Below are 72,089 nucleotides of genomic sequence, written 5' to 3' on the forward strand. Positions count from 1 at the left end.
AGGACTAGAGCTAGTGTTAGGGGCGGACTTAGGGTATGGCCTGGAGCTAGGGTTAGGTCTAGAGTTCGGGCTGGAGCTCGGGTTAGGGATGGAGTTAGCGCAAGGGCTGGATCTAAGGTTAGGGTTTGGGTTGTTGCTCGGGTTAGGGCTGGAGCTAGGGTTAAGGCTATAGCTAGGGTTAGGGTTAGGGCTGGAATTAGGGTTAGGGCTGCAACAAGGGATAGGGCTTGGGCTAAGGTTCAGGCTGGAGCTAGGGTTAGGGCTAGAGATAGGGGTAAGACAGGAGCTACAGTTAAGGTTTGGGCTGGAGCTAGGGTTAGCTCTGGAGCTAGTGTTAGGGCTAGGGCTGGGGCTAGGGTTAGGACTGGAGCAAGTGCTTGGGCTAGACTTATGGTTTAGCCTGGAGGTAGGGTTAGGTCTGGAGATAAGGTTAGGGCTGGAGTTAGGGAAAGAACTAGGGTTAGGGCTGGAGCCAGGGTTAGGGTTGGAACTAGGGTTTGGGGTCAGGTTAGGGCTGGCGCTAGGGTTAGGGCTGCAGCTAGGGTTAGGGCTGGATCTTGGGTTAGGGCTGGGGCTAGGGTTCGGGTTGGAGCTAGGGGTAGGGCTGGAGTTTGGGTTACGGTTGGATCTAGGGTTAGGCCTGGAACTAGGGCTGGGGTTAGGGTTAGGGCTTGAGCTAGGTTTAGGACTGGAACCCATTCTGAGCTATTTCATCAAAAAAATTGCCGATGCTTTTCAATCAATCAATCAATCAATACAAAAGTTACATGAAAGGTTATTTGATGGCTGAAGACCTTTTTGCTTGATAACAAACAACTTCACCTCCAAAATTACAGTTTTAACTCACTATACCACCTAAAACCCAACAGTAGACTTTAGTTAAAGTAAATCCTACTCACCAGTTCAAAATCACTTGTGAAATGTGTGTGTGTGTCTGGTTATTTTCTGCCCCTTGATTAGAATGTTGCTTTACCATGACAATGATGACACTTTTCTTTGTGATGTCACAAATCAGTGTTACAGTATTACAGCAATGAACATAACATAAACAATTCTAAAACTAATGCGCATTCCATTCCCATAGAATTAGGACATTCATTCTAATTCTACTGTCTTGTTTTGTGATTTCATCCCTGTAATTGTTGAAGTTTTCTTGCTACAGCATGGTCAACCGTGATCAAGGGCAGTACATTTCATAAACTCATGTATTGAAACTGCATTCTTCCACTTCCACTGTGTCGCACCCACACACAGAACATGCCATGGCTGATTTCTCCCACTGGATGGTGCCATCGCAAACAACATTGCTTTACACGTAGGCAGTTTGCAGTGAACACATGCTGGTATTTGAATGAATACTATGTGACTATGATAATCCCCAACCAGTTTGACAGTGTCTGGGTGTCTTCTGATGCTGTGGACTTGAATTGATTTAAATTGACTTTACCTGAGACCAATCAGAGTTGTAGGCTATCACATCTCGCATATGGACAGTTATTTTATTTTTTTTAAAGTTATTTTTGTCCCAACAGGAACGGTTTGGTATTCGGGCAAAACGACTGTAGCCTAATATGTACTCAGTATAGGCATCTGCTAAAGAGAGTGAAGCCCAGTGCCCACATGTTCGCGCTGAAACACCTGAATCCGATCCATCTGTTCTGCTTTCAATTGGCTACAGTTGTCTCAAGACCCGCCCTATTCCAGTTGATTATAGCCTCTTATTGGTTAATCCCGTGACAGTCATCTCAAACCCTAAACGTTTACCTGCTCTGTATATCCTACCCTTCGGGTTAAATCCGTAGTTTCTCACCATGTCGCCAGGTTTAGAACGTGAATGAAGTGAATGAAAGAGCACCCGCTCCCTGATTTTGGATGACACCACCGGCTGTTTGCAATGCAACAGGCGGCTGGAGGAAACAGGCTACCCGTTAAAAGGATATAACTGTTTTACATGGTTGAGGAACTGTTGCGCCGCGGCGACGGACAAGCTCAATTGCCATGTCTCTGCTGTGCGTCAGAGGGGAGTTGTCTATGATACACATTTGATATGTTTACTTCATGAAATATTTCTTAGAGTGCTGATGTGAATGTTTGGTTTCGGTAAAGTTTGAATGGCTTTCTTGGGTTGTACATGCGCGCTAGTTTAAACTTCCGCGGCAGCTGGTGATGTTAGAATTATAAGGTTCTATGTCCAACTTTTGTCGAAAATGAGTTATTTACATATACTTAATTGTTGGACATATATTAATGTAATTGCAGTGTAATTTTTTTTAAGAGGGTTTTTTTGTTCCGTAATTTATAAATGTAGAAAGTAGAAACATCACATACCAAGGTTCTATTTGTGATCCAATCATAACCCGAATGAACACAGACGGACCAATCAAAATCCACCTCTTAGCCATGTAGTTCATCTGTGGCTTTAACATAAAGTTAAATAATAATGTTAGTTTACATAACGTAACACATGTTAGCAGTTAACATGACCACCTTACAATTCGTTAGCTAACGTTAGCTAGTTCGCTAACATTAGTATTAGCCAGCTCACCATCAACTTGACATGTGCAGCTTAGTTAGCTAACATTACCTAACGTTACCTGCCTTGTGTTAGAAATTATTTTTATGGAAACAGTTGCATCATAATGCTCAATAGCAGACGAGTAAATAAAGCTTTTCAGTTCTTTATTTAGGGTGATTAAAAAAGTGTATTTGATATGTGCAAATCAATTGAATTAACTTGTTTTTTAATCAATCTGATTCAGGAAATATTTGTTTGGTAATCATTAACTCTCGATTGAGAAGTGTTGGAAATTATTTTTATAAAAACAGTTTATTATTGCTATAAGAAAAATACATTACTGCAGTGTGCTAAATTTACTAATGTGATGGCCTGTTGATAAATGAGAGATGAATTAAGCATTAGTCCCGTGGTACGTTGGATGAATACATGGAGAGGTTAAGCCAGGTCATCAAGAAGGATGTTGCAACACACGCTTTACACAAAGAGCTATAGTGGAAAAGTACCAGGCTAGGGAGGACATACCAGAGTAGGTATCTTATCTCTTACAGGGTGCTGACTCCGCAGATGGGATGAATGGTGTGACCAGCCCGTGAACAACAAGGGATGCCAAGTCTAAACCACGGTTCCTCCCCAACCAAATAGCCAATCACAATCACTTTGTTTACTGTAAATGCTTTGTTTGACTGTTTGAATGCATCCATTTTTGGAGGGTTGGTTACAGATTAACAGCTTGCTGACTGTGATTTTCTTCGCCAAAACTGGTCCTTGTACAAGCCTAGAATTCTGACATATAAATAAATAGCTAAAAGTAAGAAGTAGTTTGTCTTCTCCTTCAAATAAACGAGCACGTTTTCACACTTGCATATTATGAATGGATCTTAGCTAACTTTAGTTGCAAGATTATTCAATTCATTGCTGTCAGTAAGACCAACCATCAACAGGGCCAGTTACTAAATTGACTTTTGAAAAATGCTCACGTTGTACTTAAAATGGTGAAGTTTTGGAAGAACTTTTATGATACTAAGTTGTACACTAACAATACATGTATTAAGTATACTTAAGGTATGTTAGATATACTGCTTTATATCCTTGATATATAAAGTATACTGACAGTTTAAAAGCAGATTTAAAGTGGTATAAATGATACATTATTAGTGAAGAACTTAGTATGAACTTAGTATGATAAAAGTCGGCCCATTCATTTTAGATTATTTAGGTTGTTTTTGTTACATAAATGGTGGTTTATAATAATGGTTAAATGATGGTTTAATCAAAGAAATGAACAATGGTTTTAAAAGATGTTTAAGAGGTTTTTAAAAGTTTGTACATTATTCACAATTTTTCCGCAAATAAAAAGAACCCTATTTTGCACAATTTGCTTTTTTGGCTTTGATATAATAATATATTATATATAAATCAATTCATTCAAATCAATGTTCATAGTTATTCTTTGAAATGTAGGGTTTTACATTATGAAGGGTGAGATGGAACTTTATAATTCTGAACAGGATCTGAGCTCTCAGAATTATAAGGTTCCATCTCCGTTTGGACCATCTAAAAAAAAAACATTTCCAAATGTTCCAGGATTTTCATATTCTATACTCTTAAGTACCTGTAGGATGATGGTCTTGTTGAGCTATAAAAGTAGAGTATACTACATAACAGTTTTGCCAGCAGGATGCTCAATATCTCTGAACTACACTCAACGGAGATGGAACCTTATAGCTAAACTGAAGTTATGATTATTTGTGAGTTTATTGTACGACATCTTGTATGACATTTTAAAAGAGAATGAAACTGATGCAGAAACAAAAATGCAGAAGTGTTTATTTAAGGTCGTACATAAGGCATACAGTGCGTCCATGTACACTACAAGAACAGCCGGAGAGGTTGGGCTCTAGGTGAGTGCAACGACTCGTTGATTGGTCATGGTTGGAAACCTTTGTGCTGTTGTGTCCATGACAACGTCCCTGAGATTGAGAGGCAAGCATCTCTTGCCCCATGAACCATCCCAGTTGGTGTAGGGTTATTGTTAACAGCAGTGAGGCAGCCTCGATATGCGCCTGTCGGTAGGAGGGTTGGCGGCAGCTCCTCTGTCCAATCTGCTCAAATACATTACAATAGAATTAGTGGGAGAGGTGGGCGGATTGTATCGTATTTGGCATTCATAATCGTTAGTGACAATTTATCTAGCCACCGGAGAAATACAATTAGAATGATTCCACTCCTTCCCTAGAACAGTAAAGTCACTTCAGTTCATAAATTCTGTTTGTTCATAGAAGGTTGACATGCAAACATTGTCTGTAAAATAATCGTCCTGCCTAATCTTGAACAGCGCTTCCCAAATTGACAATGGCATTATGATAAAAAAATAAAACAAAACAATTACATTCTTTTATTTGCTCCATGTTTTAACGCAAATTTAGCCAGCTGGTGATAGTTGTGCTCACAGACCTGTGTCATTACAACAGAGAGCAAACAAATCTCACTTTTGGTGCATGTCTATTTGTAATTACATAATAAATAATAAATACATATGGGTATGTAAATAGCCTAAACCTATCGATGGTACATCGACTGGGTAAATGGTATATGAATGACAGTCATCCAATATGCTGCAAAAGAAATAACGCCATGCTCGTTGCCTGCACGCCTCCTTTCTCGTCGACATATTTCAGAGAAAATACATGGCTGCAGTCGGTATGGACGCTGTAGCCTATATTGATGATTTGTGTAAATTGCATTTGTATTCATATGCATTTTGAGAGCCTCAGGTATTCAGTAGTCATTTCAAGTCCAAAACACTGTTTGTATTTGCAGTAATATGGAATGAGCGAAACCAAGGGGAATACTGTACATGTCCGCTATCGTAAAATGTCCATTCCAGTCGGCTATACCGGGGGGAAAAGACACGCCTCTGCTATGAAAGACATTGAAGAGAGACGTGGCCAAATTAGTTGTCAACAATTGTCGTCATTTTTTCCAACACAGCTTCTCAATAGTGTCCTATTTGTCACCAAAAGTATTCGACTCTGCCTCTCTCGCAGTGGCGTTTTTACATTAGGGGCAGGTGGGGCAGTGCCCCACCAAAGGTGGCGCTGTGGTGCAAGTGCTTGTTACATTTGAACGTTGTGACAACATGTATTTTATATTTAATACAAAATAGTGATTCAGTGGTGAAATTGGTGTGTATAAATATAATAAACTTGACTCACAATACTTATAGTGCTGTTTTGGAGTAATTACTCTAGTGTGTGTGTGTGTGTGTTCTCGCGCTCCTGCTGTGCTCCTTGTTCTATCTCTCTGCTGTGGGGCAGTGGAGCACTCTGCCCCATCGTTGCTAAGGGAACAACGTGAGCGTGATTGGTGTCAGCAGGGAAAACCTCCCGCAAATTATATTGGGTGGAGGGGCGGAAATGTTTCTGCCTCTATGAATTCTGCCTAGCAACAGGTGGCAAAAAAAAATTAAACGCTAATGTCGTTAACATGGCCTAACGTGACAGGAAATAATCACAAAGCAATTCAGTTGATCTACTTTATGTCTATTGCTAATGCTAGCTAGCTAAAGTTTTCACATTGAATCGTGTAGATTATTTGTTGACCGTGCGGTTTAGTACATTACCTTTGGAAGAGAAGTTGGAGATAAAACGTTTAGGGTCAAACAGACCAGAAGACTTTGTCCTGCTTCAGGCTGGGGACAAAGTGACCCGTACGTTCAAACTGGAATGGTTTGACAAAAAGAGATGGCTAACCGCTAGCACCTCGAAACATGCACTGTTCTGTTTTCCATGTATACTTTTTGATGGAGACTCTGTTTGGGCATCAGCTGGATTCAAAGACATTAAACATCTGTCAGAAAGAACAGCGAAGCATGAAAGCTCTGTGTTCCATCTGAATTGTGCCATGAAGTTGGGTTTACTGGGGCAGATCAACATCCAGGGACAACTAGATGGTTCATATCGCCGTAGCATCGTGGAGCACAACAAACAGACAGAGGAGAATCGGTATGTTCTGGGGAGGCTGATCACTTGCATCAAACTCTGTGGGAAGTGGGAAATGGGTTTGCGTGGTCACGACGAGTCAGCCAACTCACTAAACCCAGGCATTTTTAGGTGCATTTTTGAGACGATGTGTGAGGGAGACACCAGGCTCAAAAGACACTATGACAAGCTGCCTTACTTCAAGGGGACATCTAGCACCGTTCAAAACGAACTCTTGGATTGCATGTATGAGGTCTACAGGGAAGAAGTGGCCAAACAATTGAGAGAGACCCAGCTTGTCGCTGTCCAGGCAGATGACACTACCGATATATCATGCAAATCCCAATTGGTCATAGTGTTGAGATACATGGTAGACAACACTGTCACGGAGCGATTCCTAGAGTTCATGGAAGTGAAGGATAAAACTGCCGTCGGCCTTTCCAACGTAATCAAACAAGCCCTTGAGCCCCTGGGGCTGACTGACAAACTCCTTGCACAAACATGATGGGGTAGCGGTGATGAGTGGTAATGTAGGCGACGTGCAAACACTGATGAAGGTGACCTACCCAAACGTAATATTTGTGCTATGCCCATGTGAAAGAAATGAGAGAGAGATCAGATGTGATTGCTAGCCAAGCTAGCGAGGGTGCAGCTAAGCACAGGAAAACAAACATGGCTGCAGTGATGAAGGAGGCCTGCGACACCATGATTTCTCAAGTGGAGGACTGGTTCTCCAAAATTGACTACCTTATTGCAGCACAGCTGGTGGACTGCTCATTGTTCCCGAAGTCTCTACTGTCATTCCCATTGGCCCAACTCAGCTGTGCTATCAAGCTATGGCCCACAGCCCTGAACAACAAGGACAAGTTGCAAACAGAGCTGGCTACTCTCTACTACCACACTGAGCTGCATACAGGAAAATCAGCACTGTCTCTATTCCAGACCATTCACGAAAACAACCTGCAAGAGGCCTTGTCTGAAACCTGCACTCTGCTAAGGATCATCATCAGAGGAACTTTTCAACATTGAAGAGGATTAAGACATTCGCAAGAAACACAATGGGACAACAGCGACTGAACGCCCTTGTCAAACTTGATAAAACTTTCCTACAAGTTAACAATGTGCCGCATGCTTGTATTTTGATAAAGCATGCAACTTATTGAAGACACGTGTGTCTGTCTCATCTTTTTACTTTGTTGCAGTATAGGAAACCTCAATGTAGCGTTCTGTGTCGCGCTGAAACGTATGAAGTGTATTCAATTTTGAAATCTTTCTGCTCCCTGGCACTCACAGCGCAGCCCATAACCTATGCCTACCGAAGACTACCTTTATTATTTGTGGTGGTGACGTCATACAAAACTGCCCCTCCAGAAATGCCATGTTAAATCGCCACTGCTCTCTCGCCAGGACATTCAGCACCCTATTATAACTGTAGGCTAATTTTCTACCCAGTCTCAATCCCACTGAAACCCAACATGCTGCACTTACTCTTGTCACGCATGAATATCCCTAACTTCATTCTGTTACATTATTACAGCTGACTCGCGCTTACTCATGTTAGACAGGCAAACCCAGCTCTTCTCACCACCTTGTGGTGGTTACCGGCAGTACTTCACAACGCATATATACGGTATGGCGGCAGCTTTGAAGTGCAGCACCGGTTTGCAGGAATTAAGAAATAGAAATGATCATAAAGCCTTCTTTGCAGTAATATCACACACACACAAACACACACACACACACACACACACACACACACACACCTGTGCACAACAACAGAGCTACTAATACTTGTGTCAGAAAACGTGCTCTTTATTTGAAGGAGAAGACAAACTACTTATTACTTTTAGCTATTTATTTATATGTCAAAATTCTAGGCTTGTACAAGGACCACTTTTGGAGAAGAAAATCACAGTCAGCAAGCTGTTAATCTGTAACCAACCCTCCAAAAATGGATGCATTCAAACAGTCAAACAAAGCATTTACAGAATACAAAATGATTATGATTGGCTATTTGGTTGGGGAGGAACCGCGGTTTAGACTTGGCATCCCTTGTTGTTCACGGGCTGGTCACACCATTCATCCCAGCTGCGGAGTCAGAGATAAGATACCTACTCTGGTATGTCCTCCCTAGCCTGTCCTCCGTAGCCTTGTACTTTCCACTATAGCTCTTTGTGTAAGCGTGTGTTGCAACATCTTTCTTGATGACCTGGCTTAACCTCTCCATGTATTAATCCAACGTACTATGGGACTAATGCTTGATCCATCGCTCATTTATCAACAGGCCATCACATTAGTACATTTAGCACACTGCAGTTATAGCAATAATAAACTGTTTTTATAAAAATAATTTCTAACACTTGGATAGAAAATGTGCCTTTATTCATGCCTTGTTCAAACCATTGTCATAGTTTATCCACAACATGTCTGATACTCCAAGCTTACTATTAAACAGAAGTAGCAAGCTAGATATTGTTTTCAGTCAGAAATGATTGCAGTCTGCTATCAGTATTCAGGTCGCGTGGCATTAGCTAGCCGAAAATCTGACTGGCTTTACCGTTAACTAGAGCATTACAAATTTTAGTTTTTTAATTCCAGTTTGTTGTAGGCAAGACATTGGTGAAGACAATCATATAACATTTGTTAAGGCAGTTTGCCAGTGAGGTTGAGGTAAAACATTATTTTGTTCACCTGTTAATCCTAACCCAAGTGTGGCTGAGGACATTTTATTTGAAAAGGGGGGTGACAAATATTAGGACTATATGATATGAGGATATCTGAGGACTCTTTGCTTCTAAAACAGGAGGAAATCTTCGATGAGCCAAACATGTAAGTTCCATGAATTATGATTTGTCATAATTCACTGTTAAACTAAAGTGGTTTGATGATAACATGAACAGCCTAAACGGCTGAGTTAGTCAGAATGAGAGCCATGTTTGTGTCCTCCTGCAGAGAGGAGGTCATGGAGCAAAGCATCAACGACTACCTGCAGCGACTGGAGAAGATGCTGGACATCCTGGAGTTACAGCTGGTTGCTCACCTGTACTCTGACTCCTCCTCTGACTCCGCTTCCTGCTCCAGTTGCCCCCCCTCGTCTCAGTCATCCAGGTGCTACTCCCAGACGCCCTATAGAACGTGTCGCCATAGGAACAGAAGAGGCGGGAACAGGTGTCCAGACGTGCCACACTCTTCCCAGACAAGAAGTGATGCCTGCCAGCATGACTTCCAGTTCATCACAGTTCCTCTGAGAACACAACCTCTGACCTCCTGCTGTCTCTGGAGTTCCATGACTCTGACCTCCATCACAACCAGCACAAACAACCAGCCCTGACCACTAACCCCCACCTCACTCTCAAACAGAGCCCTGACCGTAGCCCTACCCCCAGATCAGGAGGGGTGGTCGTGCAGCGGAGGCGTGGACCCCCAGAGGCCCAGTGCCGTCCCAGACACCCCCTGGAGTCCGGCGTGAGTACCTTCTGCCCACGTGCCAATTCTCCGGGCCGGCCTGTCACCATGGCAAGGGAGGGCAAGCCCATCATGATGTTCCTACAGGGCGCCTCCGTCCCCCTCCTCTCCCAGGAGACCAGAGAGAAGCTGGAGTCGCACCTCCGACGCAAACTCAGCCAGCGGCTCTGGGGCTTCCCCCGGCTGGTCACCAGGTACGTGGGAGATCTGGCGTCTCTGCTGGTGCCCTCACTGGCCAAGACCGGTAGTGCAGGAGACGGCAGGATTATGGGTCTTGTGACCCACTCTGTGGCATTCTCTCTGTGGGACACCCGGCTAAGGATCCAGAGCAGACCACAGGCTAATCCCAACCTGAACACAAAGCCTGACTCTAACCTGAACACGGCCATCCTGGTCCAGCCGGCTGGTACTGGTGACACCCCCACCTCCCAGGGACATGAGCCTGAGGAGGAAGTGTCTGAATGTCAAACTGTCTCACTTCCCCCGCCTGGTGGTCCAGTCCTACCATGCAGCCAGCCAGCCTATAAGAGAGGTTTCCTCCACCAGCCAGCCTATCAGGGAGGTTCCCTTAGTTAGCCAGCCTATCAAGGAGGTTCGTTTAGCCAGCCAGCCTATCAGGGAGGTTCGCTTAGCCAGCCAGCCTATCAGGGAGGCTCCCTTCGCCAGCCAGCCTATCAGGGAGGGTCCCTCCACCAGCCAGCCTATCAGGGAGGTTCCCTCAGCCAGCCAGCCAATCAGGAAGGTTTCCCTAGCCAGCCATCAGGAAGCCAGCAGCTCTGTATTTTGCATACTGTGTAAATGACCAATAACATTTGATTTGATATTTTATAGCATTGTAAATCACAGAGACTTCCTTCATAAATGACAAAAGTGCCGCCTCGACTGTAAACAAAGCCGTGCCTCAGCAGTGGATACAGCCATGTCAGCTGACCAATGACAGTACAGATCACCAGCTATCGGAGGAGGCTGGTGGAGGTAGAAATCGGAGGACAGGCTCATTGTAATGCATGGAATGAAAAACATGTGTCTTTGATACCACTCCTCATTCCACTCCATGAATTACAATGAGCCCCGTCCTCCGATTTCTACCTCCACCAGCCTCCATTGGTTTACACAGTAGGGTGAGGCTAATGCACAAACCCCACAGCATCATCCCAGAAACCACTACCCCAATACAGCAGTCCACTTACCCCAATACAGCAGAAACACTGTGTGATTCATTTACTTATTTTGGATTTGCACACACACAATACCAAATAAAGGACAAAATGGAAACACAGGGGAGGTTAAGAAACCCAGAAGGGCTTGTCGAGAAGCCTCCCCTAAAAAGTAATAGAATAATTACAGAAAATGTACATAATATTAATAGTAAAATTAAACAAAATGTTATATTATTGTTGCCTAGTCTAAAATGTGCATTGTGAGACAAAAGTTAAAAATGTTAATGAAAACAACAAATTTTAATTAAATGAAAATAAAAGAATATGAAATACATTAATTGAAAAGGAATATTAAGACAGTTGCTCCAAGAGATATTTCTTTATGTTTTTTGTTTTTTTAATTGGCAACAATAATAAAAGGTAGATATAATCATTCTCATATTGAAAGGTAGGCTTTACAACACGGTAAACGGTAGGTAGAGTTGTCGAAAGTCTGGCCCTCCCCCGACCTCCATCTCCACCTGAGCATGCCACTCAGAACTGTAGTAGGGGGCTTCGGCGCTTAAATCATGGCAGGCTCCCTTATGGACGAGCGGGGATGATGGTGTCATGTGGGTACCGATGGATTACGAGTGGAGCGCCTCAGCGAGGGGGGCTGGCTCCATCTCGTGTCTAGACGTTTCTGGGGAAGCTGAGAGCTCGGCTCAGGGGATGATTCAGGATGGGCTTAAAGAATAGGTTGTTGAGCCAGAGGGGGGAGAGGAAGATGGTGATGTCAATGTCTCTCCTGGGGACCTCCCTGTGACGGTTCCCACTCCCACTCTGCTCTCTGAGGAGGGGCAGGTGGGGTCGGGGGTGGCGGATGGGAGGGTACCCACGGAGACTGTGGCTACGGAGGGTATGGAGGAATTCTGTCACCTCCCCTGTCAATCTTCACATTGTTGTTATCTATCGTCCACCAGGTCAGCTTGGCCACTTCTTAGATGAGATGGATGAGCTACTTCCCTGAGGATGGCACACCGCTCACAATACTGGGTGACTTCAACATCCAGTCGGAGAAGCTTCACTCGTCTGGAGCACTTGACCTTCTCTCCTCCTTCGGCCTTACCCTGTCCCACTCTCCTCCCACTCATAAGGCGGGCAATCAGCTCAACCTTGTCTTCACAAGATCCTCCCATACCTCACAGTTACCCCACTTCCTCTTTCTGATCATCATCATTTCGTATCCTTCTCCCTCCCTCTCAAATGCTCACCCTCCCAGCCAGTTTCTACCCACACTGTATCCTCTCATCGCAACCTGCACACCCTCTCACTCACCGCTCTCTCTTCCTCTGTCTTATCCGCCATACCCTCTGTTGAATCCTTCTCTCTTCTATCCACTGATGCAGCTTCCTCCACCCTCCTGTCCTCTCTTTCCTCATCCTTCGACTCTCTCTGTCCACAGATCTGGGGCTGGCACCATCCACTCCACGTGCTCCCTGGCTATCTGAAAGGAAGAGAGGAAATGGAGAAAATCTGGCCTTCCTGATGCTCTAGACCCTTATCTCTCTCTTCTCCTCAACTACACCTCATCTGCATCAGCTGCTAAAGCTTTATACTACCATTCCAAAATGCAATCCTCAGTCTCTGACCCAAGGAAACTGTTCTCCACATTTTCCTCACTCCTCAACCCTCCTTCTCCCCCTCCTCCTTCCTCTCTGTCTGCCGATGACTTTGTCACCTACTTTGAAAAGAAGGTTGATGACATTAGCAGCTCCTTCCCTCTACCTCTCACCAACAATGCTACCTTTCCTCCCAAACCCACTGTGCAACACCCAGTCTCTGGTTTATCAGATTTCTCCCCCCTCTCTCCTGATGATGTTCTAAAACTGGTCACATCCAAGCGGGCAACCACCTGCCCCCTCGATCCTATCCTCTCCCCCTTTCTCCAATCCATCTCCTCTGTTCCTTACCACTGGGACTCTGTCCCAGCTGCCTTCAAGGCAGCCAGAAATGCCAGAAATGTAAATGTAAATAAATTAGGAATATGTCGTAGGGCTCCTTTGTGACCTGGAGTACCCACTGCTGGATTTTGAGATGTATGTGCTACTAACACATGAATTATAACCAGCAAAGAAGCACACTATATACTACTGATGTTATGTACTACTAATATGCTGAAGTATAACCAGCAAAACATATTATATACTACAAGTGATATGTACTACTAAGGTACTGAATGTCTAATGGCAAGAAATACTATTCAGACATAAAACTGATCAAATAACTCTGGGTTGATTTATGTTGAAGGTTTTGCCTGTTTTATGATTTGAAGGATGAATCTGATCTGTTTAACTATGTGTAACAAATAAAGTTGAAATGTAATAAATTGGAAAGGGAAGGAGAGAAAGGGGAATTAAGTCAAAGTTGAGACAGGTTTGGGTTGAGTCCAGAAGGCAGTGGATTCTGATAAAGTAATAGTCAAGGACGACCCAGGTAAGGAGGAACTGTAAATATCAAGGGGTCCTAGAAGCTTTGCTTACGTGAAACAGTTATGCTCAGAGGAGCTCATGAAGGGGGTTATACAAATTTATTTTTTTAGCATTTTCCACAGATCTCCCAGGAGGACAGATCCCTATAGAGACAAGGAAGTCTAGCCTAATCAGGTTTTCACGACTAAAATCCTCTCTGGTGAGAGTTTTCGAATCGGAAAACCCCCAGTCTGAATTGCTGTTAGCATCAGAAGTAGGCTCACTCTTTTGGCTGCCTATATCCAGTGAAAGGGATTGCTAGGGGTTGAATGACCACTTCACTTGTACTGGGAGGTAGGCCATTGTAGATCCCCGGCTAAGGGTACAGTGCTGCTTCTGAGAAATCGGCCGGGCTGATAGAGGATTCAAGAGTATTTCGGCAATGGCCACTGTCGATACTGTACGCAGCCTCTCTAAAGTTATTATAAGTTATTGTCCTTATTTTTCTTCAAGAACTATAATGTCTATCAGAATTTGGTTTTATTTCCTTTAACTCTTTGTTAAGTCCTTTTACTCCAATCTATTTTATTTATTTTATTTTTACTTTAGTCACTTTAGTATTACACTTTTGTTATATTTTGTTAAAATACTTTACTCTTACAATACTCATACGTACAGTTAGGTCCGGAAATATTTGGACAGTGGCACAATTTTCATAATTTTGGCTCTGTACGCCACAACAATGGATTTGAAATGAAACAATGGAGATGCAATTGAAGGGCAGACTTTCAGCTTTAATTCAAGGGGCTGAACAAAAATATTGTACGAAACGTTTAGGAATTGCAACCATTTTTATACACAGTCCCCCATTTTCAGTGGCTCAAATGTAATTGGACAAATTAACATGATCAGAAATAAAATTTTGATTTTGGTCCTAACCTTGGGCCTGACCCTAACCCTGACCCTGGGCCTGATCCTAACCCTAACTCTAGGCCTAATCCTAACCCTAAACATAACCCTAGGCCGAATCCTAACCCTAGGCCTAATCCTCACCCTAGGCCTGATCCTAACCCTGGCCCTGACCCTAGGCCTAATCCTAACCCTAAACATAACCCTCGGCATAATCCTAACCCTAGGCCGAATCCTAACCCTAGCCCCAACCCTAACCATAGGCCTAATCCTAACCCTAAACATAACCCTAGGCCTAACCCTAACCCTGGGCCAGACCCTAGTCCTAGTCCTAACCCTAAACCTAGCCCCATCTTGAGTGGGATTGGCTCTGGCTGTGCCCCAGTGGTGCCTGTGAGAGAGAGAGGGGACCCTGGACAAACAGTGCAGATAATGGTTCATGCAGTGAGTTCACAGAAATCGACCGATGGAGCACAAGTTGGTCCTGAGGATGACTGTGCGATGTTTGATCTTTGTCCCACCTTTGACTTGGGACTGATGAGGGACTCTACATCTGATTCATCTCATGAAACTAGTGGTTTGGCAGCTGATAATGTGATAATACTGACCTTGGTATGGGGGTGGCTGTGGTCAGGGAGGCACCTCTCACTAATGTGGCAGTGGAGGTGTCAGACTCCATATCTGCATCTCCGCTTAAGACAGTTGGACGATGGCTTGGCCTGGGCCCCCTGGGGAGACACTGGCTGGGAGGGGTCAGGGAGTGAGTAACTCTGTGGAGGAACCCATTCCTGCAGACGATATTCCATCTAGTCCCCCGGCCACCCAGGGTACTGCTACTGCTCCTCCCCCTCCTCGGCAGAGGCCGACCCGCCATATTAACACCTTCCAAAAGGGTGTCCAGGGGTCCTTAGAGGTGAGGGAAGCGGTGGTTGTAGTTGGGGATTCTAATTTGTCCAGAATCACTCATTACAATTACCCACTGGTGCAGGTGGATAGTTTTCCTGGGGCCCAAATACACCATCTTAGGGGTATTCTGGAGAAGTTGGATACCTGCCCCAATACCCAGAAGGTTGTGCTCTCGGTGGGCCTTAACAACTGTTTGAGAGAAAATCAGATCAATACCATCAAAAAGCAATTTCAACAATTAGTTGCAGTGGTGGGAAGGGTCTTTCCCCAGGCGGAAGTTTTTGTGCCTTTGATTCAGTTCTCAACACGGCTCCCACCAGGAGTATAACCTTTAATAAAACAGACTAATGCCTTCTTCGAAGCACATTATAGGGTGCTGAAGGGTGTGGAAGGACACCTCTTTAGTGTACAGCCTCGGGACCCGGTGCATTGGACGAATAGAACAGCAATGGCTATCCTGGATTCATGGATGAAACAGTTAAACTTGAGGCTGGGGGACCGAGATAGCTTTCCCCCACACAATCTAACATACTCAATCTTTCACTTACCTACAGCTTGCCGGAACCAGAGCAGATGCTGTTAGAGAAGGGCCTCTCCTTTATTTCAACGCCACTGGGGATGGACAAGGACAGTCTTCGAAGAGGCCTATATGGGTATCACAAACGGTTAAAATTATTGGATCATTTTGATTACAACGCGGATTCTGTTTCGAAACCGTTCATCGAGCCCTCGAAATGGGAACCTGAGTGGGATTCAGTCTCTGAACCAATAAAACAATTGATCAAGCGTGACATTCGTGGGCTCGAGGTTTCTAACAGAATTACAGGAGAAAATCATCTGTCAGTACAACAACGACAGGCATTAAACAAACAAACGAAACCAGGACATAGTTCTAAAACCTGCAGACAAGGGATCGAAAATGGTTATCATGGATAAAACTCAGTATCTCATAGAGGCTAACAGACAACTACATAATGCTAGACACGCTCCTTACAGCTGGAGACGCAGAGTAGGATTAGGGAGATTGTGGGAGAGCTTTATGAGAAGAAATATATTTCTTCCAAACTAAAATATTACCTGTTTGGTTTAGACTCTCCACGTCCACGAAAATTCTATCTCCTTCCGAAGATCCATAAGGATCCCAGGACTTGGACTGTCCCGCACGAAGTTGCCCCTGGTCGACCGATCGTCTCCGATTGTGGGAGCGAATTGTATAGAGTAGCAGAGTACATTGATTCCTTTTTGAATCCCTTGTCACAAAAACATCCTAGCTATGTAAAAGACACATACGAGTTTGTTAATAAAATAAAAACAATAGATTCCCTCCTGGAGCAATGCTTTTCTCGATATAGATCGATATAGATTCTCTGTATACCAATATAAATACTGAATTAGGTTTAAAAGCAGTATGACAGATCTTGAAAAAATATCCTGACCCCGCTAGACCGGATGAAGCCCTTTCAGTCTTTCTCTTCTAGAATTAGGTTTGACACGGAACAACACAGATACTATCTCCAAGTGCATGGGACTACTATGGGTAAGAAGTTTGCTCCAGTATATGCCAATATATATATGGTGGATTGGGAGCAAACGGTCTTGCCCAAATGTTGCAAGATTCCATTATTATACATCCGGTACTTGGATGATATTTTTGGAGTCTGGTGTCTTGGAGTCGATTTCAAGCAGTTTATTAGCGTCTTGAACAAACACCATGAGTCAATTACTGTAAAGTATAACCTACAACCTGAAAAAATTTGAATTTTTGGATACCGAGGTTTTCATTATGAGAGGGGACGATGGGGTGGGTGGTCTGGGGACTAGGGTGTACTTTAAACCCACTGATGCCCACGCCTTGTTACATAAAATAAGTTACCATCCTAAACATACTTATAAGGGGATTGTAAAATCCCAACTGATGAGGTTTAATAGAATATGTACAAGGCCTGAGGATATCGAGTTGGCAATAGGAGTGCTCTTCAAAGCTCTTAGACCAAGGGGTTACAGTCGAACATTTCTCCGCTCTATTAAAGCTGAAGTACAACAGAGCTTTCAACAGGTACAAAGGCCTGGTAGCACGGATAAAAATTATAACATTGTTCCACTTGTGACCACTTTCTCCTCTGCCTCTTTAAAACTGAACTCCAGGGTAAAAAGTCATTTTAAAAAACTGCAGGACGTTACTGAGCCTCTGTCAAACTTTAAAATCATACCAGCCTTTAAAAGGAATAAAAATCTAAAAGATTTGTTGGTTCATGTCTCGTTAAATAGTGGGGGGGGGAAAAAAGATGCACAGTGTTACATCTGGCAATGTGTTTTACGGCAATGTGCGATTCACGTGACCGTACCTGTTTTCAGTTAGTGGCATTTTGGTTAATAAAATGGAGAGCACGCTCCGAAGTTAGCTCTGGCTTCAGTCTCCGTTATTAAAACCTAACATTGGGACTGATTGCTCCTTACCACCACCCTCCCCCTTCCTAGCCCTACCGGGGGAACCACCGGTGCCGTGGCCTCGCTGGATTTCCTCGTTCGAAACATATATTCTAGCTGCCGGCTTAGAGGATGCCATGGAGCTACTAAAAGCACATTTCGCAGCTCCACAAAGTGCTCTGCTCCGTGTTAGAAATTATTTTTTATAAAAACAGTTGCATTATAATGCTCAGTAGCAGACGAGTAAATAAAGCTATTCAGTTCTTTATTTAGGGTGATTACATTTACTAATTGTATTTGATATTCCATATGCAAATCAATTGAATTAATATGTTTTTTAATCATCTGAAATTTACTAATATGATGGCCTGTTGATAAATGAGAGATGAATCAAGCATTAGTCCCGTGGTACGTTGGATTAATACATGGAGAGGTTAAGCCAGGTCATCAAGAAAGATGTTGCAACACACGCTTACACAAAGAGCTATAGTGGAATAGTACCAGGCTAGGGAGGACATACCAGAGTAGGTATCTTATCTCTTACAGGGTGCTGACTCCGCAGCTGGGATGAATGGTGTGACCAGCCCGTGAACAACAAGGGATGCCAAGTCTAAACCATGGTTCCTCCCCAACCAAATAGCCAATCATAATCATTTTGTATTCTGTAAATACTTTGTTTGACTGTTTGAATGCATCCATTTTTGGAAGGTTGGTTACAGATTAACAGCTTGCTGACTGTGATTTTCTTCGCCAAAAGTGGTCCTTGTACAAGTCTAGAATTTTGACATATAAATAAATAGCTAAAATTAAGAAGTAGTTTGTCTTCTCTTCAAATAAAGAACACGTTTTCCCACATCCGTCGCGTCATATTCCGACGGAGGCACCAATGGTCGGGTGAGTCGGTGAAGCAGTTCGTGGCTGATTTACGAGGTTTAGCTAACTTGTACAAGTTCGGGGCTTTACAGGACGAAATGATAAGGGACCACCTGATACTGCACACGAACTGTGACAAAATAAGGGAAAGACTGCTACTGGAAAATGATGATTTAACATTAGCATCAGCTCTACACCTTGCAGTTCAGGTTGAATCTGCTGCAAATCTTGAATCTGAATGTTCAGCTAGTTTATCCACCTCTTCCAACTCTCTAGCACTGGCCAGGGCAGCGGGCCCACTCGAGTCACGGGTGCCCCTCCTCCACGTGAGTGCAGACAGCGTGACCACCCACACCAGCCATGTGGGAATTGTGGCTCTTCTGCGCACAATTCAAGAGCTCAGATCTGTCCTGCCCGTGGTAAAACCTGCTCCAATGGCGGGAAACTCAACCACTTTCACAAAGTGCCCCAGCTAGAGCCTCCCAGCCACCTACCACAATCATCCACAATGTTAGCTCAGGACGAGCGCCATTTAAAACATGCTCGTTGATGGTTGGTGCCCCCCAACCTTGCGGCCGTTCACAACCCTGAGCGGCCCATTCCTACCAACGAAGACCCAGGTCTCGCTGAAGATGCTGGTGGTGATGGAGGCAGTCCAACAGTCGGTGAAGTTGAGGTAGTCTGCAGTAACAGCTGGACAGCTGCCAGCCATTTTATCGCCCCAGGCCGTGCTGTTGTTTTTGATGACTCCCAGACTGGAGTGAAAAGCCCCCTGCCATCTCCCTCTGAGGCTGAATGCTTCAAACTATTCCTGACAGAGGAGCTGGTGGGAGATATAGTGGAGGATACCAACAGCTATGCCTTAGAACTACAGGACAAGACAGCGCCTGGAGTGAAGGGAAAGCTGGCTAAATGGGTGGGAAGATTTACACCTTCCTGGTGACAATCCTCATCATGGGAATAGTGAGGAAGAATTCCCTTAGGGATTACTGGAACAATGGATCCCATGTTTGCAACTCCCTTCTTTGCCGCGTCTTCGACCACTTCCTAGTCCTCCTGCATTTTGTATATAATGCCACTGCCGACCTCAATAACCTGTTACATGAAGTAAGACATGTTCTTACCAGCCTGACATCGGCATTCAGTTGGGTGTTTGTACCATATAAGGACCTATGCATTGACAAGTCCCTTATGTTATGGAAGTTCTTTGTTTATTGCGATGTGAAGATTGATTTAGACTAAGATTTGTTCAGGACATCACTACGAGCGGCTTGGGGGGTCCGGGTCCATGGTGATGACCATGCTGGCTCGTCATCTAGGGCAGGGCCACACTTTGTACGAGGATAACTGGTACAGCAGCCCAACACTTTTTCAACATCTGCTGTTCAACAGCACAGGGGCCTGGGGCAGAGTCTGGTCAAACAGGAAGGGGATGCCAACATTCTACAGCATCAGTGTCAGCCATAGGGAAGGTGGACTACCTGACGGGAGAGAGGAAGGGGAAACTAGACTGCATTCTCAACTACAACCTCAAAATGGGGGCAGTAGATAAGGCTGACATGGTCAACAGCTTTGTAGACTGTGCCAGTCCACTAAGTGGTATTAAAATATATTTTTCCATCTGGTTGACATTGCTCCCCTCAATGGCCACATCGTTCACCGCCAATTAACAGGTAAGATGATTACTGAATATGTTTATTTTTTTCATTAGACATATACAAATCAAATACTGTTCCATACAATTACATACAATTCCATGCCTACCCACTCTCACATAATCTATCATTCTCCCCACTCCCTCTCACTCATAGGTGAGAGGATTATGGGGCCAGGATGGTGGGGCCTGAATAATGAAATGCCGCTGGACAGATGGGGGTATTTGAAATTGAGGAGTGAGTTTACCATCTCAACTGGGTTGAGCTCAGAAACAAGGCCAAAAGTCATTTTTTAAACCTACCCAAACCCAAAACCTAACCTTCACCAGAACCCTTTCCCTGACTCTCACTCTCACCCTCAGACTCTCACACCAGTCCTAGAGGAGGAGAAAATGGCTACTCTACCTCCAGGAGACTTCAAGCTTAATTGGTCAAAGGAGAGTTGGCAACCAAGGGGTACTTTTGTTTTTGCTTGTGTCTGTTTGATCTCACAGAGTAGTAGAAGCCTAATTGCTCTACAGGGGATGAAGAGAAACTGTTGACGCATGACCTAATGACCAGATAAACATGTTGACTGTGTTGGCCATCTGTCCCACAGAGGTATGGGCTATCATGTAATTCTACAATTGTTTTGTCAACACCTGTGTTCATTAGGAATATCTTTGGTTACGCTCATTGAAAACATAATAGCAATTTGTACCAGTTTAGATTGATGAGAATATCAAGAATCCCCCCATAACCTAACCCCTCTCTGAAAGGTCAATTTCAGCATCACTTTCGATATTCAATTGAGTCATATTTAAACATTTTTATTGCACTCAATACAATGCTGGAATGTTATGTGGTGGTAGCTTGAAATCTGCTTTTTATATCCCTGAATGAACTAAATACTACTAAAAAGAAACCTTAAATGTATTTTTGGAGTGCGGACCAGCAACATTGTTTTGGAATTCTGTTACATTTTGGTCAATGCACTTGTTCTGAGCGCAGTGATCACACAAGCTTGAAACATTTTCTCCATTTTACTCTGTTTCATTCCACTGAATATCCGTCTGGAGCTGCCACTATTGAAACCATTTAAACCTATATTATTAAAGAAGGGCGTAGCTTCATAGAACTAGTTAGTGATTGGATAACCTTAAAGGGGCAATCTGTTGCGGTTCCCCCTCCTAACCAACCCTCTGGCACCACCTCAAAGCTGCGGCGGTCATCACTGGAGCGTCTTCCTCCCAGTTGACAGCACACCTGGACCCAATCCTCAATCAGCACACCTGCAACCCATCCCCAATCAGCACCCTATAAGAACCCTGCCCAATCTTCACTCCAGTGTCAGCTCGTACTGTGACTTACGGTAAACTTTCCACGAGACCCTCCCGAGTTTTCCTAGCGTTTTGTCTTTTCCCTTGCGACTCACCTTGTTCTTCTGTGCCCCTCCAGAATGCTTGTTTTCCTCGGACCTCCTCGTCAACCCTCCCACGGACCTACCCCTCTCTACTACTGAATTCCCCCATTAACGAACCCTGGACCGGACCCCAACGACTACCCCTACGGATTACCCACAGTTCTCTCCCCCTCCCCCGAACACTGGACCTCCCGCTATCGACCCCCGGACTGACAACCCCTTGGATTATTCTTCTCTTCCCTACCCCTCTCCTTATTAATATTATTATTATTATTATTATTATTATTATTATTTACCATTAAATACGCCTTCGGGCTAAACCCTACCCTCTCTGTGTGCCGTCATTTGGTTCCTCAGATGTTCCGGGGTAACACAATCTGGGATTTAAAACCTATTTTTTTGGTAAACAGCTGAGGGATGGGGCTGGAGAAATGGAACCACTATTTAATAGACTATTAGCTATGGATGCAAAGACTGACAATCCATGAGACCAAATTATACTTTTAACCATGTTTTGAAGCAACAAAAAATGTTTTTACACACTTAAGCTACTTGAGTAAAACAAGATTATATTTTGGGTTCTGATGGGGTAAGGCATTTGAATTATTTAAGAATCAGACAGATACTAAGTGTGTTAGGGTAGATTAGATTAGATTAGATTCAACTTTATTGTCATTGTGCAGAGTACAAGTACAGAGACAACGAAATGCAGTTAGCGTCTAACCAGAAGTGCAAAATAGCAGAAAGTGCAATGAACAGTATTTACAGGTAGTGCAATATATGAGCAGTATGTAGTGCAGTATAATATAAGTAGTGCAGTGTGAGCAGTATATGAGTAAGCATTAGCATTATAGCAGAGTAAATAAGTTACAGTATGAACAGTGTAGCAGCATATGAACTGTATAGTAATGCAGTCTAGCAGTATATATGTATTAACAGTACATATATACTGCATATATACTGCTATCTACATGAGGTAGATAGCAGAATAAATATAAATATGGAATGCCGTATGAACAGTATAAACAGGTATGTACAGTATGTGCAGAGTATTAACAGTAGTATTAAGAAAAATATAAAGATATGTGCATTATGAACAGTATGAACAGTATGGACAGATATGTACAGAAGAGCAGTGGTATTGAGTAAGAGCAGGGGAGGGGAGTGACAGTGCAATTGTCCGGGTGGGGGGGGGTTGCAGGGGTTGCAGGGGTAGTAGGTTGTCAGGTAGGTGCAGTGTTCGAGTTCAGCAGGGTGACAGCCGCAGGGAAGAAGCTGCCTCTGAACCTGCTGGTTCGGGTGCGGAGAGACCTGTAGCGCCTCCCGGAGGGGAGTGGGGTGAAAAGTCTGTGGTTGGGGTGAGAAATGTCCTTGACGATGCTGCGTGCCTTACGCAAGCATCGTTTGCCCTGGACAGCTTCGATGGAGGGGAGTGAGGAACCGGTGATGCGTTGGGCAGTTTTCACCACCCTCTGCAGTGCTTTCCGGTCAGATGCCGAGCAGTTGCCATACCACACTGTGACACAGTTGGTAAGGATACTCTCAATGGTGCAGCGGTAGAAGTTCACCAGGATCTGAGGAGACAGATGTACCTTCTTTAGTCTCCTCAGGAAGAAGAGACGCTGGTGAGCCTTCTTTATCAGGGTGGAGGTGTTGAGGGTCCAGGAGAGGTCCTCAGAGATGTGGACACCCAGAAACTTGAAGCTGGTGACTCGCTCCACCTCAGTCCCGTTGATGAGGATGGGGGTGTGTGCGCCAGCTTTAGACTTCCTGAAGTCCACAATGAGCTCTTTGGTCTTCCTGGTGTTGAGAGCCAGGTTATTTTCGTTGCACCACACTGTTAGGTGCTGGACCTCCTCCCTGTAGGCCGACTCATCGTTGTTGCTGATAAGACCGATCACCGTGTACAGGTGTGCAGTCGTAGGTGAAGAGGGAGTAAAGGAGGGGGCTCAGCACACAGCCTTGTGGAACGCCGGTGTTCAGGGTGAGGGTTGAGGAGGTGTGGTTGTGAAGCCTAACAGACTGCGGCCTGTTGGTTAGGAAGTCCAGAATCCAGTTGCAGAGGGAGGAGTTGATGCCCAGTTGCCTGAGTTTGGAGATCAGTTTGGAGGGGATGATGGTGTTGAATGCTGAACTGAAGTCAATAAACAGCATTCTCACATAAGAGTTAGTCTTGTCGAGGTGGGACAGGGCGGAGTGAAGTGCCGTTGAAATGGCATCCTCTGTACTCCTGTTCTGCCGGTAGGCGAATTGAAAGGGGTCCAGTGTGGGTGGTAGGCAGGTCTTGAGTTGAGCTAAGACCAGCCTCTCGAAGCACTTCATGATGATGGGCGTGAGTGCCACTGGTCGGAAGTCATTTAAGGTCGTTGCAGTGGAGTGTTTTGGCACCGGCACGATGGAGGTGGTTTTAGAGTAGGGGTACTCAGTTGTTAGGTCAAGTGTATTGTTGAAAAAAAATAATATGTAGTTGGTAGGAATGTAAATCTTGACTCTCAAGCAATGTTACCTCTAAGCTGCGCAGGTGCCCAGCCCCAGGTGAATGGCCTGCACAACAGAAGTTTCAGTCCGCGCAAAAAAAAGAATCTGCACAAACTTCATGATGAACAAATAACGTTTCTGTTGTGTAGGTGAACCTAGTTTAGAAAGTATTAGCAATCAGACACAGAAGCAGAGAGACAGGGGAACAGGTACTTTAGTAGCCATGCTGTACATCTCAACAACCACAGTACACATATATACTGTAGAGATGTATACATTCCTTATGTTAGAGAGCGCCCTCTAGGATGCAATTACAGCTGGTAAAACCACACTAATGCATTATACAGTAATCCAATGAAATAATGAATGCAATGCAATAGAATGAATGTATAAGAGTTGGACACAACATCTTAACTTTTCTATCAAACAATACTTCTTCCTTCGTACCTTAGATATACTAATACCTCACAGTAACATACACTCTGTATAACGTACTGTATGTAAACACAATAACACAATGAAGTTTTCTCTTTTTTACTCATTCACTTGACAAAGTCTTTAGCCCAGCTAGGTGGGTTTCTAGACCTGTTTCTATCAGTCTCTGGCTCAGTATTGTCCAGTGCTTTATCAGAGTCAGTATCCGGGGTCAACTCTGGCAGTGCAGATAGGCGTGAGGCATTCTAAATGTAGACTGTAGATTTGATTTCCTTCTGTTTCTAAGCAGTGAATTAGCAATGAATTGAGATTATTTTCCAAATTTTTTTTATCAGTAAACGGCCGTTAAGCCACATTAAGCTACGTTAAGCCCAATCGATTGAATTTATTTTCAAAAGGGGACATTGCTTAAATTCTTTCATCCCTTTAATGATTTTATTTTGACTTGAAATTGTCATCATAGCATCTCCGTATATTTCCCTAATGGCTGAATAATGGATACATTTTCACATTTAGATTTTATGTCATTAAGCCTCATTAAGCTCTCGCTTTCGCCTAAATTTGACTCCTTTTGATTTAAAAAAAGATTTCTCTAAATCGTTTAGACTTTTTCTTCTCATCATAGGGAGACCTCATAAAGGAGTGCACATGATATGAATTTCAAATCTAAGACATTTTCCTTTTTACCATGGCATCCTATGACTGATGTTGGAATATTTTAAAACATTTGTCAAAAATATTTTTTTGCCTTGTTAAGCTGTTTTTCTATTTTTTTTCCCCCAATTCAATACATTCTTGTATCGAAAACTTCTTGTGTTAATTTTGTGTAATGCGTGCAAATCGGAATGTTGAGGGCAGAGATGGAAGAGGAGGGTCATTGCAAGCTACAGTGAAAGGTTTAGGGGGTGGAGACTTGCTGACAACTTTCCGGCCATCTAATCTGCAACTGTGGAACATGCTTTTAAAAAAGAGATCAAGTAATCGGTTCTAAGAACTAAACAGTTCTAGAACTTCAAGTCATAAAGGGTCCTTGTCTGGGATGCCCATTCCCCTGTCAGCTAATGTGTTTGTTAGTGACATCAACTTCATGAGCCCTAAATTCCATGTGACCATGCAGTAACAGAACATATAAAACAACCAGCATTCATGTGGAATAAACACTAACAACATCTCTATGGAACTAACAAGCACAGGGTAGCTACTTCTTAAATCATTACTGTACTCTGTAGGATTGTATCACTGATGTTATGTTATCTGTTGCGTGATTTTACCATCTACATGTAGCCGAACTAGTTATTTTACAAATGAGAATGTGTGGTATGATCTCGAAAATACATGGTGTATCATATCACAAGGGTAAAAATTCTCCCAAAATGTTTAAGTGAATAATTGTTGATTATTTTTTAGATATTACCTTGATGGACAATGTATCCATCATTACAGTGTTAAATGAGACGATGGACCACAGAGTCACACTCTTCTCTCTGTCTTTACTGTGTTACTCTGTGATTGTTCTAGTTAATGTTGCTCTCATTGTGACCATTACCTTGGATAAAACCTCCATGACCCTATGTACATCCTCCTGTGCAATTTGTGCATCAATGGACTTTATGGGACAGCAGGGTTCTACCCCAAATTCATGCTGGATCTACTGTCTCATCCTCATGTGATCTCATCCTCATGTGATGCAGGATGCCTGTTTCAGGCTTTTGTAATATACTCCTCTGCCATCTATGACCTCTCCATTTTAACAGTAATGGCATATGACAGGTATGTTGCAATATGTAAACCACTGGAGTATCACTCTGTTATGACTAACTGGAGGGTCGCTCAGTTAGTCTCATTCTCCTGGATCAGCCCAGTTTGCTGTCTGACTATGGCTTTATTACTAACTTCTAGACTAAGGTTATGTGGCTCACACATACAGAAACTTGGTCTATCGTTAAACTCTCTTGCTCTATACAGACAATTGATAATGTTGCTGGGTACTTTGTTATACTATTCTATTATGGGCATGTCGTTTTCATTGTGGGTTCTTATATGTATTTGATCAGAACATGTTTTAGGTCCATTAAGGACAGGGGAAAGTTTATGCAGACATGCGTGCCACATTTACTGGCGTTACTCAATGTCACAATTGCCTTGCTTTTTGATGTAATGTATGCTCGATACGGTTCTAGAGATTTACCACAAAGCCTTCAGAACTTCCTGGCCATAGAGTTTCAAATTTTTCCTCCAATTCTCAACCCCCTCATTTATGCGCTGAAACTGACTCAAATTAGAAACAGAGTACTGGCTTTATGTGTGAGGAAGGACAGAGTGAGATGTGGGACGTGACCAGAGGATTATAAGCAATCCTACACCGTGGCACATTCTTAGTCCAAAACCTAACTGAGGGCAACCAGATACCAGACAAATGTATACATATTATATATGTATAAATTAAATGTATGCAATCCAGAGATCTGATCGCGCTCTCTCAAACAGAACCAAATTGTTCTGCTGCTACATGTAAAGCATATGAAATAGAACACACATTTCCATGGAGATAGAAGGTGGAAACTAAATAATCGGTTTTGTTTTGTCCAAACAGCTGTCTAGACATTGGGGGTACAGCTGGACATATTTATGGGGAGGAAGAAGGCTGATAAGGGGCAATTCTGGTGACTTTTGATGTGAGAATAACATAGTGGTTAGTGCGAGTGAAAAGCATGAAATGTTTGGGTCTCAGGTAAATTACATATACAGCTGATTTACCCGAGTTGACCCATCCGGACCGATAAACAGCTCTGCTCATGAGAGTAGGCCTACAGTGGGGGAAATAATTATTTGATCCCCTGCTGATTTTGTTAGTTTGCCCGATTACAAAGAAATGAGCGGTCTATAATTTTTATGGTACTTTTAGTTTAACAAATAGAGACAGAATATCAACAAAGAAGTCCAGAAAAAACACATTATATAAAGTTATAAATTAATTTGCATTTGATCGAAGGAAATAAGTATTTGATCCCCAAGCAAAACATGACTTAGTACTTGGTGGAGAAACCCTTGCTGGCAAGCACAGAAGTCAGACGTTTCTTATAGTTGGTCACCAGGTTTGCACACATCTCAGGAGGGATTTTGGTACACTCCTCTTTACAGATCCTCTCCAAATCCTGAAGGTTTCAAGGCTTTTGCTTGGCAACTCGAAGCTTCAGCTCCCTCCACAAATTTTCTATAGGATTAAGGTCTGGAGACTAGCTAGGCCACTCCATGACCTTAGTATGCTTCTTCTTGAGCCACTCCTTTGTTGCCTTGGCTGTATGTTTTGGGTCATTGTCATGCTGGAAGACCCATCCATGACCCATCCTCAGTGCTCTGGCTGAGGGAAGGAGGTCCTCGTCCAAGATCTTATGGTACATGGCCCTGTCCATTGGCCCCTCAATGCAGTGAAGTCGTCCTGTACCCTTAGCAGAGAAACAACCCCAAAGCATAATGTTTCCACCTCCGTGTTTGACGGTGGGGATGGTGTTCTTGGGATTGTAGCATTCAGCATTTCTCTCCCTCCAAACACGAAGAGTCGAATTTATGCCAAAGAGTTCAATTTTGGTCTCATCTGACCACATCACCTTCTCCCAAGCCTTCTCTGAATCATTTAGGTGTTCATTGGCAAACTTCAGATGGGCCTGTACATGTGCCTTCTTGAGCAGGGGGACCTTGCGGGCACTGCAGGATTTCAATCCGTTACGGTGTAGTGTGTTACCAATGGTTTTCTTGGTGACTGTGGTCCCAGCTGCCTTGAGATCATTACCAAGCTCCTCCCGTGTAGTTCTGGGCTGATCCCTCACCCTTCTCATGATCATCCTTACCCCACGAGGCAAGATCTTGCATGGAGCTCCAGGTCGAGGGCGATTGATGGTTATTTTGTATTTCTTCCATTTTCTAATAATTGCACCAACAGTTGTCTCCTTCTCACCAAGCTTTTTGCTGATGGTCTTGTAGCCCATTCCAGCCTTGTGCAGGTCTACAACTCTTACCCTGATGTCCTTTGAATGTTCTTTGGTCTTGCCCATGGTGGTGGAGAGGTTGGAATGGAAGAGATTGATTCTATTGACAGGTGTCTTTTATACCCATAACAAGCAGAGATTAGGAGTACTTTTCCTAAAGTGACAGGACTAATCTGTGTGCCTCATGGGCATATAACCGGTCTGTATGAGCCAGAATTCTTGCTGGTTTGTAGGGGATCAAATACTTATTTCCTTCGATCAAATGCAAATGAATTTATAACTTTATATAATGTGTTTTTTCTGGACTTCTTTGTTGATATTCTGTCTCTATTTGTTAAACTAAAAGTACCATAAAAATTATAGACCGCTTATTTCTTTGTAATCGGGCAAACTAACAAAATCAGCAGGGGATCAAATAATTATTTCCCCCACTGTATATATCTGTGGGGGGACATGCAGCGTTCGGCCTGTAGAGGGAGCTACAGGACCGTGGCCGGGGTTGTGTCGGCGAGACTTTTGTTGCACACCTGCTGCGAATTAAGTCTCGTCGGCGAATGTTTAAGATGTGTATGCTTCTGCCATTTCGGGAGGCGAGGAGAGTGGCGAGAGAGAGAGAGACGCTGGAAGCGAAGCTGGACACGAGACGGCAACTGGAAAGTTGCAGAGTGTTCGGGAGGGCTGAAAAGCCAGAGACATTTTGTGAGAACGTGAATGAATAAACGGGAAGCTGTTCCCTTAACCCAAACGCTGCGTCTGCCTCTGTGTACAACGGACTTTGTTACAATATCAATCTTAGAAGGCGCCTTTTATCCAAAGCGACTTACAAAAAGTATATTTGGCTAAGTAACTGAATCAACTGTACATCAGTCATTAACATCACACATTCCTTAACCATCCCGTCATAATATGTTGCTTTCATAGTCATGTTTATCATGCCACATTCAATAAGTCACTCTGGGTTACTCCCACACTGTGGACCGAGTTCATGATATTAGGAGAAAGTCTATTCCCTAAAATCAAATATGTCAGGTGTGATTGATTTAGCTTGGACTTTAGTATTCTGTTTTTGTTCCACTTAAACAAAGGGTTGTTAGTAATACAACTGTACTATGCTCATTAAGGCATTTATTATATATATCATATTCTTAGGTTTGTAAGTAAGGTTTGTAAGCCTATGTACCAGCCATAGGCGTACCTATACCAGCCCAAACAGAATTTGGACTTTCATGGACTTTCAGAAGGCTAGGCTAACTGTATTTCGGTCACTTGGGGCCAGTAGTTTGTGTGCAGTCTTCATATATACAACTTTTACATATATATATTACAAATCCAATACCATAGCCATGACTTGCATTGTAAAAAGGTGTGTTTAATGTGATTGTGTCTTGTGTCATTTGTTTATGTATTCACACTACTCACCTGCACTATTGGCCCTTGTTGGATAAATTAGGTGTTTTGAATTCAATTGAGTTAATTTTTGTCTATCCGACAGTTTTGAATTGTGTTTCAGTCTTGACAACCACACATTTCCTGGGGAGAAGAACAACTTTGCACCAACACCTTTTCAAAAGAGATAGCTATGACAGCAGTCTTGCTCTTACAGTATTTAGATGTAAGGACACAGTGCCATTATCATCAACAAAATGTAAAATACATCAGCTATAGAGAAATACCTAATCGCTATAGAAAGTCCAAAGAATATGGTATTTACTGTCAACATATTTGATTGTTGAATGAGGAATCACTGTATGATTGTATGCTTTAAGCAATCTCCAAAAAAGGCAGGTTTTAAGCTAAAAGCACAGTGAAAACACTGAACAAAATATAAAAATGATCAAAATGAACAAAGAAAGGTTAATTATTATTATTATTATTATTATTATTAATAATAATAATAATAATAATAATAATAATAATAATAATAATAATGGCTTAGTTTTACAGCTTGGAAAGTTTAAATATTACTGGAGGGGGCCTTTAACAGTCTATTAACAAGCTATCTCTTTCCAAACTCCCAAAATTATACCTTCATGTAAACTGTTATTGCTATCTCAATAGCAAATATTTGTACATTGGTTTTGCTTGCTAATCAAACAAACACAATGTTTGGTGTAAACTCTTCTTTCTATGTATTACTCAATGACATTGGTAGAGTAGTCTGCTAGCTGGCCATCTATAACTGAAGTATTTAGCTAACAATGAGCTTTAGTCTCATTACCTATATCTAGTATTGATTCTAGGCTTTTGCGTTTGCCTTTGGAGTCTGATATTGATGTCTGTTAATATGAGTACCAGTATCAGTGTACCCTCCCCCCATACCTCTACTGGCTGCACACTCAGGACTTCAATTTAGCTTTTTGCATACCATATTTATTATATTGGTCTCTATTTATACATCGTACATATATGTAACATGTTCAACTGTACATATCATATTGATATTCATCTCATGTATATTCACTTATTATATTCATTTATTTATACTCACTGTAATACATTATACTGTAATTCCATGCACTGTCTACAAAATCATGTCTTTTTTTGCACTTATGCCACTATTTGCACAATCTGGTAAGATGCCAAACTGCATTTCATTGTCTCAGAACTTGTACTCTGTGCAATGACAATAAAGTTGAATCTAATCTAATCTAAATATGAGGACCAAAGTATAATGAAGTAGATCAAGGCAGAGGACTCAATCGCACAACTCGGGACAAAAGCTTAATCAATCAATCCTTTTAATACAGCAAAGAGTTTGATACACAGGTAGACAATGGTGGGGAGACAGATAATCCATAAAGGGAATAGGCAAAATTGGGTTCCAACTTCAATACAAAACACTAGAAAAGATCGCTGGAACGCTTGACTCAAGGTACAAAGACAAACTAGCAATAAGACAGGGGAAACACACAGACTAAATACACAGGGAATGATGATGAGGAACAGGTGAAATCAATCAAGGCGGGGTAGACAATTACACAAGCGCGAAAATACACAAGGGCAGATAACAACGTGCCAGAAACAAAAAACAACGTGAGTCACGCAGCAATTAAAAGAACAACAAAAACAAACAACACTAACGCACAGGACGGGACGTTAAACAAAGAGACATCAATGAAAGTCAGGGAAGCCATTATGAGGCTGAAATATCTGAAATATAGCCAGAACCTTAAAACTAGCAAAATCAACAATTTGGAACATCATTAAAAGGAAAGAAAGCATTGGTGAGCTCAGAAACCGCAAACGGCCTGGAAGGCCTAGGAAGACTTCTACAGTGGATCACCAAAGAATGCTCACCATTATTAAGAAAACCCCCAAAACAACTGTCCCACAGATCAGGAACACCCTGCAAGACGTAGTTGTAACTGTGTCAGAGACTACCATCCACAGAATACGTCACCAGCCAAACTAGCTACCACTAGTTATCCTCAAAAGAATGGTCGGGTTACAGTTTGCTAAAAAAGTACCTAAAAAGCCTGCAGAAGTCTGAAAAAAGGTCTCATGGACAGATACGATGAATATTATCATGTATTAGAGTGATTGCAAGCGGGAAGTTTGGAGTAAAAAGGATCTGCCCAATATACAGTCATGAGAAAAAATTAGGACACCCTATGAAAACCTTTGTCTTCTTCAACATATTCAAACATATGGACATTTGATATTAATTTGAACAATATTGAAAAATTGAGGTAATATAACTAAACAAATACAACTGAAACAAATTATTTAAAAAATGATTGGTAAAATGTAATTAATAGAAATGCAATCTTCTTGTGAGGAAAAAGTTAGGACACCCCCACATTTAGTTCCACTTAAAATGCCTAAAATTATAATAAAGAGCACCACATCAGGTGCAAATGATTAGAACATCGTTACAGAGGATTTTGGAGGAGCCTGTCCTATTTAAGCCTCAGATATTTAGTTTGGTTTGCTCTTGATTGTTGAAGTGAGTTGCATCACCATGGCGAGATCAAAAGAGCTCTCTGAGGCCTTCAGAAGAAAAATTGTAGATGCATATGAGTCTGGGAAGGGATATAAAAAGATCTCCAAACTATTCGAAATTGGCCATTCCACTGTCCGGAAAATAATTTACAAGTGGAGAACATTTAAAACCACCACCAACATGGCCAGGTCAGGCCGCCCAAGCAAGTTCAGCATAAGAGCTGACCGAAAGATGCTTAAAGAAGTCTCCAACAATCCCAGAATGTCATCACGAGACCTACAGGTATCTCTTGCCACAATTGATGTCAAAGTACATGCATCCACCATAAGAAAGAGACTGAACAAGTTTGCATTACATGGGAGGTGTGCAAGGAGGAAACCCCTGCTGTCAAAAAAAAACATCAGGGCAAGACTAAAGTTTGCCAGAGAACACCTAGAGAAAGACCAGAACTTCTGGAACAATGTGCTTTGGACAGATGAATCCAAAGTTGAACTATTTGGGCACAGTAAGAGTAGACATGTTTGGCGCAAAACCAAGACAGCATTTGAGAACAAGAACCTCATACCAACTGTGAAGCATGGGGGTGGAAATGTCATGGTTTGGGGCTGCTTTTCTGCAGCAGGGCCTGGTCAGCTCACCATCATAGAATCCACTATGAATTTTGTATTGTATCAGAGGGTGCTTGAGGAAAATGTGAGACCATCTGTTCGAAAGTTGAAGCTGAAGCAGATGTGGACCATGCAACATGACAATGACCCAAAACATTTCAGTAAATCTACCAAGGAATGGCTCAAGAAAAATAAATTGAGAGTTCTGGAATGGTCAAGTCAAAGCCCGGATCTTAATCTTATTGAGATGCTGTGGATTGATTTGAAACTGGCTGTGCATGCAAGACACCCCTCGAACATCACACAGCTGAAAGAATTCTGCAAGGAGGAGTGGGAAAAACTTTCTCCCAATTGATGTCAGAGACCTGTAGACAGTTATAAGAAACGTCTAATTGAGGTTATTTCAGCCAAGGGGGGCAATACTAGCTATTAGGGCATAGGGTGTCCTAACTTTTTCCTCAGTAGGAATTGGCATTATTGTTAATTTTTCGTTAAATAAATGATTACAAAGTTACATTTTCATAGTTTTTTGTTCAATTACATCCCCTTTATCTATAGACATTGTTAGAAAGAAGATAACATATTGATATGTCCATATTTTTAAGAGAATAACTTAATATTTTGGGGGGTGTCCTAACTTTTTCTCATGACTGTATATCAAGGAAATACATATTGATTCAGTCACATTTTTCTCCTCCATTAGATACATTTTATTGAAAATCAATTAATTGGCATCTGAGATAATCGCCTCTAAACTCATCCATACAATTCACTCAGCCTGAGTGGCATGATTTGGAAATGCTCGTACAACACTATCTTGGCTTAACATTTGTTACAAGCCCCATTACATCTTTCACGAGAATAAGAAAAACAACCAACATAGGTTTAAGGTCACAAGGGAGAATATATATAATCACAGCTAAACCATTTCTAACATGTTTTGCTTTGCATCGTGGTATACAGTGCTTTCGTAAAGTATTCAGACCCCTTCACTTTTGCCACATTTTGTTGTGTTATAGATTCAATTTAAAATTGATTAAATTAAAAGAATTTGACATCAGTCCACACACAATACCCCAGAATGACGAAACAAAAACACATTTTTTGAAATTTCACTAAATTTATTAAAATTGAAATACATATATACCTCATGTACATAAGTATTCAGACCCTTTGCTATGACACTCTTAAAATTAGCTAAAATGCAAAAAATGTCATCAGCAAATTACTTAATGAGTTGAATTGAGTCCATCTTAATGCAAGAATGATAGTTAGTCATTTTGGAATTAATATCTTTGTTTTTATAGGGTCTCTGATTTGGATAAGAATCAATTACACACTGTGTAAAAAAAAATCAATAGCCAATGTTTGACATAAGATTAGTGAAACCATCTAAACTTTCAAATACATCACACAACATTGATTAACAGTTGCAAGTCAGAAAAATGTCAAAGACAGTTAAGAAACCATTTTGGGTGACGGTAAAAATCTCAAAATTAATCTTCGGATTTGTGGTAGATTTAGACCATAAACAAGAGGATTTAAAATTGGTGGAATAACTAAGAACTCAATTGATAAAATCACAGCTACAAATGGATTCAGTTCATCAACCTTATACCGATTTAAAGTAACTTCACAAAATGTGGTTATTGAATAGTTAACAAATGTAACAATATGAGGTAAACATGTTTGAAATGCTTTGCCTCTGAAATCTGAAGAGCTTTTCATACAAACAAGCAGAATTCTTAAGTAAGTATATAAAACAAAACCCAAGGGTACAAAGACTGTAGTTGCACTCGCAACCATTCCTGCAATATTATTTATTGCAGTAGCCACACATGAGAGCTGCACCACTGACCAGTTAGAGCAGAAAACTCTTGCTAATCGATTACCACACAACGGCAGCCTATTGGATAAAAGCAGGCAAAATCCAACAGAGAAAATGGGATAGATCCAGGCAAAGGATATTAAGAGACAAACCGCTTTGAAATTCATTATGCTGTGGTAATGTAATGGCTTACATATTGCAACATATCTGTCATAAGCTATAATGCTTAAGATAGTAAACTCATATGATGCGTAAGTATATATGATGTATATTTGAATGAAACATCCAGGACGGGATATCAAGTGAGTGTCAGAGAGGAGGTCCATCATGAATCTCGGGAAGAAACCAGCAGAGCCATAGAGAGAATTGATTGACAGACATGAAATGAAAAAATACATAGGTTCATGCAGTGACCTCTCTCGAAATACGACCCGTAATATGACAACATTGAAACCTATAATGGCAACATAAAGAAGTAGTGACAAGATGAAGAAAATGTATCTGGAAAATCCCTGGTCCTCAAACATGGTGAAGGAGAAATACATTGGAGAAGTTCCATTTTCCATGTGAGTCAGGAGTGTTGCTGAGCTGGGAAATGGTTAGAGACAAAACATTGGTGAATAGCGGCTTCTCTACTGTATGAAGGACAGGCGTGCAGGGCTGCAACATAGCTGCTCCTGTAGCAGCTGATTGATTACTTCATCTAGTTTATGGCCCGAATGTCACTTTAGATTCCACAGACTTTCACTATAACTGGCCTCCATGAACATCTTGCGAATTCAGATAAGATTTCTATTGCTCGATTTAACAAACAAAATTACAACTCAAAAAGTTAATAATCAAGTTGTTCTGTTCTTGTTTCTTTGCATACTTTTTTCTGAGCATAATCACCAGTACTATATTTTTCAAAAATATTATAATCTAAATCCATCGTATAAAATGAACATTCACGTAGCACAATTTGAACAAAGTAAAAACCTATTATGTAAATGCTGTACTGTTTTACAAATACATTAGCACCATACATACACACCTAGTATCCTTTAGACCATTTAGGGCATGTTCAGATTACCTGCTTGTGTTGTTGTGATCAGCAGCCACACTGCTGTGTGATGATGTCTTTTATCCTCCTCATCCTCCTCATCCTCCTCTGTGACTTCAGTGACGAGGACCCACAGGAGAAATTGAAGCATTAGATAGTGTGGATATTGGAACCCACACCTCAATGGATAGTTTACCATGTTGATCAATGCATATGGTTTTTAGGTGAATATTGTTGTTATTCATATGAATATTGTTGCCAGCCCATCTTTGTGACATAGTGGAAGCACACTGGTCAAGTAGCTTCTTACTTTAAACAAGCTCAGAAAGTATGTTTTGACATTATAGCGTAGTGATTCTATTCTATTCGGCACTTATATTATATTCTTTGTCAGCACTGTGTCAGAATATAGGCAGATAATATTTCTAAATTAACATTTTGAATCATATTTTTCTACTAGTTTGAAACTCACTCAGGAGTTGCTGCTTTGCACCTGACTTCCATGTCAACATTGAACTACTTGGGAGAGTGGCAAGACTAGTGCGAGAGCAGTTTTGGAATCCCAAGAATCCCAGTTAAGCCTCAGGCTTGGTTCTATTGAACCCATAGTTCCTACATATTTGCGCGAACGTAGCAGGGCATACTTCATGCAGTTCTGCTTTGAGTTTCTATCTTTACCACTCCAATACAGCAGACTGAAACTTGGGAGCATTGTTTCTTCTTTTGGCTTGATCGTTTGGATTTGAAATCAATCAGTTACTATGGGTTAAAGTAGAGATTATGACCTTTTGTTTTATGGTATTTGTGTACATATTGGTTTCATCATTTAGAAATGCCAACACGTTTTATACATAGTTCCCCTATTTCAGGGCACCATAAGTAATGGGACTCATTCATTTGATGTCCAAATTAAACATGCATGTTTAGTACTTGGTCAACAATGTTTTGCTTGCAATAACTGCCTGAAGTTTGCAACCCATTGATGCCACCAGATGCTGGGTATATTCTCTGGTGATGCTCTGCCAGGCCTGTACTGTGGCCATCTTCAGTTGTTTGTTTTGAGGTATTTTTGCCTAAACTCTAATCATCAGGAAATGCAGGTTCAATTGGATTTAAATCTGAAGATTGACCTGACCATTCAGCATTAACATCATCAGTTAAGACAATTTAGCCATTTTTAGTGGTAGTTATGAATGCCCAAACCATAGCACCCCCTCCATGTATGTCACATATGAGGTGGTATGCTGTATACAGTCATGAGAAAAGGTTAGGACACCCCCCAAAATATTAAGTTATTCTCTTAAAAATATGGACATATCAATGTTATCTTCTTTCTAACAATGTCTATAGATAAAGGGGATGTAATTGAACAAAAAACTATGAAAATGTAACTTTGTAATCATTTATTTAACGAAAAATTAACAATAATGCCAATTCCTACTGAGGAAAAAGTTAGGACACCCTATGCCCTAATAGCTAGTATTGCCCCCCTTGGCTGAAATAACCTGAATTAGACGTTTCTTATAACTGTCTACAGGTCTCTGACATCAATTGGGAGAAAGTTTTTCCCACTCCTCCTTGCAGAATTCTTTCAGCTGTGTGATGTTCGAGGGGTGTCTTGCATGCACAGCCAGTTTCAAATCAATCCACAGCATCTCAATAAGATTAAGATCCGGGCTTTGACTTGACCATTCCAGAACTCTCAATTTATTTTTCTTGAGCCATTCCTTGGTAGATTTACTGAAATGTTTTGGGTCATTGTCATGTTGCATGGTCCACATCTGCTTCAGCTTCAACTTTCGAACAGATGGTCTCACATTTTCCTCAAGCACCCTCTGATACAATACAAAATTCATAGTGGATTCTATGATGGTGAGCTGACCAGGCCCTGCTGCAGAAAAGCAGCCCCAAACCATGACATTTCCACCCCCATGCTTCACAGTTGGTATGAGGTTCTTGTTCTCAAATGCTGTCTTGGTTTTGCGCCAAACATGTCTACTCTTACTGTGCCCAAATAGTTCAACTTTGGATTCATCTGTCCAAAGCACATTGTTCCAGAAGTTCTGGTCTTTCTCTAGGTGTTCTCTGGCAAACTTTAGTCTTGCCCTGATGTTTTTTTTTGACAGCAGGGGTTTCCTCCTTGCACACCTCCCATGTAATGCAAACTTGTTCAGTCTCTTTCTTATGGTGGATGCATGTACTTTGACATCAATTGTGGCAAGAGATACCTGTAGGTCTCGTGATGACATTCTGGGATTGTTGGAGACTTCTTTAAGCATCTTTCGGTCAGCTCTTATGCTGAACTTGCTTGGGCGGCCTGACCTGGCCATGTTGGTGGTGGTTTTAAATGTTCTCCACTTGTAAATTATTTTCCGGACAGTGGAATGGCCAATTTCGAATAGTTTGGAGATCTTTTTATATCCCTTCCCAGACTCATATGCATCTACAATTTTTCTTCTGAAGGCCTCAGAGAGCTCTTTTGATCTCGCCATGGTGATGCAACTCACTTCAACAATCAAGAGCAAACCAAACTAAATATCTGAGGCTTAAATAGGACAGGCTCCTCCAAAATCCTCTGTAACGATGTTCTAATCATTTGCACCTGATGTGGTGCTCTTTATTATAATTTTAGGCATTTTAAGTGGAACTAAATGTGGGGGTGTCCTAACTTTTTCCTCAAAAGAAGATTGCATTTCTATTAATTACATTTTACCAATCATTTTTTAAATAATTTGTTTCAGTTGTATTTGTTTAGTTATATTACCTCAATTTTTCAATATTGTTCAAATGAATATCAAATGTCCATATGTTTGAATATGTTGAAGAAGACAAAGGTTTTCATAGGGTGTCCTAATTTTTTCTCATGACTGTACGTCTTAGCTCAACTAGCAGTATGAAGGAGCTGTCTGTGATGTGTCTGTCTCAAATTAAATTGATATTTGTTCAGTAGCTTCTGCTTACACCCAGGGCTGGTTTTAGCCTGCTATATTAGGGTGGGCTGGTAGAAATAATAGGTGGGCAACTTGGGCGGTAGGTAGCCCAGAGGTTAGAGAAGCGGACTAGTAGCCCGAAGGTATATGTACAGTATATCAGTCATATATCCATTTCTTTATTTCTTTTCATCCATCCATCCATCCATCCATCCATCAGTCTCCTGTTTCCCTTGGCAACAATTCTAACAAATTCATCCATGTCTAAGGTATTTGTTGTTGATTTCATCTAACATGGTGCGACGATTCGGGGTTTGGACTTGTGACAATGTGGAGAAGGAACTCTGACATGATACTGAAGACACCAATTACCGGGGCTGTTACATACAATTTATGCAACACAGGAAAAGCTTCCTTATAATCCTGAAGGTGTTTACACACAGCGGACAGGTCTGTTTCATTTGAACATTTCTTGACCAACATTGGTTTTGCAACAAGAATTTCATTTTTCACACTCACACATTATCTCCCGCAGTGTCAGCAAGCACATGCAGAGGGTGCAACAAGGTGGAATATAGAAATGCACTAGATTTGGGTACAAGACTGGATAGGCTGTCATTAGGACTACATTCTTCTTGAAAGATCTGTTTTCCATTTCTGAAATGGCCCTGTAAAGGATGTTAAGTAGGGATCTTTTCAGAGACTGACAGGGGTTGATGGTGGGATCATCAGAATCTGTATGACCCACAGTTGAGAGCACAACACTTTCACCAAAGTATTTACTAAATGTTCTCCTTCTCTTTGGAGAATGTAAATCATCCCCAGCAGGTGCCTGAGAAAGCTCCGTCCAGCAATCATCTTTACAGATGTCGTTTAAGGACTCCAATGATCCACCAACAACCTCACAAGCAGTTCACATATCCACAGACTGAGACTGTAGAATTGCATTTGCTGGTTTCAAGACAGCAAGCACCCGCACTAGAAATTTGCCAATCTCAAAGAAATTATGCCTCTTAATTTGAATTAACAGGCCTGAAGCCTCAGTGCACAAATCAACTGTGGCATCATCATCCCAGCCGCAGCTCCACTTTTCTTTGTTTTCTCAAGCTTTCTTTTCATTTGCACAAACTTGTTTCACCGTCTTGAATTGAACAATGATTAATTCAATCTTCAATGATGCAAGCAAGCTATATAACTATTTCAGCTCTGCCTCCATTCACGAACCAACCAATCGTTTGTGCAACACCAATGGTGACATGTACACGGCAGGTTGCTTGTCGAGAAATTGAGAGAGGTGTGCGAACTCCTGTGCAACCTCCTCTGCAACAGTTGCGCGACCTTCGCGAACCTACATAGACCCCTGGTTGCGTTGTTGTCGATGAAGCATGAATCGGCTTACGCTAGCTTGCAACAGCACAGTAGCATCCGACATGCTGTCATTGTCCCCGTATTTGCATTCAAAACGTTATCCTAGTTTTAAACTAATTGCATTGGCTGTCGCTGTCCCATTATTCTGCTGTTTTTCTTATTTATTCAGAGCGTCTCCCTGACGGAGAGCGCCTGGACACTCAGTGGTGGATTCCAACATAAGCTTGATTTCAGAACGTATGCTACTGATGGCTTCTTTGCATATTTATTTTGTTTTGTAATGCAGTATTACACAGTAGCCTAAATGGTGTGGCATGTCAAAGCCATTAGTATGTCAAACAAGGTACTGAGCACACACCAGATAGGGAAATGTACACATGAACCCCAAGTACCACAACAATAGGTTAGAAAAAAATACAATATACTTTTATAGAAATTCATGGGTTATAATCAGTCATACTAAAAAGATCTACAGGCTTAGAGGGGATACCCTGGGCAGAAAGCATGAGCTGCGGACTAGTCAATGTACTGTAGCATTTCAGTGTCCTGAAATGAAGTATCAATACTTTAAATGGTACAGGGAAGCTGGAGTCACAGCACACAGCATACATAAGTGGTAAAAGCACAATCTGAATAGATGGGGGCACAAGAGGAACTATGTGTACCCTTCACACAGTGAGGGAGCACAATATCAAACGGCAAACCAACTGACATCAAGGGGTTGGAGAATACACTCCTATGGTGGTAAGGAAAATAACCACTGCACACTTCACAGTAAATATAGTCATGACAAAGTGACATCCCTGCACACAATTAAATCTAAGGTAGGTATAAGGCGAGAAATGTAGGCTTGCTAGGCGATTACCGTAGGAGAGAGGCCATTTAGCAGATATCAGTCACATTTATACCTTGTCGGTGTCGCCTTTCTGGTTCACCTGCGAAGACAAAAGCACCAAACAAAACACAGCACACCCAGTGGCAACAATATGTCATGTTTTGATGTTTAAAAAAGCCTATATACTGTATGAGTTTGCAGGTATGAATATGGATCTATACATGATTTGTCATTTCAGCATGTGTGGACAACATGTTAGGGTACCACTCAAAATTATATTTTGATTCCTACATGTTTATGTTTGTGATATATTCAATAAAATACACATTATACAGTGTTTTTGCTTTTCTTACTGATAATATAAGATATTTGTATTACTGCTTTGACATGGGTGTTATGTGTTATGGAAAATACATTGATAGAACTATTTGAAGGATATACACTTTCATATGACTGATACAACTTGTGTAAATACTGTGATTACATTCTCTCTTGCCACACCTCTAAAGTTCTATAGCCATTGTTCTGAGAAACGCTGTATGATTACCATATGGATAGCAGTGGTTTCGGAAGGAGTGGTGGGGGAGAGCGAGAACAAAGGTACAGACACATCTTGCCGACAGGAAGGTGGATAAGTGTGAAATGTTGAACGCCGATTGATCAATAAGAAAGTCTCCCCATTGTTCTTTCTCTCCCGCCACTTCTCACGTAAGCACAAGCTCGCAGGTGATAGCCTTTGTGGTGCCTACCATTATGTTTCATCTGTATAAAAGACAACCTTGAGAACCGCCTCTTCAGACTTGCGCTAAACAGTCCCTCGGATTTACGCTGGGCTGCTGTTAGGCTCTTGTCTCTTGTTTGCATAATAAATAATAAATACCAGACTCAGATATTGTGGCTACTAAGGACTTTGTTTCTTGAATCTCATCTCCGAAGAGCTGAAGTACAGAGTGGTAAAAACTAGACATTCACCACATATGTCAGTTATTATTATTATTATTATTATGATAGGTAAATGTGTCCTCTTCAAATCAAGCATTCGACCATGCTTGTAATATGTGTTGTTTTTTAAATATTCACATTTATATAAGAACAGTCAAAACCAGGCAAAAATGCCCCCTAGGGTTCAAGTGAATACACAAATATTAATCAAATTGTGACGTGAAGATTGTCTATGTTTTTGTGTTAAAAAGATGTGTTTATTGAATTAGCAATTTAGATTTTGGTTTCCATTTGTTTTTGTACAGGGAGAGACACAGGTCCTGATAAGCAGGTGCCCCAGCCAGACCTGGTATGTATGCTTCACATACAGTTTTTTTCAGTGTATGTGTTACAGTGATTCTCTGTGTGTATGGAGGTGTTACCCAGTTAGGGTAGATATTCAACAGACTATACGGCACTCTCAATAAGTCTTATTATTATTATTATTATTATTATTATTATTATTATTATTCCAGTTCTTCCACCTGCTACTCCTCCAACAACTTTTAAGCTATTCACAACTTTCAAACATGCAGGGAGGTCTCAAAGTATGCCTCTCAACGGAGAGCATGGCCACACTACCATATATGGTGGTGGTGCCAGAACAGGACTGGCCCCTCTCTGGGCCAGTCCTGAAACGCTGAGTCGGGAAAATGGTTGTGCACATGCTCAAAGTATGCCTCTCCGTTGAGTCAACGGCAAGCTCAAGGGGCCTGGAGTTGCATTGGAGTAGCACTGAACCAGCCAGTGTGGTGGAATACCACGTTAAAAATACTTTGAAATAAAATGCCAAAGGCTAGAGCTGATGGTTTATCCAGAGACTTTTTTTTGCAAGTAATAAAAGTGATCACGTTTGCAAAGGAGTTACTGTTATAATTTCAGTCCGCCATTTTATACTTTCAAAAATAGCTTACCTCCCTCATATGCAAATCATTTCTACTTCCTGGATGCATCTACCAATAACATTTGGTTCCTACATCTCGTCACGGCCTGGTTTCCCCTCCCATTTCTAAAGACAGTTCTCGCGTTACTTCATATTGGTGATGAGCTCATTGTGTTTATTACTGTGATTCTAGTGCCTGCCGCGGTTTACCTTATCTTCACCTACCAATCGCAGTGTTTATTAGGGTTTTAATAAATCTTCACTCCTTCTCTCCCTTATCCTGTTTTTCTCACGGAATAAGTGTATCTGGTTTCCATAATCTGCTCTCAGCTTCTTTGTCCTGTCCACTTGGAATGTTCACAACTGGTTAAATTTATATCCGCCTTTCCTGGACTTTTATACGTTTTGTTTCCACAAGTTAGATATCATACCATTTTGAGACTCCCGTTCAGAGTGCAAAAATGCATAGTCTCAGTTTATTGGGTCACTGCACTGCCTAGGGTATACCATAAGTACAATATTAGGAGCAGATAACATAACACTACATGAAAAATCGGTTGTATGTACATGTACTATGGCTGCTCGCTGCCTTCTGCAGACGAGCATCAGGCGTTTGTTCTACGTTTCCAGTTGGAATGTTGGGAATTTGAGTGCGGGGGTGGGGGGGGTGGCCGGGTTGGTAAGCTGTCCTATGTCTTTTTTTGGTGTTGTCACTTTTTATTTTTGTTTTATTTATTTTATTTTATTTTGTGTGTGTTTCTTCTCTTGCTCCCTCTTTTTCCCCTATTCCCACTATACCATGACACAATACTTATGGCAGGGCACCTTTCTTACTGACAGATACCTGGGGTTTTACAAATGACAAATGCCAATATGACACCAGGCGGTTTAAACGGGCATCATCTTAAAGTAGTTACCTGGAATGTGCGCGACTTAGGAGGGCAAATTAAACGTTCCAAAGTTTTCTCACACCTAAAAAGTCTTTCCGCTGGTGTCGTCTTTCTACAGGAGACGCACCTACGCATAGATGATCATACGAGACTTCGTAAGCCCTGGGTTGGACAAATCTTTCATTCCAATTTCAATAGCAAATCCAGAGGCACTGCCATTCTAATACACAAACGAATCAAGTTCACCCCAGACCATGTGTACTGTGATTCTGGTGGTCGCTATGTCATAGTTTCAGGAAAGCTTTTCCAAACACCTGTTGTTTTAGCAAACATATATGCTCCCAACTGGGATAGCCCAAACTTTATGTCCACAATCTTTTCTCATCTTCCAAATTTGGATACCCATAATTTAATTTTGGGAGGAGACTTCAATTGTGTTACAAATCCTGCATTAGATCGCGCTCACTCTAAATCAGTCAACCCTACTGCAATGTCTAAGGCATTATCAGCTTATGTGGATCAAATTGGCTGTGTTGATCCCTGGCGTTTCTTTCACCCTAATGCTAAAGATTTCTCTTATTACTCCACTGTCCATCAGGTCTATTCTCGCATTGATTACTTTTTCATTGACAAGGCTCTACTTTCTTTCGTTAATTCTGCACATTACACTGCCATTGTCATTTCTGACCATGCACCTCACATTTTAGACCTCTGTCTCCCCTCTAACTCGCACAGATATCAAGGAGGATGGAGACTTAACTCAGGCTTACTAGCTAATACAGATTTTTGTGACTTTGTGTCCACAAATATAGATTTTTTCTTAGAAACAAACAGATCTGATCAGGTATCCCCATCACTCTTATGGGAAACACTAAAAGCATTTATCCGTGGGGGTATCATATCTTTCAGTGCACATTTAACTAAAAACAGGAGATTAAAACAGCAGGAACTATTGGACGCAATACTAGATATAGACAGACAACAGGCCTCAACAATTAATCCAGATTTAACAACTAAACGTCTGCAGTTACAAACTGAATTTGCTATCAACAGGGAAGGCAGAATATCTACTAAGACGTACAAGAGCAACTTACTATGAGCATGGGGATAAGGCTCGTCGCCTTTTAGCTTCGCAACTGAGGCATCAATGCGCCTCCCGCTTTATACCACAAATCTCCGACTCATCTCATACCCTGACTACCGACCCATCAAAAATAAATTCAGAATTCTCTTCCTTTTACTCTACGCTCTACAAATCACAACCCCCTCTTGACACATCTGTTATGGATGCTTTTCTTAATAATTTAGACTTTCCAACTTTAAGTGAAGAATTAATAAAACGTTTAGATGAACCCCTAAGTTTGAGAGAAATTACTTCCTGTATTTCTCAAATGCAGAGTAACAAAAGTCCTGGCCCAGATGGTTATCCAGTGGAATTTTATAAAAAGTTCTCTACACAACTTGCTCCTATACTATTGGAAGTCTATAATGATTCTCTAGAAAAGGGTGTTTTGCCTCCAACACTCAACCAAGCTCTGATTTCTCTTATATTAAAGAAGGATAAGGACCCTAATTTATGTGGTAGCTACAGACCTACAAGCTTACTGAATAATGATGTAAAGCTGTTGGCAAAAGTGCTGTCGCGTAGGCTTGAGACTTGTCTCCCAAGCATAATTTCAGAAGACCAAACAGGTTTTATCCTTGGCCGTCAACTGTCATCTAGTGTGCGTAGACTTTTGAGTGTGGTTCTATGTCCCTCTGCTTCTCCAACCCCAGAGATGGTGATTTCTTTGGACGCAGAGAAGGCGTTTGACCGCGTGGAGTGGCAGTACCTGTTTACTGTACTACACAAATTCGGTTTTGGCTCCAAATTCATCTCTTGGATTCGCCTGTTATACTCTGCCCCTGTAGCTAGTGTTAAAACTAATTCAGAAATTTCTTCTCCCTTCCCTCTCATGCGTGGCACACGTCAGGGATGCCCCCTTTCACCTTCATTATTTGCACTGGCCATAGAACCCCTATCCATAGCCCTTCAAGGCTCTTTAGCATTCTCAGGTATAGTCAGAGGAGGCATAGAACACAGAGTGTCATTGTATGCAGATGACCTATTGCTATATGTGCAAGACCCTGTGAACTGCGTTGATGAAATAGTGAATCTGCTGAAGTTATTTGGTACTTTTTCAGGGTACAAACTGAATATTTCTAAGAGTCTCTGTTTCCCTGTTAATCAACCAGCCAAATCCATAGCCCCAGGGGCTTTGCCCTTTTACTTTTCCCCCAACGGATTCAAGTATCTAGGTGTCAATATCTCCCACTCTCTCAATTCCCTTCATAAAAATAATTTCATAAAACTGACTGAAAATATCAACTCAGACCTTCAAAGATGGCGCACATTACCTCTTTCACTTGTTGGCCGAATTGAAACCATCAAAATGAATGTTCTACCTCGAATCCTATTTCTGTTTCAGACCCTCCCTCTTTTTCTTCCCAAATCATTTTTTAAATCATTGGATACCATTATACTGTCTTTCATCTGGGCTGGCAAGATTCCAAGGATTAAGAAAATCATTTTAGGAAGACCCAAAATGGCAGGGGGTTTCGCCCTACCCAATATGCTGTTGTATTACTGGGCCGCTAACATCCAAATGCTAAAAAAATGGTGCCATCGCCCAAATATTATCTGGTGTGTCATGGAAGCCAACTCTTGCACTTCTACTTCACTCCCTGCATTACTCTCTGCGGCCCTCCCAATACACCAATAATCCTGTTGTTCTCTCCTCACTGAAAATTTGGAAACAGTTCAGATATCATTATGGGTTAAAATGTCCCTCTGTCCTTACTCCCATATGCAACAATCACCTGTTTTTACCCTCAAGCATAGACAAAACCTTTATACACTGGAAGAAGATGGGCCTTGTCTCCTTTAGTGACCTGTACGTAGATAGGACCTTTGGAACCTTTACTGACCTTGCCACAAAATTTGGTGTTTCTAAATTAGGTCTATTCAGATATTTCCAGCTGCGCAATTTCACCAAAACACAATTCACCTCATTCCCTGCACTGCCTGAAAAAACTATGTTAGAAAACACCATGTCCTCTCCATCATCACAAAATAGTATCTCTTCAATCCATGGTCTTCTTTCATCTGAACTTTCTCCTCTTTTAGGGCTGAAGGATATTTGGGAAAAGGAACTAGGTCTCACGCTAGATGAAATCTGGTGGAGTAAAGTTTTACTTAGAATTAATAATACTTGTATTTGTGCACGTATGAGCCTCCAATTCAAAGTTGTCTTCAGAATTCACTACACAAGGGCCAGACTGAAAAAACTGTTCCCTGATGCAGATGAATCTTGCATTAGGTGCTCTCAATCTCCAGCAGACCACACACACACTTTTTTCTCCTGCCCTAAACTACACTCTTTCTGGACATCCTTTTTTGATACCCTCTCTGCAGTCTTTAATATTCGTGTGTCTCCATGCCCCTTGATTGCTATATTTGGTGTGCCTCCTGTTGTTGTGGGAAGATTTACTAGCTATCAAGCTGATGTTATTGCATTTGCTGCTCTGATTGCCAAGCGTCAAATACTGATACATTGGAAGAACCCAAAGCCGCCTAGCACAAATTCCTGGTTAGAAGAGGTAATGTCTTTTTTACACCTTGAAAAAATCAAACACACTGTCAGAGGATCTCTGAAGAAATTTCACAAAACCTGGGATCCCTTTCTTTCTTATACAAACCATCAGCCCTCAGCCAATAGCTAACATCCCCCTCTTTCCCCTTTTATTTGTTTGTTTGTTTGATATTTGACTTTTGTTATTACTCATTTTATTATTCATTGTGTATATATTATTTTACCTACTTATTTTTAATCCTTTCACTGTTTAATTTTATCTATACAGTTTTATTTTCCTTAGCCGACTAATAGGACACAGGGATGGGGTGGGTGGGAGGGACATGAGAGAGTGGATGGAGATACTTGTTCACTATCTATGTAAATGAATGGAGTGTGAGGGAGGGGCGGAATGGGTGGGAATTTGTGTATATTGTTTAAAAAAAAAAAAAAGGAAAATGTCAAACCTGTTACTCATGGTCATTCTCTTTACAGCGTGTATTATACTTTGAGGTTTGATCAATAAACATATTTCAAATTTTTTTATTTTTTTATATCCGCTTCTCTTTTCTGTTTACCATATCCTGCTTTCTCATACCCTGGTCATCTGCTTTCTACAAACTTTGCTCCCTCCTTGTAACCTTTAAAACCTCTTCATTACTCTCCCCTCACAAATCAACCACTGGTCATCCTGGTCTTAAACCTTTCCTTTGTGAAATTAGGAATCTTTATTTTCTATAGAAATTTACCATACCAACCAGCCAGCCAGCTGCGAAAAAACCAGCAGAGCTTCCATACTCAAGGAAAATAAACTACATAAACTAAACTGTGAACCAAAGATTAAAAAAAAAGAAAAAAAAAGATTTGCTAAAGGTAGGATATGAAGATACAATTATATGACAGGGTGATGCTTTATTTGCGCAACAGCGCAGTCAATTGAGTTCTTAGTTATTCCACCAATATCGAATCCTCTTGTTTATGGTCTAAATGTGAAGATTCATTTTGAGATTCTTACCGTCACCCAAAATGGTTTCCTAACTGTCTTTGATTAACAGTTGCAAGTCAGAAGAATATGAATGTACTGTGATGTATTTGAAGATTTTGATGGTTTCACTAATCTCATGTCAGAGATTCGGGGTATTTCTGGATCTGCAAATAAGATATTTTTTATTCACCATGGATCAAACCTCCATGGAGGCCAGTTATAGTAAAAGTTTGTGGAATCTTAAGTGACATTCAGGCCATAAACTACATTAACTGATCAATCAGCTGCTATAGGAGCAGCTATGTTACAGGCCTGCATGTCTCTTCTTCATACAGTAGAGAAGCCACTATTCACCAGTGTTTTGTCTCTAACCATTTGACCCTGACCCTGACTCCTACCCTGACCGTGACCCTGACTCCTACTCTGACCATGACCCTGACCCTCATTCCAACCCAGTCCCCAAATGAATACATTCCCAGGGATTGTTTCTGCAGGCCACATCTCTGTTTCTTAAACCTACCCAGAAAATCTATCTGTCGAAACATCTTTAAACCTTTTCCACAACCAAAATAACGCTTTGCAAAGCCCACAAAGTTTCTTCTGGAACGTTTTCTATTTTCAATGTATGATCCAGCTTCATAGTTAGACCAGACATTGTGTAAACCTTTAAAGAGGATTTGGTTAGGTTATGTAGGCTAGAATGTAGCTCTAGGTCTAAATGCAGATGCCAGTTTCTGAAATGACATCACTAAAACTAAGTGGACATCTGACAGGGAGTATGTTGGGATATGAATCCCTATTGGAAATGACTTTTGGTAAAAATCTGTCCTCATCCACTTGAATTACACTTATTCAACACTCAGAACTTGAACTATGCTTGGAGGCAGGATCTACTGTGCAGTCTGAAAGTCCAAGGTTGTGTGGCTTAGGGTGACACGGCAACTTACCAGTGTTTGCCCAATAATTGTCGGTGTTCAGACAACATCGAAATGGAATGCCTATGTTGTTGGAAAAAGTTATGTGCTTGATAGATTTATGTAAGTTTATCATTCTGTCATTTTATTCATTCTTGATAAATGTATACAATAACCATGAAAAACGTTTTAAAAAAAAGACTGATTCGGCTACTGGTGGAGCACTCACCAATAGAACAGAAGAATTGATTTATTCATGATGTGTTCAGGCTTTATTCTGAAAACAAACAAACAGGTAGCTGACATTTCATCTGAGCATTCAATTTGTGTTCTCTTAGCCTAGTGGCCCAATTAGACATGAAATTCATTTCATGATGACTTTCTTTTTTAGCAAAGCTGTTGGACTGAATAATATAGTAATAATGCAGATTAAAGGCCTAACATTGGCTGTGTGCATAGACAGTAACAATGGCGGTGTGGTGGCATCAGAGTGGGGTTGATCATAGAGTTAGGACGGTGACATTGATGACATCATAACGCTAAACAGGCAACATACAGTGTTATGGCCAATAATTGTCAGTATTCAGACAACACTGAAATGGGATGCCTATGTTGTTGGAAAAAGGTATGTTAGAGATATGTTTAAGCTAATCATTCTGTCATTACTTCTGATGGTTTTTCAATGTTTCATTCTTGACAAGTAATCACAATTGTGTGATTTCTCTCTATATGACACTTCTTTATATGGTTATTATCAAGCTCCCCAATACCAGCCTCTACACCCTAGTCTACAGTGCTTTAGAGTTGCCTCTGACTCCAGCCTCCTGTTTCCTGCCTGCTTTGCCCTTCGCTCTCCCGGGCTCTTGTCCTGGAACCCCCTCTGCTCGTCCTGGAGCTCCCCTTGTTTGGTTTCCTTGCCCAGGCCCCGTCACCTCTGTACTGCCCGTACCAGAAATCTACTCAGTCCCTCTCTGCCGTGGCCCCCTCATCCTCTCCCTAGCTCTACCTTGCTTCAACAATAAATACACCCATCATTTGGGTTTTACCATCATCTGCCTATTTCTCGGTGTTCGGCATTTGGGTTCACTAGCCTGACCGTTACAGTACGATCTGGCCATGGAACCAAACCCAGCAGACACAGATACAGCGGGTGAAATAAGTATTGAACACGTCACCATTTTTCTCAGTAAATAAATTTCCAAAGGTACTATTGGCATGACATTTTCACCAGATGTTGGTAACAACCCAAGTAATCCAAACATACAAAGAAACCAAAACAAATAAGTTCAGAAATTAAGTTGTGTAATAATGTGAAATGACACAGGGAAAAAGTATTGAACACGCTTACTGATATTTATTTAATACTTTGTACAAAAGCCTTTGTTAGTAATGACAGCTTCAAGACGCCTCCTGTATGGAGAAACTCGTCGCATGCATTGCTCTGGTGTGATTTTGGCCCATTCTTCCACACAAACAGTCTTCAAATCTTGAAGGTTCCGTGGGCCTCTTCTATGAATCTTGATCTTCAGTTCTTTCCATACATTTTCAATGAGATTTAAGTCAGGTGATTGGCTGGGCCATTCTAGCAGCTTTATTTTCTTTCTTTGAAACCAATTGAGAGTTTCCTTGGCTGTGTGTTTGGGATCATTGTCTTGCTGAAATGTCCACCCTTGTTTCATCTTCATCATCCTGGTATATGGCAGCAGATTTTGGTCAAGAATGTCTCATCCGTCCAGTAAAATAGCTGGCTCGTCCGTAGCGGGGGAGCCAAGCTGCCTTTTCATCTTCTTCTCCTCGTCGTCCCCAGCTCGATGCCGCTCTCTTATGGCATAACCAGTCCCAGCCTTTTTCTGCCCTCATTGATTCAGGGGCTGATGAGAGCTTCATGAATGTGCATGTGGCCAAGAGGTTGGGAATCAAGCTTGAGCCCCTTGATTCTCCTTTAGAAGCCAAGGCCCTAAATGGCATGCCACTAGCCTGGATAGAATACAAGACTGTTCCTGTTTGTTACGGCCGCAGCCGCCGCTGCCCGCATACAGCGGGTGAAATAAGTATTGAACACTAGTCGCATGCATTGCTCTGGTGTGATTTTGGCCCATTCTTCCACACAAACAGTCTTCAAATCTTGAAGGTTCCGTGGGCCTCTTCTATGAATCTTGGCTGCAGCAGCTTTATTTTCTTTCTTTGAAACCAATTGAGAGTTTCCTTGGCTGTGTGTTTGGGATCATTGTCTTGCTGAAATGTCCACCCTCGTTTCATCTTCATCATCCTGGTAGATGGCAGCAGATTTTGGTCAAGAATGTCTCTGTAAATTTGCCCATTCATCCTTCCTTCAATTATGTGAAGTTTGCCAGTACCATTTGCTGAAAAGCAGCCCCACACCATGATGTTCCCACCTCCAAACTTCACTGTTGGTATGGTGTTTTTAGGGTGATGTGCAGTGCCATTTCTTCTCCAAACATGTTGTGTATTATGGCATCCAAACAGTTCAATTTTGCTCTCATCTGACCACACTATATTCTCCCAGTATTTCACTGGTTTTTCCAAATGTTGTGCAGCAAACTTTACAAACTTTTCCTCTTAAGGCTTAGTGGCGACATGCGTGGACAGCACCTTTTAGCTCGTATTTCCAAAATTGTGTACACTACTGAATTGGGGTCTTATAGCCACTTATGTGGACACTTATACTGCCATCTGGTGGTGTCAGAAGAGTATAACATACAATGGTAAAAATTCAAGATGGCGGCGAATACGAGGGAAGATTCAAGTGGCCACTCCAGACACAAAAATCGACCAGGTAAGAAGTCCTGCCTTATTTTATGGCTTATTCTTATTTAGATATTTATATAAGCGTTGGACATTTGTCATGATAAGCAAATTTGGAAAAAAAAGTGTAAAAATAAGAATTAGCATGTCACTAAACATGAAGTACACGTTTGTGTACGATGGACTGAAGCTCGTCGAAACAGCTAATATACTAGTAAACATGCACACATGTAAAATGAGAAAGCAAGTATATCTGGTGCAGCTAAAAGGCTGTACATTGTCTAAATGTAATACATAACAATTCAATCACTAAATACATATATACATACATAAATTAGTTGGGTTAAAAATGTTGTACAGTACCATTGAAATCCATTGTTTTTATTTCCAGAGCGTTTTTCTGTGCACCAAGCTATGCAGCTACTTGGGTTGATTGATGAAGACAACTCAGATTTAGACCTATCTGACAATGATGATCCCATCCTGGATGCAAATTACCAACCATCAGCACAGGAGGAAAGCAGCAGTGAGGATGAGGACCCCATTCCTGAGCCCACAGAGCACAGCAGAGGACATAAACGTCGCCGTGGTGCAGATAATGGTTAGGCAAGGCCCAGTAGATTTGTGTTTATGTTATGTAGTTAGGGCCTCAGGGCTACGTGAAGGATTGGAGGCAGAATGCTTATTTACCCATAGGTTCATTGACAGGGACAGAGAGTACAGGGACAGGTTCATCCCACACTCCCAGACGTCGATGTCGAACTGTACCAACTGATCATGCAGAAGATGACTCGGAGGAGCCAACACCAGGACCAAGCCAAACCAAAGAAAATAAAAAGGGAGAGTCCAAACAAGGTAATTGTTATTATTTTAGCATGCCTTGAGGGTAAATCTTCAAATTTCATGTAAACGTCCAAACAGATTCAAGTTTTTCATGCACCAATAGGCCTACACCTCATTTGCTTACATGGATAAAATGTAACTTACTGCAATAAATACTATACATACTAAATACTATTTTATTCTGATTCTGGTTGTGCAGGACGTGGAATACGTTGGAAGGCTACTCCATTGACGCCAAACCTTGCGGAGTATCAGCATCAGGACAAAACCGATCTGGACAGACATGGCTGGACCCCACTAGAGTATTTTGACCAGTACATCGATAGAGATCTGATGACACTGATTTCAGAATGTTCTAATGCCATGTCACTGTCTAGGAGTGGGGACCTACTCAACATGTCAGTCGATGAGGTCTACCACTTTTTTGGTGCCTGTATTTTAATGTCTTGCATCCGATACCCAACCATTAGGATGTATTGGTCCAAAGCCTTTAAAATCACTGCCATCACTGACAGATTCACGCGTGCCAGATTCTTCAAACTGAGGGGAGCAATAAAAGTGGTAATTGATGATGATGTGCCTGAAGATCTGAAGATGTCTGACAAATTCTGGAAGGTGGGGCCTTTTCTGGAGCGGATTCTGCGAGGCTGCAAGTCTCTGAATCGACCTGATTGCACATCTATCGATGAGCAAATGATACCTTTCACGGGAGCCTGTCCGTACAGACAATATCTACCAATGAAGCCCAACCCAGTTGGAATAAAGAACTTTGTGTGTGCTACTGCAGATGGTATTGTGCTTGACTTTGAGCTCTATCAAGGTACACAATCACTGATCGAGAAGGTCGAAGAACCCGAGGGCCTGGGCTTGGGAAGCTTAGTCATCGAGCGTCTTTGTCAAACCCTGAAACCCGGCACAAAAGTGTATTGTGACCGGTTCTTCACCACCATCAAAGGTGCGCAACGAATGATGGAGAAGGAGCTGTACATAACTGGTACAATAATGAAGAACCGACTCGCTGGAGCGAACGACAAGTTACCCAGTGACAAAGCCATGAAAAGCGCAGGAAGAGGTACCTCATCAGAAGTGTCCGCTGAAGATGGAAAATTGTGTGTAGTGAAGTGGTACGACAACAAGCCAGTATTGCTGATGTCTGTTGTTCACGGTACACAGCCTGAGGACACCTGCCAGCGCTGGGACAAGAAGTTGAAACAATATGTCACTGTTTCGCGACCAAGCATTGTCCGTGAGTACAACACCAAGATGGGTGGAGTTGACTTGATCGATAGAATGATCAGTTACTATCGCATGAGAACCCGTACGAAGAAGTGGACAATGCGGATGGTCATGCACTTCACGGATCTGGCTTTAGCCAACAGCTGGCTACTCTACCGCAAAGACCATGCAATATGTGCTGGGCCAAAGACAAAACCCATCCAGTTCCTTGAGTTCCGTATGGAAGTGGCAAATATCCTCTTGGCCCAGCATCACGGTGCAGATGCTGACCTATCGGAACAATCAGAGGAAGAAGATGCACAACAAGGGGTAAAACGCCATGTGACAGAGGTGCCCCATGTCTCGGTCCGCAGGAGGGCTAATGCCCACCTCCCAGAGATGATGGGCCTGAAGAATGCCATGCGCTGCAGACAACCCAGGCTGCACTGGAAGAACCCGAGTGCGTTGTGTGACCTGCAAGGTGTTCTTGTGCTTGCAAACAGAACGCAACTGTTACTCAGCCTTTCACACATAGGTGATGGCAGTGATTGATGGCAGTGATTTTTGTCACATTAGGTGTGTGTGTGTGTGTGTGTGTGCGCGGGTGGGTGTGAGTGTGAGCGTGTGAGATTAATCACATTCGTCCTCCAACTCCTCTCTGCTCAGATTCTGTGAAGGTCATCAGGTGACCCCTGGGCCTCCGTAAGCAGGCCGGGTCCTTCTGTCCTCAATGTTCGCACCCTTTCACATATCCTTTTTTTTTACATTACGAATACAACATTTCACATGAGCCATACTGTGACTGTCAAAAAGGGGCAACATTTTTATTTATTGTTTTTCACTATGACGTTCCGTCATTTGTTGTACGTACCGTTGCGTACCGTGACAATTTTAAAAATGTTTTGAATGTTTTATATTTTGTTACAGGCATACAATGTCATCCTGCAATTACTGTTTGCACTGTTGCAGCTTTTCAAATGATCCATGCATTAGTTTTAACTGTCCAAAGGGGCAAAAGTGCAATGTTTCCATGTTGTTTTTACTCTGATATTCAAAACATGTTCAAAAATGTGTGTGTATGTGTTATTAATACATGCAAAAGCAGTCAGGAAAAAGACTGCTGTGTTCAAGGTGGAAATAAAGAGTTTTTCATTCTATTACACAATGGTGACTTAATTGGGTTTTATGGAAATTCTGACCAATAATCCACATATGTGGACATCATTTTTCTCTAAAAGTACATCATATCAAAAGATGATTCTTAGTTTTTATTCTAATTAGGGTCCAATAAGCCCAAATAGCAAAGAGAAATAAAAAAAGCATGTAAAAAAACAGCTTGGGCCTTAGCTTCAACATGCTTTTTTTTCAGCAATGGAGTCTTGCGTGGTGAGCGTGCATACAGGCCATAGCGGTGGAGTGCATTACTTACTGTTTTCTTTGAGACAACAGTACCTGCTAATTCCAGGTCTTTTTGAAGCTCTCCACAAGTGGTCCTTGGCTCTTGGACAACTCTTCTGATTATTCTTTTCACTCCTCTGTCAGAAATCTTGCAAGGAGCACCTGATCGAGGCAAATTTATGGTGAAATTATTGTTTTTTCACTTCCGTATTATGGCCCCAACAGTGCTCACTGGAACATTCAGAAGCTTAGAAATGCGCCTGTAACCAATGCCATCGTTATGTCTTGCAACAATTAGGTTGCGAAGGTCTTGAGACAGCTCTTTGCTTTTACCCATCATGAGGTGTGTCTTGTGTGACACCTTGGCAATGACACCTTTTTGTAGGCCATCAGTTGGGACTGAACCAGCTGATATGAATTTGCACTGACAAGGGGCTGGATTGCTTTTTAATTACTGATAGATTTCAATTGTTGTCTTGGCTTTCCATGCCTTTTTGCACCTCCCTTTCTTCATGTGTTCAATACTTTTTCCCTGTGTCATTTCACATTATTACACATAACTTAATTTCTGAACGTTTTTTTTTGTTTCTTTGTATGTATGGATTACTTGGGTGGTTACCAACATCTGGTGAAAATGTCATGTCAATAGCACCTTTGGAAAGATATGTACTGAGAAAAATGGTGACGTGTTCAATACTTATTTCACCCGCTGTATGTCTCTTGTTGTGCTGTCAAGCAGGCTGGGCGCTACAGGATTCCGAGGCTCCGCCCACTCCGTCGGTATCGCCAGCGCGGATCCGGATTGGATACGTCCCAACAAGCGCGCCTATCGGGACCCAGCGCGGGGCGTATAAAAGTGGGGCCAGCTTGTCAGTCAGGGGGCTGTGTGTGTGTTTGAACAGTTCCCTTGTGAGACTTTGTAGAGACTTGTTAGAACAATAGACTTTGTAGAGACTTGTTAGAACGATTTCGGTTTGTGTTGTGATACTGTGCATAACGCACTCGACTATTATTTGTTATTGTTACCAAAAATTGGGCCAAGTTTAGTTTTGATGTACTGATTTGCACCACACATAGTGGATTCTTTTGTTTAGACACTCGAGGAGTAGAGGTGGCTGTTCTTGCCTATATTTAGGTTTTATCCGCTGCATTAGGCCAGTGAGGTTTTGTTTTCGCTTTGGTTTTGTTTGAATAATGAACGTTTAGGTTTTGCTCGCCTTTTATGTGCTTTCTTTTGGTTATATTTGTTTGTTTGAGTTGAACAGCCCCTGCCGGCCCTTTTTCCTTTGTTGTAGCCGCCGATTCTGTATCACCCGTCTTACCTTTATAAAACGATTTAAGTTCCTTGTTAATAAAATAACTATAATTTACCAAATCCATCTCGTTTTATGTTGCTTCCCTTTCCCCTAGCGAGCTGGGTTGTAACACTGTTGTCCGGTAATCATTATCATTATCATTATCCGGTAATCATCGGGAGGAGTTAAGTTTTCATGTCATCACTCCATTGGTGCTCGGCTACCCCTGGCTTAACAACCACAACCCACATATTGATTGGACCTCGGGTAAGATTATTTCCTGGAGCACACGCCATACCAACAGTTTGCACTCCGCCAAAGGTCCTGTTTCCAATGAGTCCCTCCCTCTGCCAGAGCCCCCTGATCTGTCCTCTGTCCCGGAGGTTTATCATGACCTCGCCCCGGTGTTTAGCAAGCACCACGCCATGTCTCAGACCCCCCACCGCCCCTATGACTGTACCATCAACCTCCTGCCGGGCGCTCCTCTCCCCAGCAGTCGGCAGTATAACCTCTCTCGACCAGAGCGTGAGGCAATGGAGAGATATATACAAGACTCCCTTTCCCGCTGGTATTGTCTGACCCTCATCCTCTGTGGGTGCTGGGTTTTTCTTTGTCGGTAAGAAGGATGGAACCCTGAGACCTTGTATTCACTACCGTGGCCTCAACAACATCACTATGAAGAACCAAGAAGCCTCTCATTAGTTCTGCTTTCGCCCCTCTCCCTCTCAAGTTAGAGCTGCGCAACGCCTATCACCTTGTCTGCATCTGTGATGGAGACGAGTGGAAAACAGCATTTAACACTCCCCTTGGCAATTGTGAGTATTTGGTCATGCCCTTTGGCCTAACTAACACCCCTGATGTTTTCCTGAATCTTATCAATGATGATGATTAGACGCTTTGTGTTTGTCTACCTGGATGACATTTTGATATTTTCCGAAGACCCTGCAACTCACCAGCAACATGTCCGCCAAGTCCTCCAATGGCTGTTTGAGAATAGACTCTTTGCCAAAGCAGAGAAATTGTGAGTTCCACGCCTCATCTGTATCCTTCTTTGGCTATTGCTGCCCTTCTCTCTGCCCTCACCTCCACCTCCACTCCTTTCCGGTGGTCCACTGAAGCTGAAACAGCCTTTCTGGAGCTCAAGTGTCGCTTCATCTCTGCTCCAGTCCTGATTCTACCTGACACAGCTATTCAGTTCGTTGTAGAGTTAGATGCCTCAGACACTGGGGTAGGAGCCGTCCTCTCTCAAAGATCTGCTACTGACAGCAAGCTCCACCCCTGTGCTTTCCTCTCTCGACGGCTCTCCTCTGCGGAGAGAAACTATAACATTGGCAACAGGGAGTTACTAGCTGTTAAGATAGCTCTTGAGGAATGGCGTCATTGGTTGGAGGGAGCTGTTCACCCCTTCATCGTGTGGATTGATCATCTCTCATACATCCAGTCAGCTAAACGACTCAATTCATGCCAAGCAAGGTGAGCTCTGTTTTTTGGCAGATTCAATTTCACCTTGACATACCGTCCAGGCTCCCGCCACATCAAGCCCGATGCTCTGTCACGTCAATTCACTGTTGAAGTTCACTGTTCCTATCCGGACCGTAGAGTGCTGTTACTGCTGTTGGGAAGATCTCTAACATGTGTCTCTCCATCCTCCAGTCAACTGGCTGTTCAGGGTGGTATCAGCAGCCTCTTCAGCAGGAATAGAGTTCGGGTGGTGGTACAGAGCCGCGATTCCAAGCTGCTTGGGTAAAATACACTGACTGAAAATGCCATGAAAATTCATATATTCAATCATTGAGTGTAGAATCAGGATATACAACAGTGTGTTACTAATCAGAATCAGAATTCTTTTATTTGGCCAAGTATATTTGCACATACAGGAAATTGACTTGGTGAGGTTGGTGCATGGACATAAAAAAACAAATTGGAAATATTGACAAGTAATTTACAAAATAGCAAAGTATTAACAAAACAAATTTACAAAAAAGAGCAGCAAAACAATACATCTTGTAGGCTGTGTGAGACTAAATGACAATGAGTGCCGGGGGAGTCTAGGATGAAGTGAAGTCCCATGTTGACTGCGTCGTCCACAGACCTGTAGGCAAACTGCAGTGGGTCAAGGAGGGGGTTGGTGATGACCTTGAGGTGGGTGAGCACGAGGCGCTCAAAGGTCTTCATTACCAAAGAGGTCAGGGCGACTGGTCTGTAGTCATTAAGGCCTGTGATCCTCTGCTTTTTGGGAACTGGGATGATAGTGGATGTTTTGAAGCAGGCAGGTACCATGCATTCAGCCAGTGAGGTGTTAAAGATGTCCGTAAACACTGGAGACAGCTGGTCTGCACTGTGCAGGGGGGGAGACAGCGTCTGGTCCAGTCATTGTTGTAACTCACCCTGGTGCGTGATGGAATCCATCTGTCCTCACAGAAGCTGATGTATGACGTCACAGACTCTGTGTATTCGTCCAGGCTGTTAGAAGCAGTCCTAAAAATGTCCCAGTCTGTGGTGTCAAGGCAGTCACGCAGCTGCTCCACTGCTATTCCAATTCTTTGATGTCCGCACAGCAGATTTAGAAAATTTTAGTTTCTGCCTGTATGTCGGGATCAGATGAATAAGAGTGTGGTCAGATAGTCCCAGAGCCGCGCGGGGAACTGCGTGATAAGCTCTGCTAATGGTGCTGTAACAGTGATCCAAAATCTTCTCCTCCCTGGTCGGGCATTTCATTAACTGTTTATATTTAGGGAGTTCGTGAGTTAAGTTGCCCTTGTTAAAGTCCCCAAGGACAATAACTGGTGTGTTCACTCCTTCTCTCCACTCCTAATATTTGGTCGGCGAGTTGACGTTGAGCCACTTTCACGTCAGCTTGCGGAGGGATGTAAACTCCAGCCAATATAAAAGAAGTGAATTCACGTGGAGAGTAAAACGGTCCGCAGGTGATGAAAAATTATTCCAGATCAAGAGAACAAGTTTGCAACATCACTTTCACGTCGTTGCACCAGCGTTGATTTATATAGAAACAGATCCCACCACCTTTCGCCTTGCGAGTAGAAATCGGGTCGTGATCTGCCAGTAACAGCTGAAAGCTGGGCACATGTACAGCAGAGTCCGGTGTCGATTCCATCAGCCACGATTCTGTGAAACACAAAACAGAAGAGAGGGAAAAGTCTCTATTTGTCCTGATAAGAAGACGCAATTCGTCCATTTTGTTGCACAGTGCGCGGACATTTGAAAGAAGTATTCCCGGTAGAGGCGAGCGTAATCCTCTCTCCCTGAAGCACACTAAAGCCCTGATGCGTTTGCCACGGCGATGCCGCCTTTGTCGCGCTGCTTGGCCAAGGGCCAGAGCACCTTTGACCAGAATGTCCAGTAAGTCCACGGATGAGGCAAGGAAGTTGGGACATAAATCAGATGGTGTTGAGTCCCTGATGTTAAGTATCTCATCCCTTGTGAAAATAAACTTAGTGGAATCACAATTAACGGAATGAAAGACTAGAAACAAACAGAGAAGTGCGCACCAACACACCGTGGCAGCCGTATGAGGCGCCATCTTGGTAGAGATAACTTTCCTCCCACAGGATGCCAAACATTGGCAATACCTGCTACATGAACTCTACTCTCCAGTGTCTCCTTGGGCTCTCCAGCTTCCGCAGGAACACGAAGGGGCAGCTCATCCTCCACACTGCTTGGAAATGGAACCTACCACCTGCACACACACACTGCCCAATCAGCTCCTGGTATAAGCTGCCTTTATTCATACACAGTAGGCTCAGATTACTCACTTCAACCGCTTAAAGGAATCAAAAACATTTGACACCGGTATCAATGGATCACTGGCAACTGACCTAACCTGTGGTCAAAATGTGAGTAAAACCTGATTTCATACTCTTTGTCTTCCTCGATAGGTGCTTTGCTGACCTGCACAAGGCCAGGGTTTCTGGCAGTGCAGAGAGGGTCAAGAGGAAGATCCTCGAGTCCGTCAAGATCTGTGTCTCCCTCTATGATGAGGAATTTGCTGGGAATTATCAGCAGGTAGGGTAAAAGGCAGGCAAACTTGTTTCGGCTGCTCAATGAACCTGTGACAGTTGCCTGTCTTAGTTTGAACTGTGTTTTTGAAGAGGTAAAGGTCTTTCCCTGTTTATTGTGCTGCTAGGAAGCCCAGGAATTCCTCCTGAGCCTGCCCAAGATAGAGGGAGAGACTGTGAAGGGGCCAATGAGGGCCTACACCTGCCCCATGGCCAGCTTGGAGTTCAAGCTCTTGAGCACCTGCAGCAGGTAACAGCTCAGCTCACATCTGTGTAATGTTTATGAGGTCTTTTTATTCCACATGTCACCAGTCAATGACCACTGTGTACAAGACTGTAGGAGTGTCTGATTTTGCCCATGTGAAAGCTGATGTATTTCTGTCCCTACTTTTTGCCCCCATGAAGATGTCAATCTGAAGTGCACATGGAGGAGGATTTCAACCAGCTCTCCCTGGACAAGCAGAGTCTGGACCTATATTTTAAGGTCAGCATTTTGAGGGTAGCAGCAAACTACGTACACTCAGTGGCAGTGAGAGAGCCAAGAGACATTAGCTTTGATTACTGTGATAGTATTCTATATCATAAGTTAATGCTGTGCTTTGTCTTCTAGCCATCACAATTAGAGTATACCTGTGGCATATGCTCAGGTCGCAAGGCTAGTGTGACCATGAGGTTCCTCACACTACCCCGGCAAGTTCCCCCTTCATCTCCACTGATTACATTTCAGAGCCCTGCTCTAACTCAGGAAAACAGGATTATTTTTGCTTTGAAAGAGTTCATGTATATGTGTAGCTGCTGTAAGTTTCCCTACTGAGTCTCTCTCTCTTCAAGCAGTATCTTTGTCCTACATCTGAAGAGATTCTGCATGACTGAATATGGGAAGTTGAAGAAATTGAGGGACACCATGTCCATCCCAGCAGAGTTGACGCTCCCAGCACCAGAGCTCCATTTATTTATGTGGGTTTACAAATTACTCATACAGTACAAACACAAAGACTCACAAGTGCTCTAGATTGTTGGTTTATTTCAAAGCTATTATTCACACTGGGCAAGCTCTAAAGGAGACAATGAGGATACATCCCCATCCTCCCCGTAATGGACCCTAGCCAGTCCTGGTAGGACTTTATATCAATCAAACTTTATTCATACAGCACAGTTACAAACAGATGTAAAAAAAAAAAGGAATGAAACAGGCTAATGATAAAACAGGTTGTATTACATCACAGGCACCCCACACATCACCCACCCGTGACACAGGACTGTTATGGAAGAACCTTTGAAAAGGAAGCTGAAGTTGAAAAAGAGAAAATGAACCAGCAGGTTTTCCATTTCACCTGTTGTTTTATTTCTATTCATATTTGACCCCTCAGGAAAGAGAGGACACAAGAGAGACGCTTTGGTGAGGAGGAATAGATAGATGGAGAGAGAGAGAAAAAAAGCAATAAGAAACAGGAAATCAGAATTAGAAACAGTTGGTAGACAGATGGTGGTCTGATCTGAAAAGTTTGTAATACTGAATTCTTTAGAAAAAATAGCAATCCTATCATTGAATGTGTTTCCTTAAAGAGAGGCCTGCCCATTCATAAGCTCTCAAATGTGTTTTTTTCATTTGGGGAAAACAGTCAATTCAAGTAACTATTCTGTGGCACGCACACACACACACACACACACACACACACACAAAACCATGAGTGCTTGAAAAACATTCTATTTCCTTCGTTCCACTGGCCCCTATGTGAGTGATGTTTCTGTGGACCAAGGCAGCAGGTGGCTCAGTCTCAGTGACTCAGTGGTGCTGAAGATTGATGAGGACACTGCTGTGGGGCAGGGCATGGACTGCCTACATCTTGTTCTATGTCCGCAGGTACTACATATGGCTCTAACCCACACTCAAAAGAGGCATTTGACAAATGTGGTGATGGTAGAAGATTTTATTTGACGAAAGTGTTACTTGCGGCAAGTAAGAAAGCAGTCACCAGAAATTGCCTCAATGTAAATACTCCAAATCAGGAACAGTGGCTGGACATTGTCCAAGATATTTTTGTTATGCAATATTTGTAAACACACTATAATACACTGTAAACATAAATCATGCTCAACAATGCCTGCTGGTGGTTGTTTTGACGATGTTACCTGAAAACAAAACTCAACAATGGGCCGCAAGCCATCATGACATCGTCACGGCTCTAAATTAACTGTAATCGATTCTGATTAATTTTCGTAACGTTTGCTGCTAGCTAACTTACGTCAGAGTTAAACATAATGTATCGTTAGTGTAACGACCCTGTGTAAGGCCCGTTAGCAGCTCCACCAAGGGAGTTAACTCTATTGATGTTGTAGTGTTAGAAATTATTTTTATAAAAACTGTTTATTATTGCTATAATAAAAATACATTACTGCAGTGTGCTAAATTTACTAATGTGATGGCCTGTTGATAAATGAGAGATGGATCAAGCATTAGTCCCATAGTACGTTGGATTAATACATGGAGAGGTTGAGCCAGGTCATCAAGAAAGATGTTGCAACACACGCTTACACAAAGAGCTATAGTGGAATAATACCAGGCTAGGGAGGACATACCAGAGTAGGTGTCTTATCTCTTACAGGGTGCTGACTCCACAGATGGGATGAATGGTGTGACCAGCCCGTGAACAACAAGGGATGCCAAGTCTAAACCATGGTTCCTCCCCAACCAAATAGCCAATCACAATCATTTTGTATACTGTAAATACTTTGTTTGACTGTTTGAATGTATCAATTTTTGGAAGGTTGGTTACAGATTAACAGCTTGCTGACTGTGATTTTCTTCGCCAAAAGTGGTCCTTGTACAAGCCTAGAATTTTGACATATAAATAAATAGCTAAAAGTAAGAAGTAGTTTGTCTTCTCCTTCAAATAAAGAACACGTTTTCTCACAGTAGCTAACTAGCGTGGCCGGTTTGTAAGTGGAAGATTGTGAGTTCAATACCTGCTTAGGGCAAGCTGCTCTACCCTGCCGTTCGCTACAATATATTTACACCGAAAGCCCCCAAATACTTTGAATCGGACCTACACAAATCACATAGATGACCAATTTTTGATTCAAAATGTCGAATTTCGCTGTAAGGTGACTAATTTGCATCCCTGAGTACTGTTATCTCCTTAGTTAGATATTGTTTTTGTTTCTGATATTAAATGTTTCATGTGCAGTCCATTGTACCACTGATTTTATTTTGTATACTTTTCCAAAATTACACAATGTAGACTACTGAAATACAAAATACACTGTACACCAGATATACGGTTTTAATGGGTGCACTCTGTCTTCAATCAGTCACAGAAAAGGCTCTGGTGGTAAAGATGTAATTGAAGGGGAAGTGTACCCTTCATCAATTGTCATGTGTATTTCTGGTCAGTCCACAATGCATACCGTCCCGAAGTATCATCATTTTTGCGTGCAACTGCATCACAGCTCTGAGCTAGCGCTGTTCAACAGAAGGACCTCGTGTGGGAGGGAGAGGGGAATCTTGGAAGTTGTTGGAATTTACAAAAATGGGCAATTTGGTCTGATCGGGGCATTCAAAGCAAAACATTTTGACTGAGATTGTTTTAAAACGCACTGTTTTGTGAATGTGTCTACGAATTTGATTAATGCTGCAGACTCATCTCATCCCTGACCAAACAATAGTTGTCCAGCTAATTCAGATATGACATATAGCGTACATTCAACAAACTGCCCATTCCTGCCTGGGCTACAGTCCTACTCAGCATCGTTGTGCAACTGTAATTTTTCATAAAGTTATAGTATAGTAAGTAGGTCTAACATGAGCTAATTTCGCTGTAATTTACACGTCTATTCAAAAAGAGATAAACTGTCAGGTCCATTATTTTGTCCTCAGCTCATACAGTGTTGATGAGTTCCATTGGCCTAGCTAGCTCGTTGGCTAACCGTTAGCTAACAAATAGTTTCTTACAAATAGTTTTTTATTATGATATTGATCAACCTAGCCGACATCTACAACACAATGTTTTGTCAAGTTGTAATACAACCAATCAAACAATCAATCGTTTACCAAATTGCTATTTACGTATTTGAGAGGGGTAGTCGATTCGTCGAAAAAGGTAGCTTGGTAGCTATTGGGCTGACAACCACTACTGTACATCAAACACCTAAAAAAGTTTGAGCACAATTTATTTTACTTGAATTAACATGAAATAACAACTTTATATCCTTACTAATCCAAAATAAATATGTGGAGGTTGAGCATACAGGCAAATGTATAAATATGTTGGCGTAACTGCTTCAGTGAGGATCTGTTCAATGTCGATCATTTTTTAATGCGTCGGTTTTGTGCGTGGCTTCGTCATGTTTCGCAATGAGTTATGGGACTTCTCCCCATTGGAGTCTGCTGGTTTGCATGCTCCGATATTTCCTAAAGCGAAGTACGACGTCCGTTTGGTTTAAGTAAGCTCTCTCTAAAGTAAGCATACTCTAAACTAGTGATGGGCAAATGAAGCTTTTGTGAAGCACTGAACCACTTGAGCCAATTGTTTCGAAAATGGGTTCATTACTCGAAGCTTCAGTTACAGTGACCTCTCCTGGTGAAGTGCAAGGCTGCAGTGAAATTAGGCAGGCTAGTTGGTGGACAGAAGGCTTTTAATTACACGCACGCACGCACACACACACCTCAATCAGCAGTGTTGGAGAAACTACTTTACTTTTGTAGAAAAGATCTTTTGTTCTGAAGCATCTTTGCTTTGAAAATTCTTTGATGCACACACACACTAAGACTGAATATCATGTTCTATTTACAAATAAAGATTAATGAATGTGTGTATTGTGTTATTGAGGAGAGAGTGCTGGGGAAAATATGGCATAGGTTGGGTGTGCTTGTGTAACTATGGCAGGGGGTGATTATGTGGGATGGGGAACACTGAAAGATTACAAGAAGAACACTCAGAGAATACAAACGCAATACTAACAACAGCAACAACGCACCTACTACGACAACCCACAAATTGTGCATTGTTTAGAGCGGTTATAAAGTGTCGCTCAAATAAGGGCGCTCAAATTCAAAACTGTCGCAACATGTCACCTGTCAGAATCGAGACGAGGCAGTGCCAGTAAATCACCTGATTGGACTGCGAACCAGTCAGGTGATTCATTCAGGCAACGAAGTAGTTGCTGCATCGGACGTCATATGTCATGTGATTTTTTTTGCACCAAAGCAAGCTTTGAAGTAGTGGTTCTATGGAAATGTTGTTCAGGGTTTGAAGCACGTATCAAAGCTTCAGTGTCGCACTGCCATCACTACTCTAAACCCACTTCCGTATTCCATTCGGAATACAGCTAGAATGGTAGAGCATTGACTTGCGAGCATTGACTTGTCCACACATACTTCAGGCGAAGCAGCGTCGTGCTAGAATGACCTGATGTAAGACAATGGCTATGTTCCAAAATGCGTTCTTGCACTTGACGGAGTCGCGCAATCTGGAGCGTATAGCAAGTATGAATATGCACGGTCATGAGGTCTGTTAAAGGCCATATGCACTGAAATACATATTTTCCTGTATCTCATGTTCTTTCTGCATTGAGGTATATAATAAATAAATCCTTAAGTGTGAAATCCATGATCAACACTGTTTCAGAAAGGTAACCTATGACATGTTCAGGCTTTTTACATGCTGTTGCTGCATCATCGTAGGACCTTGCTACCTAGTCAGCTAGCTTATTGACCTCTTGTCTGACTCGCTGTTGACATTATTTCCATTTCGGCTTCGAGTGTGCAGTACCCGTCTAAATGGCACTAAATTAAGTGAAAGAGGTGGCTCTGTTGGAGTGGTTAAGTAGGTTGGACAACTGTTGGACAATACATTCTTCATAGCTAGCTAACACGAGTTAATCGTTTTTAAAGCAGACTCACTTTGACACATTGTTGTCTCACCACCAGATCAACAGCCTGAAATTGGACAATACTGTGTAATATGTGTCATACCCACCAAGACAAGTTGGACCTCCTAACTAGGAAGTCAGTGTGCAAACAGTTCATATCTTTTTCACAGATACAGTGGGGGAAATAATTAATTGATCCCCTGCTGATTTTGTTAGTTTGCCCGATTACAAAGAAATTAGTGGTCTATAATTTTTATGGTACTTTTATTTTAACAAATAGACACAGAATATCAACAAAAAATGTCCAGAAAAACATATTATATAAAGTTATAAATTAATTTGCATTTGATCGAACAAAATAAGTATTTGATCCCCAAGCAAAACATGACTTAGTACTTGGTGGAGAAACCCTTGTTGGCAAGCACAGAAGTCAGATGTTTCTTGTAGTTGGTCACCAGGTTTGCACACATCTCAGGAGGGATTTTGGTCCACTCCTCTTTACAGATCCTCTGTAAATCCTGAAGGTTTCGAGGCTTTCGCTAGGCAACTCGAAGCTTCAGCTCCCTCCACAAATTTTCTATAGGATTAAGGTCTGGAGACTAGCTAGGCCACTCCATGACCTTAATGTGCTTCTTTTTGAGCCACTCCTTTATTGCTTTGGCCGTATGTTTTGGGTCGTTGTCATGCTGGAAGACCCATCCACGACCCATCCTCAGTGTGCCATGTTTGACGGTGGGGATGGTGTTCTTGGGATTGTATTCAGCATTTCTCTCCCTCCAAACACGACGAATCGAATTTATGCCAAAGAGTTCAATTTTGGTCTCATCTGACCACATCACCTTCTCCCAAGCCTTCTCTGAATCATTTAGGTGTTCATTGGCAAACTTCAGATGGGCCTGTACATGTGCCTTCTTGAGCAGGGGGACCTTGCGGGCACTGCAGGATTTCAATCCATTACGGCGTAGTGTGTTACCAATGGTTTTCTTGGTGACTGTGGTCCCAGCTGCCTTGAGATCATTACCAAGCTCCTCCCGTGTAGTTCTGGGCTGATCCCTCACCCTTCTCATGATCATCCTTACCCCACGAGTCGAGATCTTGCATGGACAAGGGCGATTGATGGTTATTTTGTATTTCTTCCATTTTCTAATAATTGCACCAACAGTTGTCTCCTTCTCACCAAGCTTTTTGCTTTTTGTCTTGTAGCCCATTCCAGCCTTGTGCAGGTCTACAACTCTTACCCTGATGTCCTTTGAATGTTCTTTGGTCTTGCCCATGGTGGTGGAGAGGTTGGAATGGAAGAGATTGATTCTATTGACAGGTGTCTTTTATTCCCATAACGAGCAGAGATTAGGAGTACTTTCTTAAAGTGACAGGACTAATCTGTCTGCCTCATGGGCATATAACCGGTCTCTATGAGCCAGAATTCTTGCTGGTTTGTAGGGGATCAAATACTTATTTCGTTCGATCAAATGCAAATGAATTTATAACTTTATATAATGTGTTTTTTCTGGACTTCTTTGTTGATATTCTGTCTCTTACTTGTGAAAATAAAAGTACCATAAAAATTATAGACTGCTCATTTCTTTGTAATCGGGCAAACTAACAAAATCAGCAGGGGATCAAATAATTATTTCCCCCACTGTATGTGGTGCTTTTATTTCAATTGTGATGCAATCTGTGATGTCTTCCAATATCTAAAGTACCACCAGTAAATAACATGCCGTCTAAATTCTGTACAGGGGGCAAGTCATTTGAGGTCACATTTGAAAGAAAACGTGGTATCTCTTGCTAGATCCTCCAGTGTCACTTAGGAATAAGATGTCCCTCCAATATTTAGTTTCTTTCACAGGGATCTTTGATAGTTAAGGGGTTATGTGGCAGTTCCATTATGCTAACTTGTAATTAGAACGCTGTTCAGTCCAGTCTACCATCCTGTATGTTTATTTGAATCATAATGAAATATAATGTGTATTGTGTTGTAATGTAGCCTAATATGTTGTAATGAACTGTTGTGCTTGCAAGGCTTGTATAGTTGTGATGGCAATACAGTTGATTACATCTTTAAAGCTTTAAGACTGTTTTTTACATGGGTACAAAACGGTGGGGTGGGTGAGACAGCTGCTAGGGTCTTGACAGCTATCAATGCTGCAATAATTATCATAGAATAATAGGAATTAAGTTCTAAATTGTGATATAACGAGTACATTGCATGTTCAGGAAGTGCAAAATATCCATTTTCCTAATACTGGAAAAACAAATTGGTGCGTTGCAAATTTGGTGCTTTTATCACAAAGTGAATGATTTTATGCTATTCCACTGCACTAGTTGGGATATGTAGGTCATGTTGCTTTGGTCTGTCTCTTCCCCTTTAAAATGCATGTGAAACAGCCATTGAACAGTTTTTTTGCAAAAGGGTTAGGGTTTTATGACAGCTGGATGAGAAATCTCCTCCCAGAAACAACAAGAAAGCCTCTCCTCTTCGGTCCTAATTGGGATGTTTTGAGCAGGAGAATTGAGAGGCTTAAGTAAGTCTTAATATTATATAGTCACCTAATATACTGTCACACATCGGTGCAAAAAAAGTCCCACCAGTCTTCAGTCTTCCAGTGAATAAATTAATTCCTAGTTACATATAGCTAATTCCTTTAGTGTTTGATACCATTCCTCATTCCATGGTCAGGGTGTCCCCCCAGGGAGTGAAGGCAGCTCCTCAGGAGGCCCAGGGTGAGATGCCAGCTCTCCTGGAGGTCCAGGCAGCCCTTCAGGGTGAGAAGCCAGAGATCGAGAGCCGAGAATTTGAGAAAGTAAATATGTGGTACCGTTTCCAAATGGAGTAGGAGAGCTAGCCAAGCACATGCCTTATATTCTCAAAGAAGAAGAGAAAAGGCGTGCCCAGGAGGAAAGATGGGAGCGGGAGGCAAAAAACGGGCTGAGGCAAAAATACAAAATGACATATGTGAGAAAAAAGCGTGAGCAGAGATGAACCAGATCCTGAAAGAGAGGAGGGAGGCACGAGAGGCAAAAGAGAAACAGAAAGAAGGAGGAGAGTGACCAGGTCTATGTCAAGGGTAAGTTTAAGTTTTGTCTGTTCTCCAACTCAATTACTTATTTTTTATTATTGGTAGATGCTAAGCGGGATCCTTGGGACGACCCTACCCTAAACTTAACCCTTCCCCAATCTTATCCCTAATGTGAAAACGTGTTCTTTTTTTGAAGGAGAAGACAAACTACTATTTACTTTTAGCTATTTATTTATATATCAGAATTCCAAACTTGTACAAGGACCACTTTTGGCGAAGAAAATCACAGTCAGCAAGCTGTTAATCTGTAACCAACCCTCCAAAAATGGATACATTCAAAATGTCACACAAAGCATTTACGGTAAAACAAAGTGATTGTGATTGGCTATTTGGTTGAGGAGGAGCCGCGGTTTAGACTTGGCTCTTCTCTCGTTGGTGTTTTAGGCTGGTCCCAGCCCCTGCCACTCGATCCGTTCCAGGTAGAGATATCTCCGGTCCGTTCCCTCTGGGGAACAAGTTGACCTGCTGAAGAAAACATATACCTACTCTGATTCGTCCTTTCCTAGCCTAGTATTTTTCCATTACATAATTCTTGTGTTATGTGTGTGTTGCAACATCCATCTTGATGACCTGACCCTAACCTCTTCATGTATTAATCCAACGTACCATGGAACTAATGCTTGATTCATCTCTCATTTATCAACAGGCCATCACATTAGTAAATTTAACACACTGCAGTAATGTATTTTTATAGCAATAATAAACTGTTTCTTATAATAATGATTTCCAACACTTCTCAATCAAGAGTTAATGATTACCAAACAAATGTTCCCTGTTTTAGATGATTAAAAAACATATTATTTCAATTGATTTGCCTATGGAATATCAAATACAATTATCAACCACTTCTCAATCAACAGTTAATGATTACCAAAGATAAATATTTTCTGAATCAGATGATTAAAACAAAACATTAATTCAATTGATTTGCATATGGAATATCAAATACAATTATTTTAATCACCCTAAATAAAGAACTGAATAGCTTTATTTACTCGTCTGCTATTGAGCATTATAATACAACTGTTTTCATACAAATAATTTCTAACACTAACCTTAACCCCTTAACCCTAATCTTAACCGTAACTGTTTTAAATCTCACCTTCAATGGGGTGACGTCAGAGCTGGGCTGTCTCTAGCATCCCACTTAGCAGAAACCACTCCTTTTTTCATGATAATGCAGTGTGAAAACGTGTTCTTTATTTGAAGGAGAAGACAAACTACTTCTTACTTTTAGCTATTTATTTATATGTCAAAATTCTAGGTTTGTACAAGGACCACTTTTGACGAAGAAAATCACAGTCAGCAAGCTGTTAATCTGTAACCAAGTTAATCTGTAACCATACCAATAAGATACCTACTCTGGTATGTCCTCCCTAGCCTGTCCTCCCTAGCCTGGTACTTTTCCACTATAGCTCTTTGTGTTTGGGCTTAATCTCTCCATGTTTAATCCAACGTACCATGGGACTAATGTTTGATTCATCTCTCATTTATCAACAGGCCATCACATTACTAAATTTAGCACACTGCAGTAATGTATTTTTATTATAGCAATAATAAACTGTTTTTATAAAAAATAATTTCTAACAAAACCCTCCTTTCACACCCCTTAAGGTGTGAACCAAACCTTTACCACAGGAGTCTTGGGTGTTGTGGTTTCGGCTCTGCCTCCACCTGCCGTACCTGATTAGACAAAACTCGAGACAAGTTAGTCAATGCATTCATGTAGTCATTGCAATTCATTTGCCAAATGTCTTAAGGACAGCAGGTGGCCTCCATGTCTTGGAGGACCTGGCATTTGAGCGACCTGTCAACAACTCATGGGGCGTTAGATCTAGCCATGTCAATCTGGTGTCATGGCATACTGGTTGGGAATGAGTTCATTCCTTAGCCATTTTACTTCAGTGCTGGCTGTCTCTTTTTTACAGGGGGTGGCTTCCACCCACTTAGTGAGCCTATCCACCATTACTAGTAGGTATCTGTAGCCTTTCACTCTGTTGTCTGCACCCATATCTGATGTCCTTGAATGGTGTGTCTGGTACTGGGAACTTTCCCATGGGACACTTGTAGACCATCTTTGGGTCGTGGTCATTGCATGTGTCACATTCTGTCACGTAGTTTTCTACCATGCTGGTCATGTGTG

The 72,089-nt window shown here is 41.9% G+C and overlaps 1 protein-coding gene and 1 pseudogene across 2 annotated transcripts; one reads left to right on the top strand and one right to left on the bottom strand.

Annotated features, from left to right (window-relative positions):
* Window positions 1-26,115: 26,115 nt before the first annotated feature.
* Window positions 26,116-26,995, top strand: LOC310823376 (olfactory receptor 52D1-like; annotated as a pseudogene). The gene has a single exon. The product of its transcript is annotated as an olfactory receptor 52D1-like (transcript).
* Window positions 26,996-34,653: 7,658 nt separating this feature from the next.
* On the bottom strand, window positions 34,654-35,550 carry LOC310823377 (olfactory receptor 10J4-like; the record flags this gene model as incomplete). The annotated part of the gene is made up of 1 exon (XM_083696218.1): window positions 34,654-35,550. One exon carries the CDS (start codon window positions 35,548-35,550, stop codon window positions 34,654-34,656), a length of 897 nt encoding a protein of 298 aa, XP_083552344.1.
* Window positions 35,551-72,089: the final 36,539 nt, after the last annotated feature.

The sequence above is a fragment of the Argentina silus genome (assembly GCF_951799395.1).
Source record: "Argentina silus genome assembly, chromosome: X".
NCBI classification, from domain to species: Eukaryota; Metazoa; Chordata; class Actinopteri; order Argentiniformes; family Argentinidae; genus Argentina; species Argentina silus.